General features: G+C 47.6%; 1 protein-coding gene across 7 annotated transcripts; it reads right to left on the bottom strand.

The window, feature by feature from the left end:
- Positions 1 to 22,941: 22,941 nt before the first annotated feature.
- On the bottom strand, positions 22,942 to 69,850 carry LOC141172180 (msx2-interacting protein-like). 7 transcript variants are annotated; one of them, XM_073656106.1, is made up of 16 exons: positions 69,567 to 69,850; positions 64,284 to 64,592; positions 62,786 to 63,244; positions 62,486 to 62,704; positions 60,900 to 61,127; positions 45,228 to 45,367; positions 44,938 to 45,138; positions 44,660 to 44,811; positions 44,197 to 44,322; positions 42,870 to 42,983; positions 40,337 to 40,450; positions 36,134 to 36,231; positions 35,372 to 36,042; positions 33,887 to 34,168; positions 30,923 to 31,217; positions 22,942 to 23,253 (listed from the first exon to the last, which is right to left on the bottom strand). In XM_073656106.1, the coding sequence occupies exons 1-13, from the start codon at positions 69,647 to 69,649 to the stop codon at positions 35,718 to 35,720; spliced, it is 2,568 nt and encodes an 855-aa protein (XP_073512207.1). In that variant the 5' UTR covers positions 69,650 to 69,850; the 3' UTR covers positions 22,942 to 23,253; positions 30,923 to 31,217; positions 33,887 to 34,168; positions 35,372 to 35,717. The 7 variants fall into 7 exon arrangements, with proteins under 7 accessions (XP_073512207.1, XP_073512210.1, XP_073512211.1 ...); XM_073656109.1 differs by having other exon boundaries at positions 30,923 to 31,099; XM_073656110.1 differs by having other exon boundaries at positions 35,707 to 36,042.
- Between the last annotated feature and the right edge of the window lie 2,239 nt (positions 69,851 to 72,089).

Here is a 72,089-nt window from a genome sequence, read left to right as displayed (position 1 = left end):
AATGCATTGAGTGCACGCAGCCACGCACGGATTGCCTGACGCTCCCCTGCACGGTGCGGCTGTCATTACCTCTGCTGATTCTCCTCCCCACTCCCTGGTCCTTCTCTTTGGGTTAGTCATAGCAGAGCAGAGGCCATCTATGTGCAGAGCAGCTGCACAGCATCACCGAGGGGAAGTATATGATGGATGGGGGGCTTGGATGTGTGCAGGGCTGACAGGAGGTCTCCTGTGTACAGGTCATGGACCAGTATATATAATGTGTATGTATCTGTATATGTAGAATTTTTATATCTGTATATGTACAGGTCATGGGTCTGTATAATGTGTGTATCTGTATATGTATAATGTATTGCAAAAAAAAGGAGCATGGACCGCACCTCCAAAAATCATACATTTGATCTAATGCCTCTCGGCAAAAATATATATAACTGAACATGAGGTTCTTAGTTTAAAATTCTGGTCAGACTGTATGAAGCCCACTGCCACGTCACCAGCAGGGCGGGCGGGCTGGTGCCTCACAGCACCCATGCTGCAAGACCGAGTCCCCATGACTACAGGCCACGCCGCCCCAGAAGCACAAAACCACAGCAACAATGGCCGACACACTGCACCAACCCACATGAAAGGAGCACTGTAGCTCCCCTTCCTCAAGCTCTCAAGTGAGAGCAAAAATAGGCTAGACCCTCTTTGCAGTCTCCTGCTAATTAAAATCGCCTGTGCCAAATGGGAGGAGTACTGGTCCAAGGAAGGGAAAAGAATATGCACTGCAAAAAAAAGGAGCATGGACCGCATCTCCAAAAATCATACATTTGATCTAATGCCTCTCGGCAAAAATATATATAACTGAATCTTATGAATCTATTACACTGTATGTGTGTAAATCTATAATCGGCCGTGTCCCTCTGTCTGAAGCCTCTATAGACTGCGCATGCGCGACGCGCAGTCTGGCTCCAGACAGAAGAACGCTTGGAGCCGTTACAGGTAAGAGGAGTGTATGGCGCCAGACATCGCGGTATGCGTAGACACTTACCTGACCGGGAGGAGCGTTGCCGCGGCGCCTCTCTTCTGGCCGGAGACCGGGGGGCGGAGTGAGGGCGTTGTAATCGGCGCATGCGCATAGCACTATCCAGCGCCATTTTACTGAAGACATATTTACAGGTTGTCTTCAGCAAAATGGCGCCGGACAGCGCGGTGCTCTGGCGCCGCACTCCTCCCCCGGCCTCCGGCAGAAGAGGACACAGCAGCGCTGGAGCACAGGGAAGAAAGGTGAGTATAAGTGTTTAATTTTTTTGTATGTGTGCAGAGGATACCATGCATACCAGGATTAGGGGGATGAGGGGGCCACGTATACCAGGATTGGGGGTTAAGGGGTACCATACATACCAGGATTGGGGGATGAGGGGGGCCATGCATACCAGGATTGGGGGAAGAGGGGGGCCATGCATACCAGAATTGGGGGATGAGGGGACCATGCATACCAGGATTGGTGGATGAGGGGTACCATACATACCAGGATTGGGGGATGAGGGGTACCATACATACCAGGATAGAGATGAGTGGTACCATGCATACCAAGATGAGGGATGAGGGAGCCATGCATACCAGGATGAGGGGCGCCATGCATGCCAGGATTGGGGGATGAGGGGTACCATACATACCAGGATTAGGGGGATGAGGGGGCCACGTATACCAGGATTGGGGGATGAGGGGTACCATACATACCAGGATTGGGGGATAAGGGGTACCATACATATCAGGATTGGGGGATGAGGGGGGCCATGCATACCAGGATTGGGGGATGAGGGGGGCCATGCATACCAGGATTGGGAGATGAGGGGACCATGCATAGCAGGATTGGGGATGAGGGGACCATGCATAGCAGGATTGGGGGATGAGGGGACCATGCATAGCAGGATTGGGGGATGAGGGGTACCATGCATACCAGGATTGGGGGTGAGGGGACCATGCATACCAGGATTGGGGGTGAAGGGACCATGCATACCAGGATTGGGGGATGAGGGGTACCATGCATACCCGGATTGGGGGGTGAGGGGTACCATACATACCTGGATTGGGGGTTGAGGGGGCCACACATACCAGGATTGGAGGATGAGGGGTACCATGCATACCAGGATAGGGATGAGTGGTACCATGCATACCAAGATGAGGGATGAGGGAGCCATGCATACCAGGATTGGGGATGAGGGAGCCATGCATACCAGGATAAGGGGCGCCATGCATGCCAGGATAGGGGATGAGGGGTGCCATGCATACCAGGATTGGGGGTGAGGGGGCCACGTATACCAGGATTGGGGGATGAGGGGTACCATACATACCAGGATTAGGGGGATGAGGGGGCCACGTATACCAGAATTGGGGGATGAGTGGTACCATACATACCAGGATTGGGAGATAAGGGGTACCATACATACCAGGATAGAGATGAGTGGTACCATGCATACCAAGATGAGGGATGAGGGAGCCATGCATACCAGGATTGGGGATGAGGGGTGCCATGCATACCAGGATTGGGGGTTAAGGGGTACCATACATACCAGGATTGGGGGATGAGGGGGGCCATGCATACCAGGATTGGGGGAAGAGGGGGGCCATGCATGCCAGGATTGGGGGAAGAGGGGGGCCATGCATACCAGAATTGGGGGATGAGGGGACCATGCATACCAGGATTGGTGGATGAGGGGTACCATACATACCAGGATTGGGGGATGAGGGGTACCATACATACCAGGATAGAGATGAGTGGTACCATGCATACCAAGATGAGGGATGAGGGAGCCATGCATACCAGGATGAGGGGCGCCATGCATGCCAGGATTGGGGATGAGGGGTGCCATGCATACCAGGATTTGGGGTGAGGGGGCCAAGTATACCAGGATTGGGGGATGAGGGGTACCATACATACCAGGATTAGGGGGATGAGGGGGCCACGTATACCAGGATTGGGGGATGAGGGGTACCATACATACCAGGATTGGGGGATAAGGGGTACCATACATATCAGGATTGGGGGATGAGGGGGGCCATGCATACCAGGATTGGGGGATGAGGGGGGCCATGCATACCAGGATTGGGAGATGAGGGGACCATGCATAGCAGGATTGGGGATGAGGGGACCATGCATAGCAGGATTGGGGGATGAGGGGACCATGCATAGCAGGATTGGGGGATGAGGGGTACCATGCATACCAGGATTGGGGGTGAGGGGACCATGCATACCAGGATTGGGGGTGAAGGGACCATGCATACCAGGATTGGGGGATGAGGGGTACCATGCATACCCGGATTGGGGGGTGAGGGGTACCATACATACCTGGATTGGGGGTTGAGGGGGCCACACATACCAGGATTGGGGGATGAGGGGTACCATGCATACCAGGATAGGGATGAGTGGTACCATGCATACCAAGATGAGGGATGAGGGAGCCTTGCATACCAGGATTGGGGATGAGGGAGCCATGCATACCAGGATAAGGGGCGCCATGCATGCCAGGATAGGGGATGAGGGGTGCCATGCATACCAGGATTGGGGGTGAGGGGGCCACGTATACCAGGATTGGGGGATGAGGGGTACCATACATACCAGGATTAGGGGGATGAGGGGGCCACGTATACCAGAATTGGGGGATGAGTGGTACCATACATACCAGGATTGGGAGATAAGGGGTACCATACATAACAGGATAGAGATGAGTGGTACCATGCATACCAGGATGAGGGGCGCCATGCATGCCAGGATTGGGGATGAGGGGTGCCATGCATACCAGGATTGGGGGTGAGGGGGCCACGTATACCAGGATTGGGGGATGAGGGGTACCATACATACCAGGATTAGGGGGATGAGGGGGCCACGTATACCAGGATTGGGGGATGAGGGGTACCATACATACCAGGATTGGGGGATAAGGGGTACCATACATATCAGGATTGGGGGATGAGGGGGGCCATGCATACCAGGATTGGGGGATGAGGGGGGCCATGCATACAAGGATTGGGAGATGAGGGGACCATGCATAGCAGGATTGGGGATGAGGGGACCATGCATAGCAGGATTGGGGGATGAGGGGACCATGCATAGCAGGATTGGGGGATGAGGGGTACCATGCATACCAGGATTGGGGATGAGGGGACCATGCATACCAGGATTGGGGGTGAAGGGACCATGCATATCAGGATTGGGGGATGAGGGGTACCATGCATACCCGGATTGGGGGGTGAGGGGTACCATGCATACTAGGATTGGGGGGTGAGGGGGCCACACATACCAGGATTGGGGGATGAGGGGTACCATACATACCAGGATTGGGGGATGAGGGGTACCATGCATACCAGGATAGGGATGAGTGGTACCATGCATACCAAGATGAGGGATGAGGGAGCCATGCATACCAGGATTGGGGATGAGGGAGCCATGCATACCAGGATGAGGGGCGCCATGCATGCCAGGATTGGGGATGAGGGATGCCATGCATGCCAGGATTGGGGATGAGGGGTGCCATGCATACTAGGATAGGGTTGAGGGGTGCCATGCATACCAGGATTGGGGGTGAGGGGTGCCATGCATACTAGGATAGGGATGAGGGGTGCCATGCATACCAGGATTGGGGGTGATGGGTGCCATGCGTACCAGGATTGGGGGTGATGGGTGCCATGCGTACCAGGATTGGGGGTGATGGGTGCCATGCGTACCAGGATTGGGGGTGAGGGGTGCCATGCATACCAAGAAGGGATGAGGGCAGCACATAACAGAATGGGGGAACAGGATTAGGGAGCACAAATACCAGGGTGGGAGACCATATACCAGTAAAATTGCTCGCCACCCGGGCGTTGAACGGGCTCAATAGCTAGTGTATATGTATGTATGTATATATATATATATATATATATATGTAATATATATATCTATAATATGAATAGGTAATGTGTCTGTATAATGTGAATATATATATATTGTGAAAAAAATAGTGTGGCGAAATGGCAAGTAAAAAAAAAAACAAAACCGTTCATCAATTTGTTTTTTTTGTTTTTTTTTTTATTTTCAGCGTTCATTTTGCAGTATAACTGACCTTGCAAAAGGATTCCCCTGGTCAGTACTATTTCACAGATACCAAATATGTATAGTTTTTCTTTTATTTAAGTGAAGAATGTTTCTGAGATTTTGCAAAAAATAAAATAACATTTTGCTTGTGATGCTATTTTTCAAGAGACGTAACGATTACAATTTTCGGGATATGGAGCTTTGGAAGGTTTTTTTGCACCTCAAGCCGATGTTTTCATTGACATTAGGGCAGATACGCGTTTGGATCACCTTATTAAATTTTTTTGTGCTGTTGCGGTGACCGAAAACGCAATTCTGGAGTTTTGATTTTTTTTATCTCGTTACGCTGTTTACGGATCGGATTAATTTACTTTATATTTTTATAGATCGGACTTTTACTGACGTAGCGATGCCAAATATGTGTATTAAGTTTTTTTTGTTTTTTTTTTACTTCTCAATTTGTAATGGGTGAAAAGTGGGTGACTTGAAATATATACAGTACAGACCAAAAGTTTGGACACACCTTCTCATTTAAAGATTTTTCTGTATTTTCTTGACTATGAAAATTGTACATTCACACTGAAGGCATCAAAACTATGAATTACCACATGTGGAATTATATACTTAACAAAAAAGTGTAAAACATCTGAAAATATGTCTTATATTCTAGGTTCTTCACAGTAGCCACCTTTTGCTTTGATGACGGCTTTGCACACTCTTGGCATTCTCTTGATGAGCTTCAAGAGGTAGTCACCGGAAATGATCTTCCAACAATCTTGAAGGAGTTCCCAGAGATGCTTAGCACTTGTTCGCCCTTTTGCCTTCACTCTGTGGTCCAGCTCACCCCAAACCATCTCGATTGGGTTCAGGTCTGGTGACTGTGAAGGCCAGGTCATCTGACGTAGCCCCCCATCACTCTCCTCCTTGGTCAAATAGCCCTTACACAGCCTGGAGGTGTGTTTGGGGTCATTGTCCTGTTGAAAAATAAATGATGGTCCAACTAAACGCAAACCGGATGGAATAGCATGCCGCTGCAAGATGCTGTGGTAGCCATGCTGGTTCAGTATGCCTTCAATTTTGAATAAATGCCCAACAGTGTCACCAGCAAAGCCCCCCCACACCATCACACCTCCTCCTCCATGCTTCACGGTGGGAACCAGGCATGTAGAGTCCATCCGTTCACCTTTTCTGCGTCGCACAAAGACACGGTGGATGGAACCAAAGATCTCAAATTTGGACTCATCAGACCAAAGCACAGATTTCCACTGGTCTAATGTCCATTCCTTGTGTTCTTTAGCCCAAACAAGTCTCTTCTGCTTGTTGCCGGTCCTTAGCAGTGGTTTCCTAGCAGCTATTTTACCATGAAGGCCTGCTGCACAAAGTCTCCTCTTAACAGTTGTTGTAGAGATGTGTCTGCTGCTAGAACTCTGTGTGGCATTGACCTGGTCTCTAATCTGAGCTGCTGTTAACCTGCGATTTCTGAGGCTGGTGACTCGGATAAACTTATCCTCAGAAGCAGAGGTGACTCTTGGTCTTCCTTTCCTGGGGCGGTCCTCATGTGAGCCAGTTTCTTTGTAGCGCTTGATGGTTTTTGCAACTGCACTTGGGGACACATTCAAAGTTTTCCCAATTTTTCGGACTGACTGACCTTAATTTCTTAAAGTAATGATGGCCACTCGTTTTTCTTTACTTAGCTGCCTTTTTCTTGCCATAATACAAATTCTAACAGTCTATTCAGTAGGACTATCAGCTGTGTATCCACCTGACTTCTGCACAACACAACTGATGGTCCCAACCCCATTTATAAGGCAAGAAATCCCACTTATTAAACCTGACAGGGCACACCTGTGAAGTGAAGACCATTTCCGGTGACTACCTCTTGAAGCTCATCAAGAGAATGCCAAGAGTGTGCAAAGCCGTCATCAAAGCAAAAGGTGGCTACTGTGAAGAACCTAGAATATAAGACATATTTTCAGTGGTTTCACACTTTTTTGTTAAGTATATAATTCCACATGTGGTAATTCATAGTTTTGATGCCTTCAGTGTGAATGTACAATTTTCATAGTCATGAAAATACAGAAAAATCTTTAAATGAGAAGGTGTGTCCAAACTTTTGGTCTGTACTGTATGTGTATATATATGTATATGTGTATATTGCTGGACATATTTGTCCTATTATGTTTTATTGGTGGGTCTTTGTCCTCAGGGATTTAAACCTGCACATGTAGATAATAACGTCGCTGTGCCTCTTTCTCTTCATATTCAATATTCCCCTTTCCTCCGCCCCCTTCAATATATGGATCTTTAATGATGATTATTTGGGTTAAATATCCCATATCTTATTGGGCTATATATTAGTTATCTCTGATCGTTCTTTCTTCCCCTTCCTTTTCCTCTTTTACTCATTATGCATACTTTCACATCTGTTGGTTTGCATTTAACCTTTACCATCCTGCAGGAGAATCCATGCTCGCATTGACATATGCATTCAGTGCCTTGTTCACCGACGCTCCATATTGTGTGTTGGGTGTTTTTGCCCACACTTGTTTTTCCATTGGTCTATGCAGGTGCTGACAGCGCTTTGCCTTGTGGGTAGGTGTCATGTGATACCTCTCATGTGACTTGTTCTTTCACTTACTTCCTCTCCCTGCTCCGGGGATAGTGCGCCCCTCACAGGGTAATCACATTGTGTATATATATATATATATATATATATATATATATATATGTGCATTGACCCTCAAGCATCAGGACCTGCCCTGATGAAGCCGTATTGACGGCGATACGCGTGGGCTTCGCTCACTCCTATGGTCCCATTTTCCCCGCTACATCCACATGCATTCCTATTCATCCCACCACATGGGGGTCTATATGACTTTGACAGGGTGGAGTGGCTACACTAGTCTGCATTTCAGGTTCTTTGCTCGCACACTGGATTTGTATAGTTATATATGTGTTATATCAGCCATTATATAGGTGCTATACTGAGGTTAAATATTTTCTCCAGGGACGCCTGGTTTTGAGTTCTATATCTTTATTATACTATATACCTACATGTTTCTGCCTATATGATCCTCTATACCGGCCATTTTGCTCAACCAAACTGCAGTATTTGATGTATGGTGGTTATTTGTAGCATGTTCTTATGGGAGAGTGTACCTAGCACCTGATCTATGTCATTATCTGTACCTTCAGGTTATTGATTACTTGTGGACATGGTCTTTCTGTATGGTTTCTGTTTTTAATTGGTTTTAGCATGTTTGCGTCAGTGCACATTAATACATTTTGGAATTTTTTGATTTAACACTTTTGACTCCTAGGTGTGCATTTCCATATTACATTGTCTCTTTCTTCTTTTTTTGCTTCAGATTATCTTGTCAATGTAGGTATTTTGCACTCGGTCATTTTTTGCCCTATCATTGGCACTGGTGCACTCCCATTTACATATATCTTATACTGTATGGAGGACTATGGGGAAGGCATTATACTGTATGGAGGACAATGGGGAGTGTATTATACGGGATGGAGAACTATGGGAGGTGCATTATACTGTATGGAGAACTATGGGGAGTGCATTATACTATATAGAGGACTATGGGGAGTGCATTATACTGTATGGCGGACTATGGGGAGTGCATTATACTATACAGAGGACTATGGGGAGTGCATTATACTGTATGGCGGACTATGGGTGTTAGAACCTTGTACTTAGTTTTTTTCCTTTGCTGGTCACATGACCTTGTTGGCCTATTTAATCCTGCTCCGCCCTTCTGGCTTTGCTGGACTTCATTGTATATCTACTTTCTAGCTAGCCTGTGCCCTGTATCTAACTCTGTTAGTTTGCTTGGTCTACGGACCTCTATGTTCTATATATTTTGTTTGTTCGTCTGTCTGCTACTATTTCTGTTAGGAGGTGTCCCATTTTCCTCCCAGTCCTTAGTACTTGTAGGGATTCCTTCCCCACATCTATAGGTCTCCGTACAGACTAGCTTAGGACTTTAGCAGGTCTGATCGCAGGATCAGGTCCCCTGTTACATCGTAGGGATTAAGCTGAGTTCTATCGTAGGGACAGATCTCCTCTCTTTCCTTAGCTCTGGTAGCAGAACATAACAGTAAGTCCAGCCAGCAAATGCTCTAAGGAAAGATTTTTTTTTCTGTTCCATCATGGTGTCGGTTCTGGATTTGGCTAAACACCTGCAGGGACTCTCTTTGGAGGTGACTGAGCTCCGTCAGCATGTGAGTAACTGTCCTGGAGCACATTTCTTGGAGCCTAAGGTACGTTTGCCGGATTTATTTTTTGGTGAACACCGAGAATTTTTTTCATTTAAAAATGCTTGCTTATTGTATTTTCGTTTGAGACCCAAGTCCTCTGGGGATGATTCCCAGCGCATAGGGTTTATAATGTCACTTTTGCGCAAAGAGCCTCAGGAGTGGGCCTTTTCTTTGCAACCTAGTGATACATGCTTCAGATCAGTAGATAGTTTTTTTTCTGCTTTGGGACTATTATATGATGATCCTGACCGTGTCGCATCAGCTGAGACTGAGTTAAGACGTTTGAGACAGGGATCAGGTAATGTGGAAAAATATTGTACTCATTTCCGTCGATGGTCTACTCAAACAGGGTGGAACGATTCTGCTCTGAAAAGTCTATTTCTTGCTGGGCTCAGTGAAAGGGTTAAAGACCTGCTAATTGCTTATCCTACACCTGAAGATTTGCAACAGGCTATGCAATTAGCTATACGGGTGGATAGGAGACTGCGTGCAAGGGTTAATGAGAGCAAATCCTCTGCTATGTCAGTTTCTGGTTATGAGAATGTGTGTACTAACAGTGGTGAACCGATGGAGATTGGATCGGTGGCACCTCGCTCTCAAGAAAAAGATCGCAGATTTTCTGAAGGCTTGTGTTTCTATTGCGGAAAATCTGGTCATTTGATTAAAGGCTGTGAGCTTCGTATCAAGAAAGAAAAAAAAATGGTCAGTCATGCCCGTATTGCCTGTTTAAATTCCAAGGGTGTATTTTTAGCTGCTTCCACGATTGCTCAGGAAAAATTAATGGAATTTCGGGTGTTTGTCGATTGTGGGTCTACTCTGAATGTAATTGATGGGGGATTCTTGGAAAGACTCAATTTAAAACCCGAACCTTTATCATCCCCCATTGCTGTGGTCTCTGTGGATGGTTCCCCTTTGAAGAATATTACTCTCAAGGTCTGTGAATTTCCTCTCACTATTAATGGTGTTCACCATGAGAAATTGGATTTGGTAGTGTTGAATAACTTGCCTTCTCCAGTAATATTGGGATTGCCCTGGTTAAAATTTCACAATCCTGTACTGGATTGGTCTACCAGTGAAATTAAATCCTGGAGCCATAAATGTTATGACAAGTGTTGTAACGGGCGTATTGCAGCTTTGGATAGGGGAGAATTGCCTGTACCTATTCAGGATTTTTGGAGAGTTTTTTCTGAGAAGGAATCGCAGGTTTTGCCTCCCCATAGAGACTATGATTGTTCTATTGAATTTGTCCCTGGAGCGACTCTTCCTAAAAGTCGTTTATTTAACCTTACTATTCCTGAGAGAAAGGCTTTGGAGGAATACATACAGACAAGTTTGGCCGCCGGTCACATTAGGCCTTCTAAGTCTCCAGTGGCGGTTGGATTTTTTTTTGTAAAAAAAAAGGACGGCGGTTTACGTCCTTGTCTGGATTTTCGTGAGATTAACAAAATTACTGTACGCAATCCTTACCCACTGCCATTGATTCCTGATCTGTTTAACCAGTTAATGGGGGCCAAGTGGTTCTCTAAAATTGACCTTAAGGGGGCATACAATCTGTTGCGCATGAAGGAGGGTGACGAATGGAAGACTGCTTTTAACACTCCTGTGGGTCATTTTGAGAATCTGGTTATGCCTTTTGGTCTTACTAATGCTCCTGCATTTTTTCAGAATCTTATTAATGACATCCTTTGACCTTTGATCGGCAAAAATGTGGTTGTGTATTTGGATGACATTTTGATTTATTCGCCAGATCTGGAGTCTCATTGGCGGAGCGTGCGTGAGGTATTACAGTTGTTAATGGACAATTCGCTTTTTGCTAAGCTGGAGAAATGTGAGTTCGCTGTACAGAGAATTAGTTTTTTGGGTTACATTATCTCCAGTGAAGGTTTTGAGATGGATCCGGTTAAAGTTCAAGCTGTACAGGAATGGCCTAGGCCTATTGGTTTGAAATCGATACAGAGGTTTTTGGGTTTCGCCAATTATTACAGAAAATTCATAAAAAAAATTTCTAGTATTGTCAAACCTCTGACCGATCTCACCAGGAAAGGTGCTGATGCGGTTCAGTGGTCTTCTGAGGCCATTGAAGCTTTTGTGTATCTCAAGGAGAGGTTCACCTCTGCTCCCATCCTTATGCAGCCTGATGTGACTAAGCCGTTTTTGGTTGAGGTTGATGCTTCTTCGGTGGGGGTTGGCGCAGTATTGTCTCAGGATAACGGGGATGGATTACATCCCTGTGCCTTTTTTTCAAAAAAATTTTCGGAGACTGAACTGAATTACGATATTGGTAATCGGGAATTATTGTCTATTAAACTCGCATTTGAACACTGGCGCCACTTCTTGGAAGGTGCGGAATTTCCCGTTCAGGTTCTTACGGATCATAAAAATCTGATATATCTTGATGCTGCCAAGCTCCTGAATGCCCGTCAGGCTAGGTGGGCACTGTTTTTCTCGCGGTTTAATTTCTCCGTTACTTACATCCCTGGTACTAAGAATGTTAAGGCGGATGCCTTGTCTCGCAGTTTCTCTCCCATAGTCGGTGCTGAGAAAGAGGAGAACATTTTACAAGAAGGTGTTGTGATAGCTGCTTTGGACTCCGTTTTGGAAGATGAGATTCTTAAAGCACAGGAGAATGCCCCATCTAACACTCCTCATGGGAGGTTGTTTGTGCCTGGGACCTTTAGGAGAGATTTGTTTGTTGAGTGTCACGAATCTCGGTTGGCAGGTCATCCCGGAATCTCTGAGACCAAGAGACTGGTGGGTCGCAGTTTTTGGTGGCCTGGATGGCAGAAGGAAGTCATTAAGTGGGTGCGCCAATGTACTATTTGTGCTAGATCTAAGTCCTCACATACTCCTGCTGCGGGGTTGCTTTGTCCTTTGGAGGTTCCCAGTGCTCCTTGGACACATTTGGCTATGGACTTTATAACTGACCTTCCCCCCTCTGAGGGTTTTACTGTCATCTGGGTGGTCGTGGACCGTTTTAGCAAGATGTGTCACTTGGTTCCCTTCGTCAAACTGCCCTGCGCTAAAACTCTTGCTAAGGCCTTTGTCAAGGAAATTGTCACTTCATGGCGTTCCTACTGACATTATTTCTGATAGAGGTCCTCAGTTCGTGGCTCGTTTTTGGCGTGCCTTTTGTGACAGGTTGGGAGTTCATTTGTCGTTCTCGTCCGGATATCATCCTGAATCTAATGGCCAGACAGAAAGGAAAAACCAGGATGTTGAGCAGTTCTTGCGTTGTTTTGTGGCAGACAATCAAGAGGGGTGGTCTGAGTTTCTGCCACTTGCTGAATTTGCTCTGAACAATCATACATCTTCTTCTGCTGGTTGTTCGCCTTTTTTTTGTTGTTCTGGGAGACATCCGTCGTTTGGGTCGTTCTCCAAGTTGGGATCTGCCGTGCCTGAGGAGAATTTTTCCGGTGATTTGGAGAGAGTTTGGACGGATGTGCGTGGTAATCTTCAGGAGGCCAACAGAAAATCTAAAGACTACTTTGATAGGAAACGACAGGAGGTTTTGTTCGCTGTTGGTGACATGGTTTGGTTGTCCTCTAGGAATCTGCGGTTGAGGATTCCTTCTAAGAAATTGGGTCCCAAGTTTGTAGGGCCCTTTAAGGTGCTTCAGGTTGTCAACCAATCTGCTGTTAGGTTGGAGGTTCCTACCTCCTGGAGAATTAATCCGGTATTTCATGTCTCTCTGTTGAAAAAAGCTGTTGTATCGGATTGTGACGCCTCTGCCTCTGTTCCTCCGGTGGTGGAGGACGGGGAATATGAAATTTCTCGCATCCTTAACTCTAGACAGTATAGAGGTAGTTTGCAGTATCTTGTGGCCTGGAAAGGTTTCGGACCCGAGGATAACTCTTGGGTGAGGTCGGATGATGTTTCCGCGTCCAGACTTATCAGAGCATTTCACAGGAGATTTCCTGATAAGCCTGGTCCTAGGGGATCCGGAGGATCCTCTTAGAAGGGGGGGTACTGTTAGAACCTTGTTCTTAGTTTTTTTTCCTTTGCTGGTCACATGACCTTGTTGGCCTATTTAATCCTGCTCCGCCCTTCTGGCTTTGCTGGACTTCATTGTTTAACTACTTTCTAGCTAGCCTGTGCCCTGTATCTAACTCTGTTAGTTTGCTTGGTCTACGGACCTCTATGTTCTATATATTTTGTTTGTTCGTCTGTCTGCTACTATTTCTGTTAGGAGGTGTCCCATTTTCCTCCCAGTCCTTAGTACTTGTAGGGATTCCTTCCCCACATCTATAGGTCTCCGTACAGACTAGCTTAGGACTTTAGCAGGTCTGATCGCAGGATCAGGTCCCCTGTTACATCGTAGGGATTAAGCTGAGTTCTATCGTAGGGACAGATCTCCTCTCTTTCCTTAGCTCTGGTAGCAGAACATAACAATGGGGAGTGCAGTATACTGTATGGAGGACTATGGGGAGTGCATTATACTATATGGAAGACTATGGGGAGTGCATTATACTGTATGGAGGACTATGGGGAGTGCATTATACTGTATGGAGGACTATGGGGAGTGCATTATACTGTATGGAGGACTATGGGGAGTGCATTATACTGTATGGAGGACTATGGGAAGTGCATTATACTGTATGGAGGACTATAGGGAGTGCATTATACTGTATGGAGGACTATGGGGAGTTCATTATACTATATGGAGGGCTATGGGGAGTGCATTGTACTATATGGAGGGCTATAGGGAGTGCATGGTACTATATGGAGGGCTATGAGGAGTGCATTATGCTATATGGAGGACTATGGGGAGTGCATTATACTATATGGAGGACTATGGGGAGTGCATTATACTATATGGAGGACTATGGGGAGTGCATTATACTATATGGAGGGCTATGGGGAGTGCATTGTACTATATGGAGGGCTATAGGGAGTGCATGGTACTATATGGAGGGCTATGAGGAGTGCATTATGCTATATGGAGGACTATGGGGAGTGCATTATACTATATGGAGGACTATGGGGAGTGCATTATACTATATGGAGGACTATGGGGAGTGCATTATACTATATGGAGGACTATGGGGAGTGCATTATACTATATGGAGGACTATGGGGAGTGCATTATACTATATGGAGGACTATGGGGAGTGCATTATACTATATGGAGGACTATGGGGAGTGCATTATACTATATGGAGGACTATGGGGAGTGCATTATACTATATGGAGGACTATGGGGAGTGCATTATACTATATGGAGGACTATGGGGAGTGCATTATACTATATGGAGGACTATGAGGAGTGCATTATACTATAGGAAGGACTATGTTGCAATATGTTAGCATTTAGGGCCCCACTTTACATTTTTGCCTAGGGCCCAACTTTTACTTCACACCCGCATTCTGACATTAGTTCTTATTATAGAAGTAGAACAAAATGAATGTCTAAAACTGATACCAATGGAAGTAGAAGGACCCCATTGATTATTATGGGGTGTCACTGGGTTCCGCTATATTTCCGTATTTTGAATGGAAGTAAAAGAACATCATACAGAAGCTTTATTTTCCATCCTAAAACTGAAACATAATGAAACCAAGATGAATCCCATCATAATCAATGGTCCCCCACGGTTTCCATTTGTATTAATTATGCAATAATTAATTTAAGACATTGTTTGTTCCTGAATGTACATATGCAGGTGGGAACGTGGTCCCATGACATGCTTTCCTGTGGCTGAGACACACATTTCATAAGTGTCTTCCCCCATTATGTGGAATGCGAAAGTCACCATGGTTCCCAGGATGGGAAAATTAAATACAGTGTTCGCCCTCGGTAGCTAGGAGGGTATTATGCGAGACAGGTGAAGGTACAATACCTAATCCTGATACATTCACTGAATTGTATCCAACAATTTGGAGTGAGGCTGATGTGGGACCAGGGACGTACATGGTGTTGCAGTAGCAAACCCAAGTAGATTTATTATGGCCAAGATTGTCATCATTGATCTGCGTTCTAGGCTGAATACCAGGGCCGGGTCACCACAAATAGATGATAAATAAAAGGAGGGAAATGGAGGAGGAGAGGTGGAACATAGGGAATGCAATATCATGCGTGTCACCCGCTGTGATGTCTCCCTGCGCGTCACCCGCTCTCTGTGATGTCTCCCTGCGCGTCACCCGCTCTCTGTGATGTCGCCCTGCGCGTCACCCGCTCTCTGTGATGTCGCCCTGCGCGTCACCCGATCTCTGTGATGTCGCCCTGCGCGTCACCCGCTCTCTGTGATGTCTCCTGCGCGTCACCCGCTCTCTGTGATGTCTCCCTGCGCGTCACCCGCTCTCTGTGATGTCTCCCTGCGCGTCACCCGCTCTCTGTGATGTCGCCCTGCGCGTCACCCGCTCTCTGTGATGTCGCCCTGCGCGTCACCCGCTCTCTGTGATGTCGCCCTGCGCGTCACCCGCTCTCTGTGATGTCTCCTGCGCGTCACCCGCTCTATGTGATGTCTCCCTGCGCGTCACCCGCTCTCTGTGATGTCGCCCTGCGCGTCACCCGCTCTCTGTGATGTCGCCCTGCGCGTCACCCGCTCTCTGTGATGTCGCCCTGCGCGTCACCCGCTCTCTGTGATGTCGCCCTGCGCGTCACCCGCTCTCTGTGATGTCGCCCTGCGCGTCACCCGCTCTCTGTGATGTCGCCCTGCGCGTCACCCGCTCTCTGTGATGTCGCCCTGCGCGTCACCCGCTCTCTGTGATGTCGCCCTGCGCGTCACCCGCTCTCTGTGATGTCGCCCTGCGCGTCACCCGCTCTCTGTGATGTCGCCCTGCGCGTCACCCGCTCTCTGTGATGTCGCCCTGCGCGTCACCCGCTCTCTGTGATGTCGCCCTGCGCGTCACCCGCTCTCTGTGATGTCGCCCTGCGCGTCACCCGCTCTCTGTGAGGTCTCCCTGCGCGTCACCCGCTCTCTGTGACGTCTCCCTGCGCGTCACCCGCTCTCTGTGACGTCTCCCTGCGCGTCACCCGCTCTCTGTGAGGTCTCCCTGCGCGTCACCCGCTCTCTGTGAGGTCGCCCTGCGCGTCACCCGCTCTCTGTGACGTCGCCCTGCGCGTCACCCGCTCTCTGTGACGTCGCCCTGCGCGTCACCCGCTCTGTGACGTCGCCCTGCGCGTCACCCGCTCTCTGTGACGTCGCCCTGCGCGTCACCCGCTCTGTGACGTCGCCCTGCGCGTCACCCGCTCTGTGACGTCGCCCTGCGCGTCACCCGCTCTCTGTGACGTCGCCCTGCGCGTCACCCGCTCTCTGTGACGTCGACCTGCGCGTCACCCGCTCTCTGTGACGTCGACCTGCGCGTCACCCGCTCTGTGACGTCGACCTGCGCGTCACCCGCTCTCTGTGACGTCGACCTGCGCGTCACCCGCTCTCTGTGACGTCGACCTGCGCGTCACCCGCTCTCTGTGACGTCGACCTGCGCGTCACCCGCTCTGTGACGTCTCCCTGCGCGTCACCCGCTCTCTGTGACGTCTCCCTGCGCGTCACCCGCTCTCTGTGACGTCTCCCTGCGCGTCACCCGCTCTCTGTGACGTCGCCCTGCGCGTTACCCCCGCTCTGTGACGTCGCCCTGCGCGTTACCCCCGCTCTGTGACGTCGCCCTGCGCGTTACCCCCGCTCTGTGACGTCGCCCTGCGCGTTACCCGCTCTGTGACGTCGCCCTGCGCGTTACCCGCTCTCTGTGACGTCGCCCTGCGCGTCACCCGCTCTCTGTGACGTCGCCCTGCGCGTTACCCGCTCTCTGTGACGTCGCCCTGCTCGTCACCCGCTCTCTGTGATGTCTCCCTGCGCGTCACCCGCTCTCTGTGATGTCGCCCTGCGCGTCACCCGCTCTGTGACGTCGCCCTGCGCGTCACCCGCTCTGTGACGTCGCCCTTCGCGTCATCCGCTCTCTGTGACGTCGCCCTGCGCGTCACCCGCTCTCTGTGACGTCGCCCTGCGCGTTACCCGCTCTCTGTGACGTCGGCCTGCGCGTTACCCGCTCTCTGTGACGTCGCCCTGCTCGTCACCCGCTCTCTGTGATGTCTCCCTGCGCGTCACCCGCTCTCTGTGATGTCGCCCTGCGCGTCACCCGCTCTCTGTGATGTCTCCCTGCGCGTCACCCGCTCTCTGTGATGTCGCCCTGCGCGTCACCCGCTCTCTGTGATGTCGCCCTGCGCGTCACCCGCTCTCTGTGACGTCGCCCTGCGCGTCACCCGCTCTGTGACGTCGCCCTGCACGTCACCCGCTCTCTGTGACGTCGCCCTGCGCGTTACCCGCTCTCTGTGATGTCGCCCTGCGCGTTACCCGCTCTCTGTGACGTCGTGTGATGTCGCCCTGCGCGTTACCCGCTCTGTGATGTCTCCCTGCGCGTCACCCGCTCTCTGTGATGTCTCCTGCGCGTCACCCGCTCTCTGTGATGTCTCCTGCGTGTCACCCGCTCTCTGTGATGTCTCCCTGCGCGTCACCCGCTCTCTGTGATGTCTCCCTGCGCGTCACCCGCTCTCTGTGACGTCTCCCTGCGCGTCACCCGCTCTCTGTGACGTCACCCTGCGCGTCACCCGCTCTCTGTGACGTTTCCCTGCGCGTCACCCGCTCTCTGTGACGTCGCCCTGCGCGTCACCCGCTCTCTGTGACGTCGCCCTGCGCGTCACCCGCTCTCTGTGACGTCGCCCTGCGCGTCACCCGCTCTCTGTGACGTCGCCCTGCGCGTCACCCGCTCTCTGTGACGTCGCCCTGCGCGTCACCCGCTCTCTGTGACGTCGCCCTGCGCGTCACCCGCTCTCTGTGACGTCGCCCTGCGCGTCACCCGCTCTCTGTGACGTCGCCCTGCGCGTCACCCGCTCTCTTTGACGTCGCCCTGCGCGTCACCCGCTCTCTTTGACGTCGCCCTGCGCGTCACCCGCTCTCTGTGACGTCTCCCTGCGCGTCACCCGCTCTCTGTGACGTCGCCCTGCGCGTTACCCGCTCTCTGTGACGTCGCCCTGCGCGTTACCCCCGCTCTGTGACGTCGCTCTGCGCGTTACCCCCGCTCTGTGACGTCGCCCTGCGCGTTACCCCCGCTCTGTGACGTCGCCCTGCGCGTTACCCGCGCTCTGTGACGTCGCCCTGCGCGTTACCCGCGCTGTGACGTCGCCCTGCGCGTTACCCGCTCTCTGTGACGTCTCCCTGCGCGTCACCCGCTCTCTGTGACGTCGCCCTTCGCGTCACCCGCTCTCTGTGACGTCGCCCTGCGCGTTACCCGCTCTCTGTGACGTCGCCCTGCGCGTTACCCGCTCTCTGTGACGTCGCCCTGCGCGTTACCCGCTCTCTGTGACGTCGCCCTGCGCGTTACCCGCTCTGTGACGTCGCCCTGCGCGTTACCCGCTCTGTGACGTCGCCCTGCGCGTTACCTGCTCTCTGACGTCGCCCTGCGCGTTACCCCCGCTCTGTGACGTCGCCCTGCACGTTACCCGCTCTCTGTGACGTCGCCCTGCGCGTTACCCGCTCTCTGTGACGTCTCCCTGCGCGTTACCCGCTCTCTGTGACGTCGCCCTGCGCGTTACCCGCTCTCTGTGACGTCGCCCTGCGCGTTACCCGCTCTCTGTGATGTCACCCTGCACATCACCCACTCTCTGTGATGTCACCCTGCGCGTTACCCGCTCTCTGTGATGTCACCCTGCACATCACCCGCTCTCTGATGTCTCCCTGCGCGTCACCCGCTCTCTGTGATGTCACCCTGCACATCACCCGCTCTCTGTGATGTCACCCTGCGCGTTACCCGCTCTCTGTGATGTCACCCTGCACGCTGCTGTTGATCTGTGTTGATCCTGCTCCTTATGGCTGCTCTGTGATATGACATTGAGCACTATGGCCGCACTGTGATGTGACATTGAGCACTATGGCTGCTCTGTGATGTGACATTGAGCACTATGGCCGCACTGTGATGTGACATTGAGCACTATGGCCGCTCTGTGATGTGACATTGAGCACTATGGCCGCACTGTGATGTGACATTGAGCACTATGGCCGCTCTGTGATGTGACATTGAGCACTATGGCCGCACCGTGATGTGACATTGAGCACTATGGCCGCACCGTGATGTGACATTGAGCACTATGGCCGCACCGTGATGTGACATTGAGCACTATGGCCGCACTGTGCTGTTGGGGCTATAGCTGCATGTAAAATAAACACTGAGCCAGAAATCATCCCGGGTGCCATCCTGCAGTTGGGCGTACACGTTAATCACTCGGCCATATGTAACATCAGGACAGAGGTTTCAATATCCATTAGATTCATACCGATAGTTTAGTGTCTGTGTGACGTTCTGTAGGGACACAACAGGGTGGAGCCAGGAAGCAGGGGAGATTTAGGTCCACACAGAGCGCTGACCCCCATGTTATTAATCTATCATTACATGATAGGTGTCAGTGACGTGGTGCTCGCAGGTCTCCGCGTCTATGATAAGGTGTCAGTGACGTGGTGCTCGCAGGTCTCCGTGTCTATGATGAGGTGTCAGTGACGTGGCGCTCGCAGGTCTCCGCGTCTATGATGAGGTGTCAGTGACGTGGCGCTCGCAGGTCTCCGCGTCTATGATGAGGTGTCAGTGACGTGGCGCTCGCAGGTCTCCGCGTCTATGATGAGGTGTCAGTGACGTGGCGCTCGCAGGTCTCCGCGTCTATGATGAGGTGTCAGTGACGTGGCGCTCGCAGGTCTCCGCGTCTATGATGAGGTGTCAGTGACGTGGCGCTCGCAGGTCTCCGCGTCTATGATGAGGTGTCAGTGACGTGGCGCTCGCAGGTCTCCGTGTCTATGATGAGGTGTCAGTGACGTGGCGCTCGCAGGTCTCAGTGTCTATGATGAGGTGTCAGTGACGTGGCGCTCGCAGGTCTCCGTGTCTATGATGAGGTGTCAGTGACGTGGTGCTCGCAGGTCTCCGTGTCTATGATGAGGTGTCAGTGACGTGGTGCTCGCAGGTCTCCGTGTCTATGATGAGGTGTCAGTGACGTGGTGCTCGCAGGTCTCCGTGTCTATGATGAGGTGTCAGTGACGTGGTGCTCGCAGGTCTCCGTGTCTATGATGAGGTGTCAGTGACGTGGTGCTCGCAGGTCTCCGTGTCTATGATGAGGTGTCAGTGACGTGGTGCTCGCAGGTCTCCGTGTCTATGAGGAGGTGTCAGTGACGTGGCGCTCGCAGGTCTCCGTGTCTATGATGAGGTTTCAGTGACGTGGCGCTCGCAGGTCTCCGCGTCTATGATGAGGTGTCAGTGACGTGGCGCTCGCAGGTCTCTGTGTCTATGATGAGGTTTCAGTGACGTGGTGCTCGCAGGTCTCCGTGTCTATGATGAGGTGTCAGTGACATGGCGCTCGCAGGTCTCCGTGTCTATGATGAGGTGTCAGTGACGTGGCGCTCGCAGGTCTCCGTGTCTATGATGAGGTGTCAGTGACGTGGCGCTCGCAGGTCTCCGTGTCTATGATGAGGTGTCAGTGACGTGGCGCTCGCAGGTCTCCGTGTCTATGATGAGGTGTCAGTGACGTGGCGCTCGCAGGTCTCCGTGTCTATGATGAGGTGTCAGTGAGGTGGCGCTCGCAGGTCTCCGTGTCTATGATGAGGTGTCAGTGACGTGGTGCTCGCAGGTCTCCGTGTCTATGATGAGGTGTCTGTGACGTGGTGCTCGCAGGTCTCCGTGACGTGGTGCTCGCAGGTCTCCGTGTCTATGATGAGGTGTCAGTGACGTGGCGCTCGCAGGTCTCCGCGTCTATGATGAGGTGTCAGTGACGTGGCGCTCGCAGGTCTCCGCGTCTATGATGAGGTGTCAGTGACGTGGTGCTCGCAGGTCTCCGTGTCTATGATGAGGTGTCAGTGACGTGGCGCTCGCAGGTCTCCGTGTCTATGATGAGGTGTCAGTGACGTGGCGCTCGCAGGTCTCCGTGTCTATGATGAGGTGTCAGTGACGTGGCGCTCGCAGGTCTCCGTGTCTATGATGAGGTGTCAGTGACGTGGCGCTCGCAGGTCTCCGTGTCTATGATGAGGTGTCAGTGAGGTGGCGCTCGCAGGTCTCCGTGTCTATGATGAGGTGTCAGTGACGTGGTGCTCGCAGGTCTCCGTGTCTATGATGAGGTGTCTGTGACGTGGTGCTCGCAGGTCTCCGTGACGTGGTGCTCGCAGGTCTCCGTGTCTATGATGAGGTGTCAGTGACGTGGCGCTCGCAGGTCTCCGCGTCTATGATGAGGTGTCAGTGACGTGGCGCTCGCAGGTCTCCGCGTCTATGATGAGGTGTCAGTGACGTGGTGCTCGCAGGTCTCCGTGTCTATGATGAGGTGTCAGTGACGTGGCGCTCGCAGGTCTCCGTGTCTATGATGAGGTGTCAGTGACGTGGCGCTCGCAGGTCTCCGTGTCTATGATGAGGTGTCAGTGACGTGGCGCTCGCAGGTCTCCGTGTCTATGATGAGGTGTCAGTGACGTGGCGCTCGCAGGTCTCCGTGTCTATGATGAGGTGTCAGTGAGGTGGCGCTCGCAGGTCTCCGTGTCTATGATGAGGTGTCAGTGACGTGGTGCTCGCAGGTCTCCGTGTCTATGATGAGGTGTCTGTGACGTGGTGCTCGCAGGTCTCCGTGACGTGGTGCTCGCAGGTCTCCGTGTCTATGATGAGGTGTCAGTGACGTGGCGCTCGCAGGTCTCCGCGTCTATGATGAGGTGTCAGTGACGTGGCGCTCGCAGGTCTCCGCGTCTATGATGAGGTGTCAGTGACGTGGCGCTCGCAGGTCTCCGTGTCTATGATGAGGTGTCAGTGACGTGGCGCTCGCAGGTCTCCGTGTCTATGATGAGGTGTCAGTGACGTGGCGCTCGCAGGTCTCCGTGTCTATGATGAGGTGTCAGTGACGTGGCGCTCGCAGGTCTCCGTGTCTATGATGAGGTGTCAGTGACGTGGCGCTCGCAGGTCTCCGCGTCTATGATGAGGTGTCAGTGACGTGGCGCTCGCAGGTCTCCGTGTCTATGATGAGGTGTCAGTGACGTGGCGCTCGCAGGTCTCCGTGTCTATGATGAGGTGTCAGTGACGTGGCGCTCGCAGGTCTCCGTGTCTATGATGAGGTGTCAGTGACGTGGCGCTCGCAGGTCTCCGCGTCTATGATGAGGTGTCAGTGACGTGGTGCTCGCAGGTCTCCGTGTCTATGATGAGGTGTCAGTGACGTGGCGCTCGCAGGTCTCCGTGTCTATGATGAGGTGTCAGTGACGTGGCGCTCGCAGGTCTCCGTGTCTATGATGAGGTGTCAGTGACGTGGCGCTCGCAGGTCTCCGTGTCTATGATGAGGTGTCAGTGACGTGGTGCTCGCAGGTCTCCGTGTCTATGATGAGGTCTCCGTGACGTGGTGCTCGCAGGTCTCCGTGTCTATGATGAGGTGTCAGTGACGTGGCGCTCGCAGGTCTCCGCGTCTATGATGAGGTGTCAGTGACGTGGCGCTCGCAGGTCTCCGCGTCTATGATGAGGTGTCAGTGACGTGGCGCTCGCAGGTCTCCGTGTCTATGATGAGGTGTCAGTGACGTGGTGCTCGCAGGTCTCCGTGTCTATGATGAGGTGTCAGTGATGTGGCGCTGTGGGTTGTCAGATGCTGCCCCTCCCCCATTACATAACTGCAATGTCTCGTGATGTCAGGTCATGATTGTATTGATCACTGACAAGTACAGGACGTGGGGACACGAGATACACGGATACAATCAGCACAGTCTATATTAAGGTGCAAGTGGATGGCGGCCAAATTCCAGGAAATGTTCTGGCGAGGTCTGGAAATGGGCCGGGCGCCCTCCTCCCAGGTGCTGGGGACATCACTTTGCCTGGCGTCAGCTTTTACTCCTAGTGATGATGTCCGGGTGCTGGGGACATCGGGATGTGGGGCGCTGGCCTCCCAGGGTTACGACACCTCCGCTTTCCGTCGGCTCCATTGACCGCAGAACTCCACAATTCTAGGAGAAAACTATCGATTACACAGGTCTACAAAAAGGTATATTTTGTAATCATGACAGTTGACCTTATACTTTTCTGACTCTTTTTTGTTCTGATTTCAAAAATGTATATAGTTTTTCTGTAGCAGGTATAGTGTCCACAGAGCAGCAGCATTATTATAAGGTATAGGAAATATACTGGCAACATTAATCTACTTATCGGAATAAAATGCTTGACCTTACAGAACAGTTTTTATTGAACTAAAATAATTTCACATACAAAATAGAAACCAAAATAGGAGCAAAAATTAAAGAGTGCTTGACATTATGACTGTCGTCGACACGATTTTTCGGGTTGTCCCTATAGAACATCCAACAGTAATCTGCCATCATTGAGTCATTCCACAAACCCTGGTAGCCGCGTTCCGTTACTTTAATGTCCCGGTGAAACCGCTCGCCTTGTTCATCGCTTACATCCCCAAGATTTGGAGGGAAGAAATCTAAAATGTGAATGCAAAAAAGTGCATTTTCAGAGACATGCGACATCCGAGACACCTGTGAAATGTACTGGAACCCTGGTGAATTTGTCTTTGCCGTGGCTTTCAGAAAGTTTTTAATCAATCCCAACTTTATATGTAGTGGAAGAAGAACGATTTTTGTTGGAGCAGCTAAAGGATTCTGCTGAACATTGTGTCTACCTGGAGCATAGATGTTTCTCTGTCCCCGAACACGTCGAACATAATGCTCTACTGTCCCATAAACACAAGAAGCAACAATATTTTGTGAAACTTCCTTGCATTCCCATTAGCAGACCGATCACTTACAAGTGTGTGGAGGCGATACGCCAGTCTAAAGAAATGAGTTTTTAGGGCACGCTTAAAGCTGTGAGTATTGGGAATTAATCGAACTGTCCTGGGTAGTGCATTCCAAAGAATTGGCGCAGCACGTGAGAAATCTTGGAGACGGGAGTGGGAAGTTCGGATTAAGGATTTTAGTTTGAAGTCATTAGCAGAACGGAGGGCACGTGTAGGTTGGTAGACTGAGACGAGGGAGGAGATGTAGGGGGTACTGAAGCATGGAGCGCTTTGTGGGTAAGAGTGATACGTTTATATTGAACTCTGTATTGGATGGGGAACTAATGCAATGACTGGCACAGGGAAGAGGCATCGGTGTAGCGGTTGGCGAGGAATATGATCCTGGCTGCTGCGTTAAGGACGGATTGGAGAGGGGAGAGTTTAGTAAGAGGGAGACAGATAAGTAGAGAGTTGCAGTAGTCCAGACGGGAATGAATAAGAGCTACAGTAAGAGTTTTTGCCAAGTAAAAGGTGAGAAAAGTCCTGATTCTTGAGATGTTTTTGAGGTGTAGATGACACGAGCGAGTGATCTGATGTGAGGAGTGAAGGAAAGATCTGAATCAAAAATGACCCCAAGACAGCGGGCTTGTTGCTGGGGAGTAATGGTGAGCCACAAACGGAAATGGCAATATCGGGCACAGGTAGGTTAGTGGAGGGAGGAAAGACGAGGAGTTCAGTTTTTGACAGATTCAGTTTTAGACAGAGGGAGGACATAATGTTAGACACAGCAGAAAGACAATCACTGGTCTTTTGTAGTAATGCAGGGGTGATGTCCGGAGCAGAGGTGTATAATTGGGTGTCATCAGCATAGAGATGGTACTGAAAACCGAATCTACTGATTGTTTGTCCAATTGGAGCGGTGTATAAGGAGAAAAGAAGGGGGCCTAGGACTGATCCTTGAGGGACCCCGACAGTAAGGGGAAGGAAAGAGGAAGAGGAGCCGGCAAAAGACACAGATAAGGAGCGGTCAGAGAGATAGGAGGAGAACCAGGAGAGAACAGTGTCCTTGAGGCCGAAAGAACGGAGCATAGTGAGGAGGAGCTGGTGATCCACAGTGTCGAATGCCGCAGAGAGATCCAGGAGATCAGCAGGGAGCAGTGACCATTGGATTTAGCTGTTAGTAGATCATTAGAGACTTTAGTGAGGGCAGTTTCAGTAGAATGTAAAGAGCGGAAACCAGATTGTAAAGGATCAAGAAGAGAATTGTCTGAGAGATAGCGGATTAGACGGGAGTGGACCAGGCGTTCCAGGAGTTTAGAGATAAAGGGAAGATTGGAAACAGGTCTGTAGTTGGCCGTGCAGTTCTGGTCGAGGGATGGTTTTTTAAGTAATGGATGTATTCTGACGTGTTTAAAAGAAGAGGGAAAGATACCAGATGAGAGGTTGAATATTTTAGTTAGGCGAGTGGTGACAGCTAGAGAAAGGGACTTAAGGATATGTGAGGAAATAGGGTCACTGGTGCAGGTGGTAGGGCGAGAGGAAGCAAGGAGCCTGGTCACTTCTTCCGTGACTGTTTCGAAGTGAGAAAGTGAGCAAGATGCACTGTGGGAGGGAGGTGCATGCATAACATTTGGGGATTGGGAGAAAATTTCATGCCGGATATGGTCAATTTTTTCTTTGAAATAATTGGCCAGATCGTCAGCGCTGAGGTCGGTGGTCAGGGCCTGTGCTGTTTGATTAAGGAGAGAACGAAACGTGTCGAAGAGTCGTTTAGGATTATTGGAAAGTGAGATGATGAGGTTGTTAAAGTAGGTTTGTTTGGAGAGGTGAAGCGCAGAGTTATAGGTTTTAAGCATAAATCTTTGGGTAGATTAGATTTTCTCCACAGCCTTTCAGCGCACCTAGAGCACCGCTGGAGAAGACGTGTTTGAGGCGTGTGCCAGGGTTGTCGCCGTCTTTGCAGAGTTGTTCTTTGTGTAGGAGGTGCGGCTTCATCCAGGGCACATTGCAATGTTTCATTATAAAGATTCAGTGCAGAGTCAGGACATGAGAGGGAGGAAATCGGGGCCAATGATTGCAACTTTTTCATAAATTTCTGGGTGTTAATGTTGCGTATATTTCTATAGGTGTGGAAAGTGGGGGTGTCTTGAGCAGGGAGACAGTTCTTGACAGAAAGAAAGAAGGTTGTGGCCAGAGAGGAAGAGGAGAGTTAGTAAAGTCATGTATTGAACAGAGTCGGGCAAAGATCAGGTCCAATGTGTTCCCGTCTTCATGTGTAGGAGAATTAGGAAGTTGTGAAAGGCCGAAGGAGGAGGTTAGTGATAAAAGATGAGCGGGAGATGGGATCACCAATTGGGGATGTTAAAGTCCCCCATGATTATCGTGGGGATGTCACAGGATAGAAAGTTTGGAAGCCACGTGGCAAAGTGATCCAGGAACTGACGGGAGGGACCTGGAGGGCGATAGACAACCACCACTCGCACGGAGAAGGGCCGGTAGAGTCTGACTGTGTGGGCCTCAAAAGAAGGGAAGATAAGGGAGGGTACTGGGGGGATAACCTGAAAAGTACATTTTGTTGAAAGAAGCAGACCAACACCTCCACCTGATCTGTTGTCAGGTCTCGGGAGTATGAGAGAAGTGTAGGCCACCATAGGAGAGAGCTGCAGCGGCGGTGGTGTCCGACTGCTGGATCCAGGTTTCAGTGAGAGCCAGAAGGTTGAGGGAATTAGAGAGGAAAAAGTCATGGATGTAAGAGTTTATTACAAGCTGAGCGCGCATTCCAAAGGGCACAGTTAAATGAGACAGAAGATATGCAGGGAACATTAATGAGATTAGCAGGGTTTCTGAATGTAACAGGGAAAGAGTGTTATTATTACTGGAGGGTCCTGGATTAGGAGAAATATCACCTGCGACTAAGAGAAGGAAGATACAGAGAGTGAGAAGATGGTTGAGTGATTTGTGAGAGCGTTTCCTGTGTTGTATGGTGGGAATGAATGGATCTGTGTGGTATAACATTGTGAAGAGAGCATGACAGCTGTACATAGGAGAAGAGAGGGATTAATATGGATGAAGTGAGCTGAGTATGTGGGAGAACGGTGAATGTGGATGATTGTAGCAGCCGGAATATAAATGGCACAAATACAAATGGTGAATATTGTTTGCAAAATAGATGACCTGGAAGCAAGTGTGTTTAATTGTCTTGCATGTCTTACCGGTCTCCTGCCCTGTCCAACTGCCATATCTAACTGCCGCGGCACTTTGATAAAGTATGCATAAATGCTATATGCATAACTGCCCCCGCATAAATGCTGCCGCTTGACTATGTCTCAATATATAGGGACGTATCTGCTTAGATCTACACAGATTTAACTCGTTAGCAATCAATAAACTAACTTAAGACAACAGGAGACAATAAAATTGCAGAAAAAAAAAAAAAGAGACTAGTAGATCTACATGGATCATAAAAAGTGGTCAGGTAAGTGTGATGACCTTAAAGCATCATGGCTTAAAAAATGTAGATGAATGGGAAGTATATACCAATCAGTTGCAGAGCAACACCGGCATGAAGATGCAACGCAGACTTCATAGCATCCAAAACAACGGACAGATTTTCATAACTTTCCTTTAGATGAGTGAGCAATAGGGAGCGATGGCTTCATCTTTCCATTGTGAAGCAACACAGCTTCCAAGCTTCTCTGGGATGAGTCAATAATCAATCGTCAATCTGCAACAAAATCCTCTTCATTCAGTTCTTCTAAGAGGCCATTCACATTGTTTCAGTACACCATTGGTCCATCAACTGTGAACAATTGTGTTACACTGCTATTTCTGTTTCGGTAATAACACACTTTGACATCATCATGAAGAAGATTCTTCTGTTTCAACCTGGATGCAAGAAGTTCGGCTTCATCTTTTGACAATGACAGCTCTCTGATGAGATGATTTACTCCATGTTGAGTAAAGCGTTCTGGCCGCTCGGCCGCTCCATCAGGTACATACTCCTCTGGACTGGAGGTCTCCATGCCTTCACTAGTAGCTTCAGCTCCATATTCTACTTACATTTCATCCAATCCAGACAACGGTGGTCCAGGAACTGGCAAGGTATCGTCATGTGGAACTGGCCTAATCAGATGCAAGTTCAGGGTAATTCATCTGGTACATCATTATAACCCCTTAAGGACCCTGGGATTTTCCATTTTTGTTTTTTGCTCCCCGAGCCATAGCGTTTTTATTCTTTGGTCAATATGGCCGTGTGATTTTTTGCGGGACGAGTTGTACTTTTCAACGCCATTACTAGTTTTACCATATCGTGTATGGGAAAACAGGAAAAAAATTCGAAGTGCGGTGAAATTGCAAAAAAAGTGCAATACCACAGATTTTTTTTTACCACGTGCACTGGATGCTAAAACTGAGCTGCCATTCTTATTCTCCAGGTCATTACGAGTTCGTAGACACCAAACATGTACAGATTTTTTTTAATTTAAGTGGTGAAAAAAAAAATCCAAAGTTTGCTAAAAAAAAAAAAAAAAAATGGCGCCATTTTCCAAGACCCGTAGCGTCTCTACTTTTCGGGATCTGGGGCTGGGTGAGGGCTTATGTTTTGCGCGCTGAGCTGACGTTTTTATTGATACCATGTTGGAGTAGATCCGATGTTTCGATCGCCCGTTATTGCATTTTATAGAAAATGTTGCGGCGACCAATAAAACGTAATTCTGGCGTTTAGAATTTTTTTCTCGTTACGCTGTTTACCGATCGGATTATTTTTTTATATTGATTGATTGGGCGATTCTAAACGAGGCGATACCAAGTATGTGGGTTGTTTTTTTTATTATTTTATTTTAAATGAGGTGAAAGGGGGATGATTTAAACTTTATTTTTGTTATTTTTTCAATATTTTTAAAAACATTTTTTTACACTTTTTGCATGTTTCTATCGTCTCCATAGGAAACAAGAAGCAGCAGTTGTCTTGATTGCTTCTACTGCATACAAGCGATGAGCAGATCGCCTGCATGCAGTAGAAATGCCCATGTGCTATGAGCGCCGACCACTAGGTGGCGATCATAGCAATCTTGACATGACAACCACACGGGTCTGCTGCAGATCCCGGGTTATCATGCCTACGTATCGGTGACCCGTGATCATTTGATGGGGTCACCGATGGGCGGGGCTAATGCCGCGCTTCCGGCACGGCGATATTAAATGCCGCTGTCAGAGATTGACAGCAGCATTTAACTGGTTAACAGCCGCAGGTGGATCACAATTCCACGCGTGGCTGTTGCGGGCACGTGTCAGCTGTATAAATCAGCTGACATGTACCCGGTTCAGTGCGGGCTCAGCGCCGGTGCCCTCACTGAAGTGAGGGTGATGGCCTGGGGTATACTAATACGCCCCAGACTTTAAAGGGGTTAAATCAGATCAAACAGTGAAAAAAATAAAGTGATGAGCCGGTATGTAGATATTTCCCCAGAGATGACAGAGGCGGCTTGTATATAGAGCTGATTTTACTGGAGGTAATCTGGTAGATAACTATATACAGGTGTGAGGTAAACGGGTCATAGAATCATAGAATGGTAGAGTTGGAGGGACCTCCTGGGTCCTCGTGTCCAACCCCCCGGCTCAATGCAGGGTTCACTAAATCATCCCAGACAGATGTCTGTCCAGCCTCTGTTTGAAGATGTCCATTGAAGGGGAACTCACCACCTCTTGTGGCCGCCTGTTCCACTCATTGATCTCCTCACTGTCAAAAAGTTTTTTCTAATATCTAATCTGTATCTCCTCCCATTTAGTTTCATCCCATTGCTTCTAGTCTTTCCTTGTGCAAATGAGAATAAATCTGATCCCTCCACAGTGTGACAGCCCTTCAGATATCTGTAGACGGCTATTAAGTCTCCTCTCAGTCTTCTTTTTTACAAGCTAAACATTCCCAAATCCTGCAACCGTTCCTCATAGGACATGGTTTGCAGACCAGTCACCATTCTGGTCGCTCTTCTCTGAACTTGCTCCTGTTTGTCGATGTCTTTTTTAAAATGTGGTGCCCAAAACTGTACACAGTATTCCAGATGAGGTCTGACCAAAGAGGAGTAAAGTCCGATAATGACTTCACGTGATCTAGACTGTATGCTTCTGTTAATACATCCCAGAATTGTATTTGCCTTTTTTGCTGCTGCATCACACTGTTGACTCCTGTGCAGTCTGTGATCTATTAGTATACCTAAGTCTTTTTCACATGTACTGTTGCTTAGCTCTATTCCTCCCATTCTGTATATGCTTTTTTCATATTTCTTGCCCAGATGTAGTACTTTGCATTTTTCCCTGTTAAAAACCATTCTGTTGGTTGCTGCCCACTGCTCCAGTTTATTTAGGTCTTTTTGAATCCTCTCTCTCTCTCTTCTCTAGTATTAGCTATCCCTCCTAGCTTTGTGTCATCAGCAAATTTAATCAGTTTACCCTCAATTCCTTCATCGAAATCATTGATAAAGATGTTGAACAATACAGGTCCCAGGACAGAGCCCTGTGGTACCCCACTTGAGACATTCATCCAACTGGATGTGAAGCCATTTATGACCACTCTTTGGGTCCGATCACTAAGCCAGTTATGAATCCACCTAACAGTTGTCTTGTCCATTCCATACTTGGTAATTTTTTCAATAAGGATGGTGTGAGATACTTTGTCAAATGCTATGCTGGAGTCAAGATATACTATATCTACAGCATTTCCCTGATCCACCCAGTCAGTGATTCTGTCATAGAAGGAAATTAAGTTAGTCTGACATGACTTGTTAGTTACAAACCCATGCCGACTCTGGTTAAATCACTTCATTCTTATCCATGTACTTACATACATGTTGTTTAATAATTTGTTCAAAGATCTTTCCTGGTATAGAAGTAAGACTCACCGGCCTATAGTTCCCTGGGTCCACCTTCTTCCCCTTTTTGAAGATAGGAACAACATTTGCTCTTCTCCAGTCTTCTGGGACTTCTCCTATTCTCCAAGAATTTTCAAAGATTATGGAGAGTGGTTCTAAAATTTCTTCTAATCTCCTTCAGTACTCTGGGGTGTAATTCATCTGGACCTGGAGATTTGAACTCATTTATGTTAGCTAAATATTCCCTCAGTCTGTTTACAGATAACCTGGATTCTTCTATTTCTTTAATAGGACAGTGAAGATCAGTTGATGTTACATTTTCTTTCTGAGAGAAAACAGATGCAAAATAGGAATTAAAAAGTTCGGCCTTCTCAACATCCTTTCTTACCATTTCACCATTTTCATCCTGTAAAAATCCTATAGCATCTTTGACTTTTCTTTTACTTTTGACATACCCCCAAAATCCTTTTTTATTGCTTTTGACATCTCTTGCAAGCCTTAATTCATTGTCAGCTTTAGCTAACCTGATACGTGCCCTACAGGTTCTGCAGACTGCATTAGAATCTTCTTTAGATATGCCTCCCTCTTTCCATTTGATAAACACATGCTAAAAAGTAAGAAAGAAATGTTCTGTGTTCATCCATCCTGGTTTCCTTAAATGCTTCCCATTCTTCCTACTTATCGGGATTGTTATCGATTGTGCTTGGAGAATCTCATTTTTAAAAATTTCCCATCCTTCCTGGACATTTTTGTCCTTAAGGACATCCAGCCATTGGATCCCTCCTATTTTCTTTCTGAGTCGCTTAAAATCTGCCTTTCTGAAATCTAACCTTGAAGTTTGAGTCTTCACATGTCTTCCTCCTCTAGTTATCCAAAATTCTACAATAGCATGATCGCTGCCTCCGAGGGTCCCAGCCACTTTTACCTCCTCAACCATTTCATCCCTGTTTATAAGGATTAGATCCAAAGTAGCAGATCCCCTTGTTTTCTCCCCTACCTAAGATAAAGTTGTCAGCAAGAGAGGATAAGAATTTACTTGACCTGTTAGTTTTACTTGAGAGATTCCCAACAAGTGTCTGGATAGTTGAAATCTCCCATGAACACTACGTCATATTTTTTGGAGAACTTGGTCATTTGATACATAAAGAGTTCATCCATATCTTCAGCTTGCCCAGGTGGCCTGTAGTAAATGCCTACAATGGTGTCCTTTTCGTTGTTCTCTCCTTGTATTCTTACCCAGACGGTTCCCACAGAACTCCCAGTCTCTGAAGCTTCAATCTCTGTGCAGATATTCGCTTTTCTAACATACAATGCGACACCTCCTCCTCGTTTATCAAGTCTGTTTCTTGCAGATAAGATGTATCCTTTTAGCCTTGTATTCCAATCATGTGTATCATCCCACCAAGTTTCAGTGATTCCAATGACATCATATTCCTTTTCCTGCGTTAGTAGTTCCAATTCTCCTTGTTTGTTGCCCATGCTTTGTGCATTTGTATAAAAACATTTTAGTTTGTGATTGGTTTCTCTTCCTCCCATGTTTTTATTATTTAGATTTTTTGCCTTTGTTCTTCCTTTCCACTTCCAGTAGCAGAGATCTCAATAGTATTTGTCAGCTGTATGGCTTTTTCTGGCCTTTTGCTTCCCTTCCCACATTGTTCTAGTTTAAAGCTCTCCTGATGAGTGTAGCAAGGTGACTTCCAAATACATGTTTTCCAGTCTTCGTAAGGTGCACCCCATCTCTAGCAAGTAGTCCATCGTATAGGTAATTCATTCCGTGATCCAGAAATCCAAATCCTTGTTGACGGCACCATCGACGTAGCCAGTTGTTCACCTGTAGAATCTTATTCCACCTCATTGTTCCATGGCCATCCACTGGGAGGATGGATGAGAAGACCACCTGCGCTCCCAATTCTTTCACTTTCTTGCCGAAGTCTTCAAAGTCACTGCAGATGGTTTCCAGGTCCTTTCTTGCGGTGTCATTTGTCCCCACATGTATTAGCTGGAATGAGTAGTGATCTATAGGTCTTGAGATCCTGTCAGACACATCTGTAATTTTTGCTCCTGGAAGACAGCACATTTCTCTTGAGGTTATGTCTGGTCTGCAGATAGCGGCCTCTGTTCCTCTCAGCAGGGAATCCCCCATGACCACGACTCTCCGTTCTTTCTCCATCCAGGAGGATTCTGAGGGCTTACAAGGTTCGGCCTATTCCTTACAGATGAACACTCGCAGACAGGCAGTTTCTCAGTGTGATATTGGCTGCTTTCAGGGTCTCTCTGTGGAGACCCTCCCTCAGTTACAGCTCAGTGTAAGAGGCCTGTAGAGGCCGGCCTCCTGTCACAGTCTCACATACCAGTCATGGCTGCCATCACCATCGTTTTCTGACTGACCCCAATCTTACCACCTGATAAGTTAGCTCCTCCCCATAACATGTGACTTTCCGAGAAGCAGTCATTGGCTGACTGCACTGTCAATACTCCTCCCCATAACATGTGACTTTCCAAGAAGCAGTCATTGGCTGACTGCACTGTCAATACTCCTCCCCATAACATGTGACTTTCCGAGGAGCAGTCATTGGCTGACTGCACTGTCAATACTCCTCCCCATAACATGTGACTTTCCGAGAAGCAGTCATTGGCTGACTGCACTGTCAATACTCCTCCCCATAACATGTGACTTTCCGAGAAGCAGTGATTGGCTGACTGCACTGTCAATACTCCTCCCCATAACATGTGACTTTCCGAGAAGCAGTGATTGGCTGACTGCACTGTCAATACTCCTTCCCATAAAACTCACTAAAAACTTTACCGATGTCGTCCCTGTAAGAAAATTCACAATTAAGTACGACAAGCAAAGAAATGGGAATAACCTGAAAAAACCACATACACTGAAAATGTAGAAATAACGTAATAACAAAAATGCTTCTATATCAGAAACTTTATGTGATAGAGCAGATTTTTGGAATCAGCACAAACTCCATAAAACAGACATATTACCTTTGCTGATGATTTTTTTTGTGTTGAGAGACGACCTGGAGAACTGCAGGTACCCCAACGTACGCCCGCTGCACCCTGCTGGAATCAGGAGATTTACAAGGAGACTCCAGGATGGTCACTGTGATGTAGACTATGCGCACCGGCAGCCCCGAGGACGTACGCACCGCACAGCGATAGCAGTTCTCGTGGTAGTTATGTCCCATACATTCAATCTTGTAGGAATCCTGCCCGTTCTTCGCCATTATCGGCTGCCGACATGAAGTGCAAATCGGAGCATATTTCCTGTGCGACAAACAACAATGTAAGATGAACAAAGTGGAAATCTGTAAAACATAGATGACTATTGTGTCCGGGCAAGAAGATGGACCCCGAAGGTTTTGGGCTGAGTTTGCCTAATTGAAGCCAATGGTCCTGTTTTGTCACCCGAGTCCTATGGTTCAGGGATTCAGATGATGATGGGGCCAAACTGATACAGGGCATGTCCTCCCTCCGCCTCAGCACACACTATATAGAGAAAGATGAATCCAGGTGTCTTCTCCAGTCCCCCGCCACCCCCAGTGTACCGCAGCAACTCAGACATGAAGTGGAGACCCCCTAATGTTGCAGAGTGGGGGTGGGTCGAGTGCTGAGGAGCAGAAAAGTCCCCACTGCTCTGCTGACCCAATAATTGCAGAGGCCAGACCTCCTCTGGTATCAGCACAAACACTGCGCCCCCGCCGGGAGCTTCATGGCTGAGCAGCTGCTGCAGCCGTACATCACCAAGCACAGTGCTGAGCATCAGATGGAGAGGTCTAAAGCCGCCGCCACCACTGGACTCTGGAGGAGAGGGGTTCTGTGCAGTGACAGATAGCACTTCTCTTATCTACGTCTCATGGAGGACTCGGGGTTTGAGGATTCCAGGACGTTACCCCCTGACTGCATTGTGTCGCTGTACAGATGGTGGAGGAGGATAATGCGATGGGCTTGTTATGAGGGGGCAGTCATGGACCCTCAGCAACAGTGATGGGAAATCTTCCTCTTCAGCACAAGACATTGTGGACAATTGTAGCTTCAGCTTTGTGGGAAAAGTTTAGGGAAGACCCTCATCTGTTCCCCATGAGTGTGCCCGATGCAACAGAATCCATACAGACATGGGGGGGGGGGGGATTAGCAGCCGCACAGCCCCCAGCCCCATCCAACACCGTGGAGATTGTGAGTCCGGCCTCCCCCCAACATCAGGGTCAGATCCCACAAATGCTCTTCTCGATGATGGGGCAAAACTTATCTGTTATATCTGCAGAGGGGCCAACCCCCTATTAAGGTCTATGGATGAGGACAGAGAAGCCCCCGGTGGTGGATGTGGGGGCATACACACCCATATACATTAAATATGGAGAAAAGTATGTGCCCAAGCTCCAGGGGCTTCTCTGTCCTCCATCTACATCCTTCAGTAATGGCTGATAACAGGGAGTAATAGATTGTACAAAAAGAAAATGACCAGCTCACCATTCAGTCCGTTCCATCAGTATGGAGGCAGTTTCGATGCGGTTGAGGCATGAGAAAAAAAAAAAAAAAAAGATCCAGCTTCCAATCCAAGGGCATATAAAATGTAGTTTCTTTATTTTCCAAGGTTAAAATAAACAAAAAGGCCAAAAAAACATGTACAGAAGGGGGAACATGGGGATATGATGTATATCCCTCTTTACATGTGAAGCCCCATGGAAATTGGCGCTATACTAATAAATCAAAAATAACCAGACGCGCTGCAAATGCTAAATGAGTTCTTAGACTCGCCTCCCCCCAGTAATGGCTGATAACAGGGAGTAAAAGACTGTAGTCACCTGTTATACAGTTACTTCCTCCCAGAAATGGCTGATAACAGAGAGTAATAGATTGTATTAATCTGTCCTACAGTTGCCTCCCCCAGAAATGGCTGATCACGGGGAGTAATAGATTGCAGACTCCTGACCCGTTCGGAAGGATCCCTCAAATCCGTATCTTCTCTGGACTCATTGTAGCATCGCTGTTCACAGTCGCCCTGGTAGGACTCTCCGCTCCGAGCGGGGTACTCTCTCCTCGTTTCTTCCTGGTAGGTCCCAGGAGTCCGGGCACTATCAAAATAAGTGCGCTCCGTGGTAGTAAATTCATGGAATGATCCTCTTCGGGTCTCATCACTCCTGGAAAAAAAGAAGAGACAGCATGATAGGGTCATTTACATCTGACAGTGATTGGGAAGTTAGGTCTTTTCCAAAAGCAGAGAAAACTCACCTTCTCTGCGGTATTTCATAGATGTCCCGAATCACTTGACCTGAAGACGCCATGGACCTATTAAAAGCCACCTGCATTTCTTCACTGGCAAAATCCACCTAAAAGGAAAAAAATAAATCTATCATCAATTTCACAAAAAGATGGCACTAGCAGCACAGAACCCTAATGGTTCACTCCATGTACTGCTCGTTAAAAGTTGCAGACGAAAATTAATTTATATACTGATGCATCTAAAATTCAAGAAAATTAGCTGCAAAGTAAACTTACATGTCCCAGAGGACTGGTGTAGGGGCCTCTGATGAAGCAAGGGTGAAACCTACGTCGGGGCAGGAGGGCCACACACCCTACACCAGTTTACTAGGACATGCAGGTTTACCTTGCAGCTAATTTTCTTAACCAGTTTTTTTTTTATTGATTTTTTATTAGTGATGAGCGAGTAGGTTTTGTTAACCATTTCGGCTCGGACCGAGCTCCGAGTATTTACAGCTGCTCGGTGATATGTTTGAATCGCTCCCGTGTGCATGATTTGCGACGGTTTGGCAACTTTAATACATGTGAGGAATGTCTGCTTCATAAACATTCCTCACATGTATTAAAGCTGTCAAACCGTCGCCTGTCTGGATCATCCTCCAATAAACCATGAATTAGACGTGGAGGAGAAGCTTCCACCCAATAGATTTCAGAAGCTCGTGATATTCCCAATTCCAGAGAGGCTCTTCTGGGGACTTTTTTGGGCTCTGAACAAATGTTTCAGCCACAAGTTGTCTATTATCTTCTGTACGGACTGTTTTGGGTCGAGCAGTTTTTGGAGCATTAAGGATTGAGCCAGTGGCATTCAATCTGTCACGAATGCAGTAAATGGTTTGTCTCTTTGGGGCTTGAGTACCAAATGTTTCAACCCAACTTGCTCTAACGGTTTCAGCATTTTGAGATTTCCAATACTCAATTTAAATACAGATCAAAGAAAATGGATTTTAACAATTTGCCATTATGTGTTATCTGAATTATCTGAAAAGAAAACAGATTTGGGGGGAGATCTGTGAAAAGTAGATCTGTGAAACTGGCTCAGTTGCCCTTAGCAACAAATCAGATTCCACCTTTCATTTTCCAAAGAGTCTGTGAGGAATGAAAAGTGGAATCTGATTGGTTGCTAAGGGCAACTGAGCCAGTTTCACTTTACACCATGTTTGATAAATCTCCCCCTTCATAACCTTATTACACTTTCTGTCCACCTACTTTTGGACCACCCTGTATATGGGACAGTCTATGGGATTCACTTAAAGACAGCTGTGAACTCTTTCCAGTATATCTGACCAGTGATTTTCCTCTATGGTCCCATTACACTCTCCCATTTCTCTTTTGATCGCATCGGCTGTTTGGTCAATATAATGTCTAAGAGAATGTTATAAAGTAATGAGATCAGTCCACGAGAACTGTGTAGATTAGCTATTCTCTGTATTATTGAGTTTCGGGGTACCTTCCTTCCAAAACAATGCCTTCCACCCGATATGCGTGCCTAAATTGTATTTGTAGAATTCAGAGGGAGGTCGCCCATATTCGTTTTGCAGCTGTGAGAATTCCTTAATCACATCACCTATCAGCACTTGATTAAGTCTGTTTAAACCCTTGGCGCCCCAGGAGACAAATCCCACCAGTTGGTATACATTTGGAAGCCATGGAGTGTTCCATAATTAAGTAAATTGTGAAACACCTTCTGTTCCTTGTTTTCACGGTCGCCCAAAGTTTGTGACATAAGAGCATAGTCCGTATTTTGCCTCCAAGTGTCCCAAACTTATGCGCCTCCAATACCTCATAGAGTTTATCTGATTGGAAATAATGCTGTAGTAACATACGCTGAGCTCCCCCTCCCCAGGGTCGTCCCATCCCCACATACGCCGAGCTCCCCCTCCCCAGGGTCGTCCCATCCCCACATACGCCGAGCTCCCCCTCCCCAGGGTCGTCCCATCCCCACATACGCCGAGCTCCCCCTCCCCAGGGTCGTCCCATCCCCGAATATGTTGAAGCTGAGATGCCACATAATATACCAATGGGTTAGGAACCACAAGCCCTCCCATTGTTTTGTTTCTAGTTTAATTCTCGGAGTCTCTTTGCCCCATATTAATTTTCTAAACTCCTGACTGACTTTAAAGAAAAAAACTCAGATATTGGGGGGTTGTGTAGGACATACAGCAGTTGTGGCATCCGGATCATGGTGACCAGGTTAGCTCGGCCCACCACCGACAACAGTAACTTAGACCAGACGCCTAGTTTAGCTCTAAATTTAATTAACACTGGGTCAAGATTCAGCTTCTCAATCATTTATTTTTGCCGATATATTGATGCCTAAATTCAACTCTGATACCTCCGCTGCCTCGTACCTCTACTCAGTCCAAAAGCCGGGGAGAGGTGTCCATTTACTCGTATTCTAGCCGCCGGCCTACCATACAGCAATTTAACCCAAACTAGGTCCTATACCAAACTTTTCTAACACCGCCAATAAATATTCCCACTCAACAGAATCAAACACCGTCCAGAGAACATACAGCCCTGTCCCCATCACCATCCACCGGCAATTGAAGATTAAGAAACAATCTCCGGATATTAACAGCTGTAGATCTAGCCGGCATGAAGCCTGACTGGTCGGTATGGAGAACTGTAGAAATTACTGTATTCAATCTAGACGCCAGAACCTTCGCAATAATTTTAACATCAGTTAAATATATGGGCCTGTATAGTCAGGGATTAAAGGATCTTTACCTGGCTTAGGTATGATTACTATCACCGCCTCTCACATTGAATGGGGTAGGGTCCCCCTCCCCCCCCCCTCACCGCTTCCTCGAGGGTAACCAGTAAGTGGGGAAGTAGAATATTTCCAAATTTCTTATATATTTCTTTGGGTAGCCAATTTTCTTGAATTTTAGATGCATCAGCACATGGATTTAGTTCAATTAAGGCATTTCAGACAATAGGCACTCATTGTTGTTCTTGTGGGGGTGTTTATGATTTGGGTGAGTCTAAAGTGAACGGTTTCTAGACTACTCATGCTCATTATGTTGGTAGCTACCAGGGCTGTGAAGTCCGAGTCCATTTTGGTGGAGTCTGTATAAAATGGACCGACTCCTAAAATATATAGTAAATTGGGTGCAGTAATTCAACGCAGTTTGCGGGGAATATTTTTTCATAAGAATTTGGGAAAGTTATGAAATTTCCTATAAATGTCTGTCCTATTCCTGATCTAAGGGTCTGGACTTTTAGCGGAGATGAATCTGTGCTGCAGTTTATGTACATAAGTAATGAAGCTCCTCCTCTACAGATCAGGGGGAAAAAAAAAAAAACACACAGGGTGCACTCATCTCAGAACTGCTGGAGTGAACAGGAAAGCAGGATTAAGAACAAAAAAAAAAAAAAAGAACTTGTTCTTGCTATTTTAAATGATAATGAGTCAAACAAAAGTAAAATTAAACTGATGGAATGAGAATAATGAAGGTGAACAGCAGCTAGAACATTTCACATTCGGTATGTTTTATATTCAGTAAGTTTTTTTGTTCTAAAGTTGTATTCCAATAAATATATTTTATGTTATATCTAAATAGCTTGATTATTGTATCATAATAATGATTAAAAGCCTGATGTTACCATTTTACTACAGTAAACATGAGCCACGTATGAGGGAGTCGGAGTCGTGGAGTCAGTGTCAGGGAAATTGAGGAGTCGGAGGTTTGGCTTACGGACTCCACAGCCCAGGTAGCCATTATATTCTTTTATAGCCTACAAAAATGGCAGGAGTGCTAGACGCATGATCACAGATGGAGGTCTGCAGATTGCCCGGCTGCAGGAAACTCATGCGGCAGTAAGATTAGTTCTGTGTCATGCACAATTATTAGGTTGTGTTCTGTACTATCACTACTTGTGGGCACTTCATTAGGTATTCTTCAATTAAAGTGGATGCAACAAATCTTCATAATATAAAGAAAAACTACAGCTGCATGAAAAATGCCAACAAGATGCTCAGAGACAAAAGGCCGGCGCTCCGCTACTAAATGCTTCACGTCAGCCTACAGGCTCTGGGAAAGCGGAGCTTATTCTGCAGCTTTCCAGCAATCCACTGCCATGGGGTTTAACAATATTAAAAACTTGCTAGAAAATCCTACTAATTTCAGGATTTAAAATTTTGATGCGCTTATTAAGGTGGTCTCTGCACACCTTAACGACATTCCCACCAATCTTCCTCCCCTTGGTCTCTTTTACAGCTGCTTGGGCAAATTCAATCTCATTGTAGAGAATCAGGGCCATGCCTTTAAAGCGATCATACACCACCTGTCAGGGAAAAAAAACAAAAACAAGGAAACGTAAGAGCCGCGTCCACTGGGGACTTGGTAAAAGATCAGCGTTCATCTTGTCTCGTTTCAAATGCGGATTCTGATTTAATGGCCATCTCGTATCCCAAGCAGTAAAATGGAAGCCGTTATTGACTTGATGATAAGAGGTCTAAATTTTGCTAAAGTTTTGTCTCCGGGTGTAAAGGTTGAGCCGTGGGGCTCTTTAAGATATGCAATGTATTCCATATACATCCTTCGTGGTTATTGTTACTGGTAAGACAGCTGTGGGCTGTGCGAGTTTTCCTCCATAGGCGTTCGGCACTCCTAAAGCATCGCTGGAGAAATCGGGTTTGCGGTGTGAGCCAGGGCTGTTTTACTCTGTGTTTAGAGGTTCTGAGGGTGAGGGGCGCTACTTGGTCCAGGGGGGCTTCTAAGAGTGTTATTGTACTGGTTTATAGCCAGATCAGGACAGAAAAAAGAGGAGATTGGGGACAGTGATGAGTGAAGGGAGTCTATAAGTGTATGAGGGTTAATGGCTTGTAGATTTCTGAATGTGTAATAGGTAGGAGTGTGCTGGGGCGGGCGAGGATTTGTGAGTGTGAAGGAGAGAATGTTATGATCAGAGAGGGGAAGAGGGGAGTTATTTAGGTGGGGAGTTGAACTAAGCCGGACAAAGACCAGATCAAGGGTGTTTCCATCTTTGTGTGTCTCAGAGGTTGAAAGCTGTGCGAGGCCGAGAGAAGTGGTTAAAGATAGAAGCGGGGATGCGGATGAGGAGATGGGGCTGTTTATGGGGATGTTGAAGTCTCCCAGGATAAGGGTTGGTAAATCTGAGGACATGAAGTGCGGCAGCCAGGCAGAAAAATGGTCAAGGAACTGGGTGGGTGAGCCTGGGGGACGGTATACGACCGCTACTCTGAGGGAGAGGGGATGGAAGAGCCTGATAATGTGGACCTCAAAAGAAGGGAATGAGAGTGATGGAACTGGGGGGATGACCTGGAAGGTGCAATGTGGGGACAGGAGTATGCCGACCCCACCACCAAGTCTGTTTGCAGGTCTCGGGGAATGGGAAAAATGCAAGCAGCCATGAGAAATAGCGGCAGGGGAGACCGTGTCAGAATCCTGGATCCAGGTTTCAGTGAGGGCCAGCAGATTGAGAGCGTTGGTCAGAAAGTAATTGTGCAGGAAAGGAAGCTTGTTGCATATAGCCCATGAATTCCTCAGTGCGCAATTGAAGGAGGGAGATGATGGAGTACAGCTGATGTTATTAAGGTTAGCAGGGTTTCGATGTGAGGTGGGGGAGAGGTTGAGGTTGGTGGAGGGTGGTCCGGGGTTAGGAGAGATATCCCCTGAAATGAGTAGTAGCAGTAAAAAGAGAAAGAGCAGATAGTTTTTGGATTTGTGACATGGTTTCTTGTGCAATATCTTTGGATGAGACAGAGTGAGATTTTTCAGGAACTTCAAAAGAGCATGAGAGGTGTACATGGGAGAGGGTAGGAGAGAGGGGCAGATATGGATGAGTGGTGATGGAGGGGGGATAGGGCGGTGAGTGTGGATGAAAAAAGCACACAGGAATATGGACGCAGGAATAAAGTACATAGTTAGCAGAGAGTACAAAGTGTGGGTTACCTGACTCCTGCCCTGAATGACTGCCATTGAAATGACTGTCAGACACTTTGTCGAATAGGACACTTTGCTGAAGAGGACATGTGCATGCACCCCACACTACGTGCACCCCTTACGATGCATCTAGATTTATAGGAAGGACTATAGCATCAGGTGAGAGGGATTGTGGGAGCTGCTTGTGACTAAATTGCCAGTTGCTCAGCTCACCAGGGGAGTGGAGAGATGATCAAAGACCCAGGCCTAACACTACTATGCCTGACACAGTAGAACACCTTTCAACATGAGATAAAGTCTACAATGATGGAAGGACAGACAGTGAATACTGAATACAATGCATCAAATAACAGAGCACAGATACAGCAAGCAGACACATTATACCATAGAAATGGTTTCAAGATGAGAGTTCAGCAGATGACATAGATCCAGCAAGCAGACACATTATACCATAGAAATGGTTTCAAGATGAGAGTTCAGCAGATGACATAGATCCAGCAAGCAGACACATTATACCATAGAAATGGTTTCAAGATGAGAGTTCAGCAGATGACAGATACAGCAAGCAGAGATATTATACCATAGAAATAGTTGTGGACTATTACATGACTATTACAAATACGGTCAGACCAGCACACGGAAACTCACAATTTAGTTTTTTTTTTCTCCGATTAAAAGGCCGTGATGTCTGACAATATGTGTAATTGTAATTAAAAAGGATAAAAGGACAGGAAAGAATATAAGAAGATGCAGGATTAACACAGACATCATCATCAAATGTGTGTTGGGTAACATACCTTAAGTACGGGCCCGTAGCGGCTAAAATGGCGAGTTAAATACCGCGCTGTGACACTGGAGGACAGGGCAGCTATCCATACGCATTTGGTGGGTATACTTTTCCCAAAGCCGAGCTGTGAATGAGAGATATGGAAACATTTAAGACTTACAATGAAGCGTGTAGGTAAGCAGGTGACCAGATGCAACACACAGACAGGATCAAGGCGGAAGTAACCAATGAAACTGTTTCCCTAGTGTGGCGGGAAATCACGGTAGCTGTAACAATGCAAAGCAGGGTAATCACAGATGACATACAATGAATCCTCAGATTCACCAACTATTGCAGCAGTCTCATGTTAAATATTCTAATAACTGTCTAACAGGGATTGTACTTCAGGTATCATGAGAGTCACAGTACTAATTCTTCCTCTAGCACAGGCCCTAGAAGGGGTCTCCGGTTCTTCCCGCTTATGCCACAAGTCCTCCTGACAAAGGCTAACAAGGCTTGTTGGGCCTCCTTCACTTCAACCGCCCCCAACCCTGTCTGTTGTCCTAGCCCAGGGCAATTCCTGTGCCGTACGTCTGTGCTGGAAGCAGCGGCCCGGCTCACTCGCGCTTTCTATTCTCCGTCACCCCGTCCACTCACGGGTCTTCGGTGCTTGACAGATGACAGATGTCCCTCGGATCCAGAGGTATGAGGACTGGACCTCGACTCTTGACTGGCGTAGTGTGGGTTCGAGGTCTTGATCAGCAACAGTCTAGAAGTCGGACCTTGACCGGCATAGTCAAGGTTCGGAGTCTTGCCTGTGGCGCTTGGGTCCTGCTTCCAAGTACACCACAACCCACTGACTCGCGCTTCCTGCTGCGGCCAGTCACCTTGGCCTCAGCCTCTTCTCCAGCATACGTCTAAACCACCCCTTCTGTTGGAGCCAAAGACCTCCCCGTTTTGGCGCGCTGGTTTCTTATACCGGTGAACTGCGTCATCCAGGTCACCTAACTTGGTGCTCCATCCAAACTAGTCCCTCCTCAAACACCTCCTCTTCTGGTTGGTTCCATTTGGACGGTAGATAGACTTCCTGCACCAATGACGCACAGTGCTGGGAATTTTCATGCTTAACGTCACATCCTCTACTCTTACGTTTACATATCTATATGGAGGAGCGCTGTCATCACAATGGGCCTTTTCTATTCTCTTATGCTACGATTATAGGTACTTCGATCATATACTGAACAGGAGGCGTCATCCTGACTGGTTCGTACATGGACCATATTGTGGCGCGGCCAAACTATTGGGGCTGGTTTTATTTCACTCTGGGGTGGTGCGCCAATTCACTCTAAACTGTATACCTTCAACCGGTTGTTTCCCAGATATTCTCCGTCCATCTTCTTAATGGCTTTACAGACATTTGTAATATCGCAGTACTCCAGGAAGGCATACTGAGGGACACCGTTCACCATCTTAACGTCGATATGCTAGACAGCAGAGGAGATGAATAAAAGTAAGATCAATAGGGCAGAAGTGGCGCGAAAGAACAACCTGCGATGTGTAGCACACGAGCCGGATTACTAACACAAGGGCCCACGAAGAGAAGGCTCCCAATACTAATCTGGAACGTCAGAAGCCCTCATCTACAACCGATCATGGGACTTCCTTAGATCATATGTAGTGCGGAATACAATAGGAACAAATTAAATAATCACGTAGTAATTGACGAGGCAAACCCCTTTCATCCACAACCAAAACAGCGCAATGACGCTACAAAATGTAAGAAAATTAAGGAGCTGTCAGAAGCCGCCAATGACGACCTACCACAATCTCCCCAAATCTTTTGAACTCGTCGCGCAGATCCAGGTGGGTGGTGGTTTTCTCCAAGTTAGTGATGAAGAGAGTCCTGGTGGCCTTGGGGTGAAACTCATCTATTCGCTCGTCCAGAGGCCGGAACTCATTCTCACTTTCTGTTTCTGGAGAAAACGCAGGACAGGTTTGTGATTTCTCGGTCACTGAACACAGCATATATTCCACACAGGTCTGCACCCACGTTCATTCATAGACCTGGTGAGGGGGCATTCATGGATATGATAACGTACCTGGTCCTACCCATGCGGTTACTTCTATCTGCATGCCAAAGAAGAGTTTGCCTTTCGATGCGTTAAGTGCTTTTTCCTGATCTTCCTGCTGCCTGAAAAAGACCAGACCGTATCGTTCCTCGGATACGCCGTGTATCTGCACTGAAGTGACTGTCCCATACTTCTTAAACTCGTGATAAAATCCATCTTTAAGGCTTGAATCTAGAGACAAAAGATAAATCTTCATGGAGCTTCATAACTTAGGTAAACTGTTTGAGATTTATCTGGACATAATGGACCTTTCCACATACCTGTCGAGCGCACAGGGAGATTCTCAACTTTGATCCCAAAACTTTTGCGAGGTTCATCTTTATCCATAGAAGAGATTGTCTGGGAAGGAGGCGCCGGGACGGCTGCAGACTCGCCACTGGAGGTGCTCCTAGAATCGCTGCTGAGATAAGACAACCGCTGTCAGTCCTACCGCCGGCCATCATATATACATCTACATATAAAACGTATAAAAATGCATCTTTATTAATTGATGAAAAAATAAAAAAAAAAAATTACAAAACCAATTATAAAATAGCATGACAGTATAATAGACCGGTGTCAAAATTGGCATTCTGCATAGTATTCCCCTTGAGAGAACGGTCACATACCTCGCGTCAAGGACTGCCACTACCACCAGTGTCAACTGCTACCAGCCCCCCCTTGTGGTAAGGAAGCAACCCTACTTTTCTTGCCTCCTTTGTCTTGGTCTGCTTCAATCCTATATGGTGCACTTTTACTCTGATCATAGGCATTGGTTTATTATTACCTTTGATCTGCAGGACCTTACCCATTTGCACGGCACTTTGCCCTCCTTTATATAGATGAATTTGGGGGTTGCAATATGCTAATTTTGACACCATCTATTACATTGTCATGCTATTTTATAGTTGGTTTTGTAAATTTTGTATTTTTTTCATCAGTTAATAAAAAGATGTATTTTTATACTCCCCTAACTCCATTTTCTTCTAGTTTATAAATGATTTACATGAGTTGGTGCTACTCTGATTTTCGACACCACACGGTGCCCTTCTCACCAAATCTTGAGCAGGCTATTGGCCTATTGTGTAGATAGGCTAGTCCAAAGAAATACATTTTTTAGACCACTCTTAAAACTGGAGTATTGGGAATTCATCGAATTGTCCTGGGTAGTGCATTCCAAAGACTTGGTACAGCACAAAAGAAGTCTTGGAGACGGGAATGGGAGGTCTGGATTATTGAGGATGTTAATCTTAGGTCATTAGCAGAACGGAGGGCACGGGTAGGGTGGTAGACAGACGAGGGAGGAGATGTAGGGATGTGCTGAAGCATGGAGCGCTTTGTGGGTGAGCGATGAGTTTATATTGACCTCTGTATCACATGGGTAACCAGTGCAACGACTGGCACAAGGTGGAGGCATTGGTGTAACGGCTGGAAAGGAACATGATCCCGGCAGCTGCATTCAGGATGGATTGGAGAAAGGAGAGTTTGGTAAGGGGGAGACATTACTAGAGAGTTACAATAGTCCAGACGAGAATGAATAAGAGCTACAGAAAGTTTTTGCTGAGTCAAAGGTAAGAAAAGATCAAATTCTAGAGATGTTTTTGAGATGCAGGTGACAAGAGCGAGCGATCGGATGTAGTGAGTGAAGGAAAGATATGAATTAAGTACGACACCAAGACAGCAGTATCAGTGTATCAGTGTGTGGTGGTAAATGGAGTACTGGACCTTTTAAAGCTTTTTCTCTATCATAGGTCCCAGAAAAAAACAATTGGATAACCTCTATCAAGTGTCCAGTAGGAATCATTCTTTCCACGCACCAATCTAAGTACATTTGATTTATCCATCCACTTAAAAATAGGAATTATTCCGACTGTTAATTACGTTTCCAGGAGTCCATCATGACAGCACGACAGGAGGTAGTTCCTCTGACCTTCTAGGGACAGGAAACACATGAGAGGTTAAGAGCCCTCTCCCCCACCTCACTCTGTGTTTGTACCGATCACCACACCAGGATGGATGCAACGCTATTTTATTAAATTCACCAATGTTACATTCACATTAGCATAAAGAATAGGGGAGGGAATATAACGGTGCTGTCATGATTGACTCCTGGAAACGTAATTAATGGTAGGAATAATTCCTATTTTACCAGTTCGTCCATCATGACAGCACGACAGGAGAAATACCAAATTAAACGGCTATTAGGATGAGCCTACTGCTTGCAGAACCTTACGACCATAAGCTAGCTTTTGGCTGGATACAACATCTAATTTATAGTGTTTGCTAAAGGTAGACATATTAGACCAAGTTGCTGCCTGGCAGATTTGTTCTACCGATGCTCCTGCCTTTTAGGCTGTGTGCCCAAGATCTGGACGTAGCAGTGCTTTGGACGCTGCATATTTTTGCTGTGTCCAAAACGCTGTGTTCTATTGAACACAGGAAAATCTGCATGTGTTCACTGAACCGTGCGGATTCATCTCATTTAATTCATTCTAGTGGTCAAATTTTTGTTGCGGAGACTAGCGACTCCGCAAGAGAATTTGACATGGTGATGTCCTGAAAGACGCGCCGCATGTCCGTGTCCACAGGCGATAAGCAGCCTCAGATGCATGCATAGTGGACATGGGATTTCTAGAAATCCGATCCACTATGCTGTACAACATCTGGAAGCTGCGGGCTTGACCCTGCATAAACACGTAGCTTTAAAACCCCTTTACAACCTGTGACTTATTAGTACGCACAGGTTGTAATTCCCCGGTTCAGTGAGGGCTCCGGCGGTGAGCCCGCACTGAACCGAGCACATGTCAGCTGATTATTACAGCTGACATGTGCCCGCAACAGCCGCGGGTGGAATCGCGATCCACCCGCGGCTGTTAACATGTTAAATGCCGCTGTCAATCTCTGAATCTCTCTAAAAAAACAACTGTGGTATTGCACTTTTTTTGCAATTTCACTGCACTTGGAATTTTTTCCCCGTTTTCCAGTACACGATATGGTAAAACTAGTAATGGCATTGAAAAGTAGAACTCGTCCCGCAGAAAATAAGCCCTCACACGGCCATATTGACCAAAAAATAAAAACGCTATGGCTCTGGGAACAAGGGGAGCAAAAAACGAAAAAGCAAGAAACGCAAAATCCCAGGGTTGCGAAAGGGTTAAACCTGCAGCGGCACCTGATAGTGGGAACGTATCGAAACTCACCCGCGGCATGTCAATAGCGAAGACTCTAGTCTCCGCTGCAGATTTTAACCGACTAAAATGTCATTATATGCGGTGGTTCCGCATGTACTGACAAAAAAAGTGTGGCATAAAAACACAGCGAAAATACGCAGAGTCCAAAGCGCTTCTGGTTGCTGATCGGGGGTACATAGCGGCTAACAAAACAGCTGTGAGCTGTTGTTTCCTGGCTATTAATATGTTTGCCTAATGGCATCTCACTAGCCTAAGAATAGCAGCTCTCAGCTGCCCTAGAAATGACTTGAATGGAAATGCTAATGAGCTTGGGTTTAATAATAATAATAATTTTTATTTCTATGGCACCAACATATTCCACAGCACTTTACATTTTAGAGGGGACTTGTACAAACAAAGGACATTACAAAATAGCAATAATCACATAAATCTACAGATACCAGGAGGAGAGAGGACTCTGCTCGCAAGCTTACAATATATGGGGAATATGGGAGACACAGGAAAGGTGGATGGTAACAATTGCTGTATTGTACGGTCAACCATCAATGGAATAAAAAGGGTAATCACTTAATGTTAAATGAACCAGTACAGACACAGTAGTCTACTAAGTGATGGGGTGTGAACAGAAGATACAAGGGACCTGATTTGGATGAAGTTTTGTATGGGGGGGTAGGGGGATAGTTAGATAGGTGAGGTGATAGGCCAGTCTAAAGAAATGCGTTTTTAGGGCACGCTTAAAACTGTGGGTATTGGAGATTAAATCGAAAAGTCCTGGGTAGTGCATTACAAAAAATTGGCGCAGCACGTGAGAAGTTTTGAAGACGGGAGTGGGAGGTCTGGATTATTGAGGATGTTAATCTTAGGTCATTAGCAGAACAGAGGGTACGGGTAGGGTGGTAGATTGAGACGAGAGAGGCAATGTAAAGCGGTGCTGAAGCATGGAGCGCTTTGTGGGTGAGGGTGATGAGTTTATATTGAACTCTATAGCGGATGGGTAACCAGTGCAACGACTGGCACAGGGTGGAGGTATCGGTTGGCAAGGAATATGATCCTGGCTGCTGCATTTAGGATGGATTGGAGAGGGGAAAGTTTAGTAAGAGGGCGATTAGTAGAGAGTTGCAATAGTCCAGATGAAAATGAATCAGAGCGACAGTAAGGCTCTGTGCCCACGATGCGTTTAAGCATTTCTGCAGCGGCAAAAACGCTGCAGAAACACTTAAAAAACGCATGGTAGCAGGCCTGCCATGTTACCAAATGATAATCCGCATGTGCTGTTCACATGCTGCGGAAATTTCCGCTGCGGGTTATCATTGTGGAAAAAACGCAGCACTACCAATTATTTTGCAGAAGCGCTGCGTTTTTGCCGCCATTGACTTTCATTGGACCGCATGGAATCCGCATCACTGGATCTGTACATGCAGAATCCATGCGTTCCAATGTGCGGATGGTACCACGGTGTGGAGGACAGGAGACTCTCCTCCGGACCCGGGTACCTTAGAACCTGTGAAAAAAAGAATAAAATAAATGTTATATTTACCTTCTGACGGCCCCCAGTCTCCTTGTCTTCACTTGCCGGCAACTCGCGGTGGACTGAAGGACCTGCGCTGACGTCAGGTCCTTCAGTGCACCGCGAGCTGCCGGCAGCCAGGACGGAGCGAAGCAAGACTCCGGGGGCCATCAGAAGGCAAGTATAGATTTTTTTTTTTATTTTTTACCATTCTTTAAAGGTCACAGTATAAAAATCCTGAGCATTTCTGCATTGTGGGCACATAGCCTAACAGTTTTTGTAGAGTCAAAAGGCAAGAAAAGGTCTAATTCTAGAAATCTTTTTGAGGTGTAGATGACATGACTGGGCGAGTGGCTGGATCTGGGGAGAGAAGGAAAGATCTGAATCAAGTATGACCCCAAGGCAGCGGGCTTGTTGCTGGGGAGTAATGGTGGAGCCACAAACGGAGATGGCAGTATTGGGCATAGGTTGATTAGTGGAGGGAGGAAATACAAGAAGTTCAGTTTTTGACGGGTTCAGTTTCAGATAGAGGGAGGACATGATGTTAGAGACGGCGGAAAGATAATCACTGGTGTTTTGTAATCGTCTAACGTCACCCCTGAATTATGTATATAATTGGGTGTCATCAGCATAGAGATGGTACTGAAAACCGAATCTGCTAATTGTCCAGTAGGGATGGGGTATAAGGAGAAGAGGAGGGGGCCTAGGGCCGATCCTTGAGGTTTATTGGATTAGCTGACACCTAGCCCTTTAATTAGTGACGACAAGGTGTCAGACTCTTTCATTACTTTACTTTGGTTTAGTAAAGAGTTAAACACATACACAGTAAACACTTTACAACAGACATTCTTTAATCATTTAAATTAACCAATATACTCATCAACTGGTTGCAGCACGAGAGAAGTCTTGGAGACGGAGGTGCGAAGTTCGGATTATGGAGGATGTTAGTCTTAGGTCATTTGTAGAACGGAGGGCACGTGTAGGGCGATAGACAGATGAGAGAGGAGATCTAAGGCGGTACAGAACTGTGGAGAGCTTTGTGGGTGAGAGCGATGAGTTTATATTGGACCCTGTAGCGAATGGGTAACCAGTGTAATGACTGGCACAAGTTGGAGGCATCGGTGAAGCGGCTGGACAGAAATATGACCCTGGCTGCCGCATTCAGGACGGATTGGAGAGGAGAAATTTTGGTAAGAGGGAGACCAATCAGAAGAGCGTTGCAGTAGTCTAGACGAGAGTGAATAAGAGCAACAGTAAGAGTTTTAGCAGTTTCAAAGGTGAGAAAACATCGGATTCTGGAGATGTTTTTAACCCATTATCTACGAATGTCCTTTTTTTGGGACGCCTAATTTTTTTGCTTCTAGCAACTAAGCTTTTCTAATTAGGTCCAAAAAATGAAAATTGCTAATTTGGCAAGTAATGGGTTAAGATGCAGGTGACAAGAGCGGGTGAGTGATCGGATGTAGGGAGTAAAGGAAAGTTTAGTATCGAATATGACCCCAAGGCAGCGGGCGTGCTGCTGGGAGTTATGGTTGAACCCTCCAAGGTAATTTCGATGTTAGGTAGAGTTGGATTAGTAGAGGGGGAAAACACAAGAAGTTCAGTTTTAGAGAGGTTCAGTTTAAGAGAGGGAGGACATGGTGCTAGAGACAACGGACAGACAATCCTTGGTATTTTGTAGTAATGCAGGGGTGATGTCAGGGGAAGAGGTGTATAATTGGGTGTCGTCAGCATAGAGATGATACTGGAACCCAAATCTGCTGATTACACTGCCCCTATTGGACAAACATAGAGAGAAGAGGAGGGGGCCTAGGACTGAGCCCTGCGGGACCCCGATAGTAAGGGGATGAGGAGAGGAAGAGGAGCCGGCAAAAGATACAGTGAAGGAGCGGTCAGAGAGGTAGGAGGAGAACCAGGAAAGAACAGTGTCCTTGAGGCCGATAGTGCGGAGCATAGTGAGGAGGAGCTGGTGATCCACAGTGTCGAATGCTGCAGAGAGATCCAGGAGATCAGCAGAGAGATCCAGGAGATCAGCAGGGAGCAGCGACCATTAGATTTAGCTGTTAGTAGACTTTAGTAAGGCTGTGTGCCCACAATGCGTTTAAGCGTTTCCGCAGCGGCAATTCAGCTGCAGAAACGCTTAAAAAACGCTTGGTAGAAGGTCTGCCATGTTCCCCAATGATAATACACATGTGCTGTGTGCATGCTGCGGAAATTTCCGCTGCGGATTATCATTGCAGAAAAATACGCAGCACTACCAATTATTTTGCGGAAGCGCGGCGTTTTCGCTACCATTGACTTGCAGTGGAACGCATGTAATCCGCATCACTGGATCTGTACATGTGAATTCCATGCGTTTTAATGTGAGGATGGTACCCGGGTTTGGCGAAGAGGAAACTCTCCTCCAGACCCAGGTACCATAGTACCTGTAAAAAAAAAAAAAAAAAAAAAGAATAAAAATAAAATATATACTTACCTTCTGATGGCCCCCGGAGTCCTTGCCCCTGCTTGCCAGCAGATTAAAGGACCTGCGCTGACGTCATTTAGTGACGGGTCACGTGACCGCTGATGTTGGCAGGTCCTTAAATCTACCGCGAGCTGCCGGCAAGCAGAGGTAAGGACTCCAGGGTCCATCAGAAAGTAAATATATATTTATTTTTTTTATTTTTTACCATTCTTTTGGTCACACTATATAAATCCATGCAGTTTGCATGGATTTATATAGTGTGACCAAGTTGTCAAGCACTTTCCAAGGGATGCTAAAATCGCTTGTCAACCCTCATGCAGAAATGCATGTGAAGAACGCTTCCCTTCCGCTTGTCCCTGGCAGGAAAACGCATGTACAATCCGCATACATTTTTTCTGCCAGGGAGATGCAGAAACGCTCAAGAAAAATCCGGAGCATTTCTGCATCGTGGGCACATAGCCTAAGGGCAGTTTCAGTGGAGTGCAAGGAGCAGAAACCAGATTGTAGAGGGTGGAGGAGAGAGTTATCTGAGAGATAGCGGATTAGACGGGAGTGGACCAGGCGTTCCAGGAGTTTAGAGATGAAGGGAAGATTAGAGACCGGTCTGTAGTTAGCAGTGCAGTTCTGGTCCATGGATGGCTTTTTCAGTAAAGGGTTTATAATGGCATGTTTAAATGAGGAGGGAAAGATACCTGAAGAAAGAGAGAGGTTAAATATTTTAGTCAGGTGAGTGGTGACCACCGGTGAGAGAGACTGCAGGAGATGTGAGGGAATGGGGTCACTGTTGCAGGTTGTAGGTCGAGAAGAAGCGAGGAGCTGGGTAATTTCTTCTGTAACCGGCTCAAAGATGGCAAGTGAGCTTGAAGTGAGGCAGAGACAGGGATCCAGGCACTGAGGAGATTGGGCTTTGATGTCCTGATGGACATGGTTAATTTTTTTTTTTAGGAAATAAGTGGCCAGATCCTCCCCGCTGAGGTTGGTGGTGGTGGTGGTCTGTGCTTTAGGTTTCAGGAGGGAGTTTAAGGGTTCAAAAAGTCGTTTTGGATTGTTGGACATTGAAGTGATGAGGTTGGTGAAGTAGGATTGTTTGGCCAGATGAAGGGCAGAGTTATAGGTTTTGAGCATGAATTTATAGTGGATGAAGTCTTCTGCTAAAAGAGATTTTCTCCACTGACGCTCAGCACACCTTGAGCAGCGCTGAAGATAGCGTGTTTGCATCGTGTGCCAGGGCTGCCATTGTCTGTCGTGTCTTTCTGCGTGTAGAAGGAGCCGCTTCATCTAGGGCACTCTGCAGTGTATTATTATAGTGTGACAATGCTAAGTCTGGACAGGAGAAGGAGGAGATGGGAGCTAAAGATGTGTGGAGATTGTCCATAAGCTGCTGGGTATTAATGGTATGTGTATTCCTATAAGTGTGGTAAGTGGGGGTGTCCCGGGCGAGGAGACAGTTTTTGACAGAGAAGGAAAGAAAGTTGTGGTCCGAGAGCAGGAGAGGGGAGTTGGTAAAATCATGCAGCGAGCAGACATGGGAGAAAACCAGGTCCAGAGTATTCCCGTCTTCATGCGTAGAATTAGTAAACTGTGAGAGACTGAATGAGGAGGTTAGAGAAAGTAGATGAGAGGCAGATTGGGAGAGGGGATCATCGATGGGGATGTTAAAGTCTCCCATGATGAGGGTGGGGATGTCACAGGATAGAAAGTGAGGAAGCCAGGGGGCAAAGTGATCCAGGAACTGGTGAGAGGAGCCTGGAGGGCGATACACAACCGCCACTAGCAGGGAAAAGGGTTTGAAGAGTCTGACAGTGTGGACTTCAAGGAAGGAAACATAAGTGAGGGAACTGGGGGGGGGGGTGTGACCTCGAAAGCACATTGTGGTGAAAGGAGCAAACCAACACCTCCACCCCCTCTGTTTTCAGGTCTGGCGGTATGTGAAAATTTCAGCCCACCAAATGAGAAAGCAGCAGCTGCGGTGGCGTCTGAATGCTGGATCCAGGTTTCTGTAATAGCCATAAGGTTAAGGGAATTAGAGAGGAAAAAAATTGTGAATGTAAGTTAGTTTGTTACACAGACCGTGCGTTCCAGAGAACACAGTGGAAAGCAATAGGAGAGGGCATGCACTGAATGTTAATAAGATTAGCAGGGTTTCTATATGCAGCTGGAGGACAGTAGTGTATGCTAGTGGAGGGAAGCCCAGGGTTGGGGGAAATGTCACCAGTGACTAGGAGAAGGAGAAAAAAAGAACGAGCAGGTGGTGCAATGATTTGTATGAATGTTTTGAGTGCTGTATGGAGGTAGTGGATGGTTTGAAGTGGGTGAGAAATGTCAGTAGAGCCTCAGAGTTATACATGGGAGAGGGGAGAGAGGAGGGGTGGATATGGAGAGAGTGCACAGAATGTGTTAAAGGGCGGGCGAGATGTGAGAAAGCAGAAGTTAAAACAAGTAAGAAGCAGAATGCTATGCATAATGCAATACAACTGACCAAGAAGCAGCATGTTTGTATGAATATCTTATGCACCTTACCTGTCTCCTGCCCTGTCCAACTATCATTGTATAACTGCTTATTAAAAGCACTTTAAAGCTATTGCACAAGTGACCCAGCACGCGTGCTATCCTTAGCCAGAGCTGAACATATATGAATTGAAATGTCTGCTAACATGCAGCACCAGTTGGCCAAACTGAGTAATTAGCCAATTAGCACAAGGCCAGAGCAGGCAATGCTATGCAGGATAAACAAACCAATATATAACAGAAGGCCATAAAACAGTGAAATAGATAGCTTTGAACACTTTAAAACAGAACCAAAGAAAAAAACAAACAAACAAAAAAAAAAACAGCAGCAATGGATTAAATACCATGTAGAAATCTTGCTAGAATAGGACTTTGTTCACTTCCAGACAGCACACAAACCATGAAATCTTACGGAGGAATTGCTCTATTAGCAAGTGCTAAATGCTCCTCAGGTAAAATCTACAGAGGACAAAAGTTCAGGCAGTCACAGACATCACCCACATTCACTCTCATATACGAAAAAACAAAAGACTAAACGAGGATGACAATTATGGACAGAACTATAACCCATGACCTTTGATGATAAAGCTCTAGAATTATAAATCCGTCCATTAACACACACACACACACACACACACTGTCCACCATTAACCAGATGGAGATACGAGTGTCCCTTTACTCTCTGAAGAGGATATACAGTTTTATTTTTTTATTAATATAAGGAGGTGCAGCAAAAGCCCCAACAAAAAAGTATACAATGTGGTGGAAGTTTACAGTAGGAGTCTACACATGCAGCTGTAAAGCCTGTACAGGAGCCGTCTAACAGAGGTCGGTGTCATTACCATATATCTACATACACAGACAAGCCTCGAATGCAGAGTATATGAGGGCTCAGACACGGCCATATAATGAGTTATAGACAATTACTGATCGGGAATAACTCACATATTTGCCTATGAGGTTGGGAAATAAGCCCATAACCAGCAGCTGCGCCTCAGAAATGTCAGCTTCTGCATTCACCTCGGCTGATCTATTCCTGAAGATAACACCATTGTGTCCTCCACAACCTCAGAAAACACATGGGAGCAGGTTCAGCCTGGGATACATCTGGTGGCTGGTTCTCAGCGTCACACTGCATCTAGTTGGATCACACTCGGCACACATTTCTACATTTTATAAGGCTGGGTCTCATCAGCCATAGACAGACATCACATCTAGTCTGCAGCCTAGTACTGGCAGCGTGATCAGGAGGAGGCCGAGCATCGGTAGATAGCAGTCTGAGGACGGGTCACATCTACTCTGCAGCCTAGTACTGGCAGCGTGATCAGGAGGAGGCCGAGCATCGGTAGATCGCAGTCTGAGGACGGGCCGTGAGGCTGCTCATACATTAGGCTGTAGAGCTCGGGTCAGCAGACTCACGCTCAGTCCTATAGTCCAGGGCTGTGGAGTCTGGAAGCGAAACCTCCGACTCCTCAATTTCCCTCACTTCCGACTCCACAGCCCCGGTCACTACTGAGCGTGTACATAAAGTGCAGCACAGATGCATCTCAACTCTTAGATCAGGAAAAGAACAGACATTTATAGGACATTTCATAACTTTCTCAAACTCTTATGAAAAAATTTACAGCACTGAACTACTGTAGCAATTTATTATATATTTTAGGAGCCGGAGTCTGTCCATCCTGTACCGACTCCACCTGAACGGACTCAGACTCCATGACCCCCGACTCCACAGCCCTGCTGAAGTCACAGTCCGTACTAGGACCACGGTATACAGACATCTGCATTAGGCCTTAATTTGCAAACTAAAAGGTGGGCTGAAATAAAAATGTCTTGTAGATGTGATACAGCAAAGCTCCAAACCCCCTTGTACAAGTTGAGGACATAGAGCTGAACCAAAGTCCATCAGGTTTCCTGATGACAGATGGGGGAGGAGAAGGCTCAAACACTGTGGACTAACATGCCAAATCCTGCCATAGAAAGATCCCTATGGGAGGGGTCTTATTCCCATCAATGGAGAGGTGGATCGCAAACCGCTAAATCACATACAATAGCAATAATTCACCAAATGAAAACAGACGGCAAGAAAAAAACAGAATATCCACAGAATTCTTGTCATAAAACATTCTTCTAGGTTGCAAAGAAAACCAAATGTATCACAAGATGTTAAAAATATAAAACTTGGCTTCTCACAATCAATGGGTCTACAAGATGAACTCACAGCAAAATCTATGAATGGTACAAAGTGACCAACGACATCCAACCAAGGACGTCACAGAATGACTGCCGAAATCAAGCCCGGGCGCCTCATGGCTAAACACAGCACCCCCCACCTGCTTGTTTTCCATCCATCTCTCCCCTCCTCTTCGTTTCAACTTTATGTTTTTTGAACAATTTTCATAACAAGAATGACATTGTCGTTCAGTTTGCATACAGATGAAGTACAGAGTCAAGGTGGAGAGACAATGACATGGAAAATAAACATTAGTAAAGGAAGTAAATATATAACTCTAGAGTTCTCTCTTTGGTTCTGGAGTGAAATGTAAGATATAAATAAAGTTTCATATGACATGGTGAGCATTCCTCACAAGTATACAATATCTATCATTGTTACAAGTTAGTGAGAGTCATAGCAATGAACTTCTAAGCTTGAGAAGGTTATAAACGGAAGCGCTCTCTAAACAGGTCCCATAGTCCCAAATTTTTTCGAAACAGTCTCTAGTGTTGTGTAGGTTTGCAGTAATTTTTTCCATAATGTGGATGTCGCTTATTCTAGTGTAAAGATCAGATATCGTGGGGGTAGTGGGTTTCTGCCAGAATAACGGGATCAAACACTTAGCAGCTGTCAGCAAATGTAAAAGTAGATTACTTTTTTTTTTTTTTTCCTAGTCCTCTAGGGGAGAGGTTCAGCATGTATATATGTGGGTCTAGGGGAACAAAAACCCCAAGTACGTCACTTAGCAACTGCTCCACTTCTTCCCAATAGCCCAATATCTCGGGACATGACCACAATATGTGGAAAAGGGATGCCCCATTGGCACCACATCTCCAGCAATTATCTGGGATGGTATGATTCATTTTATGAAGTAGTTCTGGGGTATGGTACCAACATCAGGATCTTTATCTGGTTTTCTTTATAAAGGGTGTTAGAGGATTTGTAGGCCCGAGACCAAATCATCTGCCATTGTTGGGTAGTTAGCGTATGGCCTAGCCAGCTTTCCCATCTGGACATGTAGGAGTGTTGCACATTAAGCAATGGGGTCGGGGTTTGCAAGATACTGACCTGCGATAGAGGCTTACATTTCAATTGGGGAGTTTCTTGAATTTTTACTAATGTATTTAGAGGAACTCTTAATACAAAAATATAGTAGACGCAGTTAAGACCTAAAGATAAAATAACATGCATAAAGATAACCAAATGTAGAAACATTGCAAATATAATTATTAACCAGGTCCAAACAACTTTGGACCGAGTACGAGAGCAGGACTGTTGAATAGGAGAATCTTAACAGACAGATAACAAATAGTCTGCCATCCCCTTTAAGGGGGTGTGAATAATTAGGGTCCGTACTCTTGTCGGAGGGTTGACAAGTCGCCACAGGGAGTGACAAGGTGGGGGGCGGGGAGTATGTTCTAATAAATTCTACCACCCCAGGAATGTTAACAAATGTGTGTCCATCAGTATGGGGAGGTAAGGTGTAGCTCAGTAATGGAGACCCTTCCAAAAAGGAGGGGAGGGACGGTGGGGGGGAATAAGGTGAGGAAGGGGAAGGGAGGGGAAAAGGAAGGGGGGGGGGGGGGGAGAGAAAGGGAGAAAGGAAATAAAAGAGGGAGGGGTTATATAGGGGAAATCTATGCAGCAGAGGTGACACCCTGAAAGACAAGGAATTAGATGAGTAAGACCATTACTAAAGTTCCAGTCTTCAGGCGTTTCTGTTCATGTTTCCCGCTCGTCTTTTCCTCGAGGAGACTGACTGCCAGGTCGGTTGGAGGGGTGCGAAGATCGCTGGTGTGAACCAATCCGGTAGATCCGGTGGGTCAAGATTGAAGGTTTTACAGAAAGCAGGCAGATCTTCCGGATGTCTTAATATCGCACCCGTGGTGCCTTGTCGTGCCCATAAGCTAAATGGGAAGCCCCATTTATAAGGTATGTCTTTGTCCTGTAATAGATTAAGGAGGGGTTTCAATGCACGGGGACGTTGAAGCGTGATCCAAGACAAATCCTGAAAGAGATCAACCCTGGTCTCCTTGAAGGTAGGCTGTTTGGAGGCATATGCTTTGGCCATTATTTCCTCTTTCAGGCGAAAATCAGTAATATGACAAATAACGTCTCTCGGGGGTCCTCTGAGATTTTTCGTTTTCAGTGCTCTATGGGCTCTGTCCATAGGTATAGGCTGATCCGGAGGGCGGCAGAGAATGGAGTTGAAGATTGTTTGGAGGGTACCCACTACATCCTCTTTTACACGGACTTCAGGAATCCCTCTAAGCCTGATGTTATGTCTCCGGCCTCTATTATCGAGGTCTTCGACATGTCGCTGTAAGTCCCCAATGACTTTTGCCTGTGAAGTCAGTATAGATTGCAATTGGCCAATGACCTGTCTTGCAGCGGTATGATCTTCTTCTAATTTATGAAATAGGTGCAACAGTTCAGCTACCTCTTTGCGTACTGCTGCGACTTCAGTGCGACAGGCGACTTACTTCTTGAACAAGATTTTGAAAGTCCTGTTTTGTGGGGAGATGTTGAACGAATGCCCACCAGTCCCGAGGAGGTCCCATTGGGGTGGAGGAATTAGTGGCTTGAAGAGGGGGTGTAAAATCACAGATATGGATAGTGTCTAAGAGAGACTCATGTTGCGGAGTAATAGCCTCTGTGCCAATCTCTCCGTCCCCGGAAGCATGCCAGCGTTGAGGAGTCAGTTTAGGGGCTTTAGGTCCTCTCTGTGGCCTGGGGGAATCTAGGAAAGCCTTCTCCCGCTGATGCAAAGGATGGGCTTCCCCCGACAGACTGGAAACAGGAGAGGAGAGCAATGGCGGTCTGAGCTCAGATGGTGAGGGACGGATCACAGCCGTAACATGGCCAGGGGGAAAGGGCACTTCTATCCTGGGGCTACTATTTGAAGTGTCTGATCTATAGACCCAGCAGGAGTCTCCCTCAGAGCCCTTGTCAGCTTCCCCATTAGATTCTGTTTCTGGGTGGAGATCAATTAGGTAGCGAGGGGGAGAAGGGGGTGGGGGGGGTCCTCTGTCACCTCCGACGTCTCCATCCAGTCGGTATGTAAGGAAGCAGTAGCCGGATCAAGTCCTCCGGAGCGCTGCGGCGGGCTCCGTGTTCGCCTGTCTCTCTGCTCCTCCCCCACCAGCTCAGTGCCACAGGCGGGAAATCCAAGGAAGAAGGAGGGCAGAGCTATGGCGTCTCGCGCCATCTTGGTGGACGAGCGCGACGGGGATTTACCCTGTTGTCTCTCAGACTCCGGATGACGGGTTTCCTCCGGGCTGATCCGCGGGGCGCTCCGCTGGCTGCAATGAGGCTCACCGATCTCCTGGTAACAGGTAGGTTATACTCAGGAACCGAGTGGTCCGGCGGCATGCCAGCGCTGCCGTGAAGTGGGGGCGACGGAGAGGTGTCCCGGGCCCCTTGTTTAAAGAAGCTGTCCAAGGTCAACGGTCCCGGTGCCTCTGGGCCTTTGGGGGGGGGTCTTGGGCTGTCGTTTTTTCCCCATGATGGGTGAAATGCTAATGGTAAAGGTGTGATTTTAAGTCCTGGGGTAGAGAGCTCTCCTCACCCACGTCCTCTTATGTGGACTTCCGGTCAAGCCCCTCCCCTCCTCTTCTTTGATTGACAGCTCTGGCTTTATAGGGCAAAGAAAAAAGGAGGTAGATGGAAAACAAGAAGGTAGGAAGGTGCATGTAAATGTCTGGCAGCCATAATGCCCCAAGCGCCTGTGCTTGGTTTGAACAGTCATTCTGTGCGGACAGAAATGCCAACATAGAAGTTGATCAGCAGTCATGAATAGCCAGCTAAGGCAGATGAACTACACTTCCACAGAACGACTGTGAAATGGCCGAGAATATCACCCTCAGCGGCACATTCCCTGTAAGCAGCACATGCTGAAAACCAAAACTCTTACAGATACAGCGGACGATCAGCAGAGAAAGAAAAATAATTAAAAGGACATTTACTAACTTTGCATGGAAGTCGTCTTCAAAGCTTCACCCATGCAAATAAAGTGACAAGATGAAAGCCCTGGATATATCCAAGCACAGCTGTGGCGACACCTACCTGTCACTACTGGTACTACTGCTGCGAGAATCACTACTAGAGGATCTACTCCGCGAGCCGCTGCCGCTGGGGGATCTTGCGGGCCTAGAAGCTTGGCTGGCCAGCCGCTGGGGGGACTGATTCCTTGACTGGGAGGAATGAGGCGAGCGGCTCCGGCTGTGCTGGTAGGTCCGTTCAGGCCGCCTGCCTCGTACCTCCTGTGAAGCGTCATCAAAGTCGTCTTCAAAGCTTCACCAATGCAAAAAAAAAAAAAAAATTACAGTAAAGTGATATTATTGTAGTACACACTGTTTGACAAATCACCGCATTTGCTATATTTCTAGCCAATAATAAAATACAACTTTTAATAATTTAAAATACATACAAAAGACAAAACACCCCAGTGATAAAGAACAATTATCGAACCTCAGTAATGTACCTATTAAAAATCTACCTCTCACTCCTGTCCGTCTGTGGAGGTTGGCACACTAATCCTGCGCAAGTGGCGCCTCCATTCGTCAACGGCTGTCCCTTCTGAACCTGCCAGGTCTCATCAGGAGAGGGAACCAAATGCGGGTACCAGTATTAGAACCGCACTATCTATCTATATAAATAGAAATGTAAGGATATCAGATGGGGCAATGCTGGCGCTGTTGATAGTTGGGCCCAACAGGCAGGCATGGTGGCAGCCTGTACCCTGTGACCCCTGCAGGCCTGTACTCTGCAAGAGGTCGGTACTTGCTGTCAGGGGTCACAATGGAGCCGGTCAGGTTAGGGATGGCTAGTTATGCAATTCCCTAGTACAGAGGGAATGTGACAGGAGGGGGTGCAGAGATGAAGGCAGGTGGTGGCAGAGGAGGGGGTGATCAGCTTGGGCCAGATCACAGCGCTGTTTCCGCCGGTGGCGCAGTGGGATTTGCACTCGCTCGCTACCCACCCACTGCTGCGAGGCTCGGGCCCAGCTCAGCGCCCAGAGCGGAGGCTGCGGCCTGCACCTCTCCTTCCCCCACTTGTTGTTGCGCAGTCGGAAATAAGACTCATGTGCCGGGAGTTGAAGAAGCCGCAGCGGTGCCGGAGAGCAGAGGCAGCCGTCTACCAGGCGGTGGTGGTGATGAGCAGCAGCGTCTTTCGGCCTCTAACAGACTGTCTCATCATTCCCCTTCCTCCCAACCCCCACGGGGGACACGAAATTAGCAGAGCACAGGCAGCGGCTGGGGGGAATGAAGGATAGGGAGAAGGGTTTAAGATTGAGATGTCACTAAGGTGGTTGGGGGGAAAGAATGCCGGGCAGCCGGGGAGAGTCGGCCTGGCACTGAGCTCGTAACACCCCCCTCCTGCTGTTGCTTTTACGTCCAACAGCTGGTACATAAAAACATAGGTCTATAAAAACATGCGTGTATTCGAATGCAACGTTGTGTCAAAATTTCAAAGCAATCGGTAAAGAACTTTCGGAGATTTAAGATTTTGAACAAACGAACGTTTACATTTTTATTTACATAGATTGCCTAGAAGTAGAGCAAATACGGTGATTTCACCAATGCAAATGACAGTGACCAGATGAAAGCCCGTGATATAACCTATCCAAGCAGAACTGAGGCGAGACCTACCTGACAGTACTGCTGCTGAGAGAAGCACTACTAGAGGATCTACTCCACGAGCCGCTGCCGCTGGGGGATCTTGAGGGCCTAGAAGCTTGGCTGGCCAGCCGCTGGGGGGACTGGGTCCTTGACTGGGATGAATGAGGCGAGCGGCTCCGGCTGTGCTGGTAGATCCGTTCAGGCTGCCTGCCTCGTACCTCCCGTGAAACGTCAAAGTCATCTTCAAAGCTTTACCAATGTAAATGACAAAGTGACAAGATGAAAGCCCATGATATAAACCTATCCAAGCACAACTGTGACGAAACCTACCTGACAGTACTGCTGCTGAGAGAAGCACTACTAGAGGATCTACTCCGCGAGCCGCTGCGGGATCTTGCGGGCCTAGAAGCTTGGCTGGCCAGCCGCTGGGGGGACTGGTTACTTGACTGGGATGAATGAGGCGAGCGGCTCCGGCTGTGCTGGTACTTTCGCTCTCGCCGCCTGCCTCGTACCTCCCGTGAAGTGTCAGTCCGGTAAATATCCCTGTGTGCTACACTGGGCAATGTTAACGGCTTTTGGATCCTAGCTTCAATATGTGGATGACTGGCATCAAAAGGGCTTGGACTTCGCTGAGAATTATTATATATTCCATGTTGTAAGGTCCGGTCACGTGCGTCTCGATAGTAATCCTGGTCATAGTGTCGTGTCCGTTCAAACCCTCCAGCAGTCCCACGTTCATGGTGTCCATAGGCACTATGTTCATAAGAACGCTCCCGTGTATCAGAAGCCCTGTGATTAAAAGAAAAAAAAAAAAAAATGAAATAAAAAGGGAGGAAAGATCAGTCTCCCATTACAAAGAAAGAATGTGGGAATACAATGAATCATTTCATGCATTCAAATATAAAATGCCATCTACTACTAATAAACTAATACACACTAGTTCACATGTGAATAGGACCAATTACCAACTTATGGGACTTATGAGGACTTTGGGTTAGGAAAGGGGCGGAATATATACAGGGCAGAACATACCAACCTTTTCTGAGTGAGGAAACACGACCTACAATCCCAATTAAATCTAGGGGGTGATTTCAGCACATAACTTCCCCAATTTGCTCCCTTTTTAGGGTAAATCCACCTTCTTAATGAGGCAAAAGGGCAAGGGTTGCAAATGGATGAACCAAGAAAAAAAAAAAAAACACAAACCAATCGCCTGACTTGGATCAAAGTTATCCGCTGTGAGCTTCGCAAAAAAAAAAAAAAAAAAGCTATATATAATTTTTTGGAAATATCAGGATGTCCCATGGCAGCTGCCGTATTCAGGGAAACCATATCCGTTAGGGTCCGAGTATCCTGTAAGTCACGGGGGTACGGTATAGACATCCATACTTGGTACATCCTCAGGCGACAAATTTATTTTGTTTCTTGATTTTTCTTCTTTTCGTACATTATAGTGACACCATCCACACTTCCACCAGGCCTTTAATGTCCAACGTTCAGGAAGAATTTCATATTCCACGTAATATAGATTTATATCGCCACGTAATCGAAGAATTCCCGGCTTTGTCTGTGTAAATCCCATGTGTATAGTCTTCACTCCTCTTAGACTATTCCCATTGAAATGAGTACAATCCAGAGCGGTCAGAAGATACGTGCCAGCGAATACCACCAATCCATGACCCAAGGGCAACTCCACCACCAGCTGAACGACCAGGCCCCAACGATACATCCACCTGGACAGCAGCATGTTCCCGCAAGGAGGGTAATCCATGGGAATAAACAAATAATAAATACAAAATACCTGCCTAGCGAAAACCTTACAACTTACCCATCAAGAGTCCGTTCATAACGTCCTTCCCATGCATGAAGTGATTGTGGGGGTCCATAAGTGGTCCTTCCACCACCTGCTCTGAAACCAGAAACCTCTCTACTAGGAGATGTTATGGAAACGGTCTCATCCAAAACACGGGCAACTCCCGGCTTGTTATAATCCGTCCGTAGTTCTCGGTCTCCCATTTTGTTGACGGCATTGTGCGCCTTCTGTGCGCTTTCAATAGTCGCAAAATCCACAAACGCTGCCACTCCACCATCGGATCCACGTTTAGGTAAAATTCTGACATTTTCGACGTGTCCGTATCTAAAAATAAAAAAAAAAAAATTGAGAAAACACTGGACCAAGACTATAGATAGCTTCAAATGACAGGATTACTTCATGCAAAAGCTGACGTTAAAAAACGCATTGCATACGGATGCTACGTGACGAAAAAAAAAAACATGACACTCGCCTCACGAGCTCCAACTTTTCTGGCCGAGAATCACAGCAACTTATATACGCAGATGTGAGCGTACCCTAATTGGGAACATGCCACAACCCCACTATTAGTATTCGGTCAGTACTTTTTCTCAGGAGTGGGAGACAAAACCAGGTGAGGAACAATCAGAGAAAAGGTCTAATAGAAACAAGTCACCAATTCTGCATCTATCACCCACTGCTGAGAAAAAAATACTGATAGTGGGGCCGTGGCCTAAATCCCTCCCTTGCTGCACCTCTTAGCAACATCTCCATGGTAACTGAAGGGAGGAATATGGCGGAGTGGAGGGAAGGCTCTGTGTACACAACTTGTGCCCAGATTGCAGACGCTGGGGGCTTTGCTACTTTCAGTAAACCAGGCCGCCATTTTACGGAGATCCTCCGCTCTGTGGATCTGGATGATATGGGTGGGAGCGGGGAGGTCACGGCTGGGAATTATCCATACAAGGATGAAGCCACAATAAACGACATCACGCTTTCCACTGTACCGGAAGTCCGCTGCCTCAAAGTAACCCTCGACTCGGCTCTGTCCTTCAAACCCCACATCCAAGCTCTCGCCACCTCCTGCTCAAAAATATTTCCAGAATCAGTCCTTTCCTCGACCCTCAAGCTACTAAAATGCTTGTGCATGCCCTCATCATCTTCCTCTGTGGCCTACCTGCTAACACACTCGTACCCCTCCAGTCCATTCTTAATTCTGCTGCGTGACTACTTCATCTCTCTCCTCGCTACTCCCCTCCGCAATGCTCTTCACTGGCTTCCAATTCCGCGGCGTATCCAGTTATAAGGGCCTACAAAGCCGTCCATAACCTCTCTCCTCCGTACATCTCTGAACTATTCTCCCAATATATTCCCTCACAATCTCCGGTCCTCCCAAGACCTCATTTTATTTATCAAATGAGTTGCGAAATGATTAGAAAATATCGTCCAGACATTGAGAAGGTTAGAAATAATGATTTTTATTTGAAAGAATAATTTTCTCCTTCACACTTTGCTCCTTTGCAGCAATTCCAGCATTGCAGACCTTTGGCTTCTAGCTGTTAATTAGCTGAGGTCATCTTGAGACATTTCCCCCCATGCTTCCTGAAGCCCCTCTACAAGTTGGATTGGCTTGATGGGCACTTTTTGCGTTGCACCATACAGTCAAGCTGCTCCCACAACATCTCAATGGGGTTGAGATCTGGTGACTGCTCTGGCCACTCCATTACAGATAGAATACCAGCCGCCTGCTTCTTCCCTAAATAGTTCATGCAGAATTTGGAGGTGTGCTTTGGGTCATTGTCCTGTTGTAGGATGAAATTGGCTCCAATCAAGCGCTGTCCACAGGGTATGGCATGGCGTTGCAAAATGGAGTGATAGCCTTCCTTATTCAAAATCCCATTAACCTTCTACAAATCTCCCAGTTTACCAGAACCAAAGCAACACCAGACCATCACATTACCTCCACCATGCTTGACAGATGGTGTCAGGCACTCTTCCAGCATCTTTTCAGTTGTTCTGCGTCTCACAAATGTTCTTGTGTGTGATCCAAACACCTCAAACTTTGATTTTTCTGTCCATAAAACTTTTTTCCAATCTTCCTCTGTCCAATGTCTGTGTTCTTTTGCCCATATTAATCTTTTCCTTTTATTAGCCAGTCTCAGATATGGCTCTCTCTTTGCCACTTTGCCCTGAAGGCCAGCATCCCGGAGTCGGCTCTTCGCTGTAGACGTTGACACTGGCGTTTTTCGTGTACTATTTAATGAGGAGCTGTGAGGCATTGATTTCTCACACTAGAGACTCTAATGTCCTTGTCTTGTTGCTCAGTTGTGCAGACCGACTCCCACTTCTCTTTCTACTCTGGTTAGAGCCTGTTTGTTCTCTCCTCTGAAGGGAGTAGTACACACCTTTGTAGGAAATCTTCAGTTTCTTGGCAACTTCTCGCATGGAATAGCCTTCATTTCTAAGAACAAGAATAGACTGTCGAGTTTCACATGAAAGTTCTCTTTTTCTGGCCATTTTGAGTTTCATAGAACAAACAAATGTAATGCTCCAGATTCTCAACTAGCTCAAAGCAAGGTCAATGTTATAGCTTCTCAAATCAGCAAAACCTTTTTCAGCTGGGCTAACATACTTGTGGAAGGGTTTTCTAAACATCCATTAGCTTCTTACACAGTTAGCAAACACAATGTACCATTAAAACACGGGAGTGGTGGTTGTTGGAAATGGGCCTCTATACACCTATGTAGATATTGTAATAAAAACAAGACGTTTGCAGCTAGAATAGTCATTTACCACATTAACAATGTATAGAGTGGATTTCTGATTCATTTAATGTCAGCTTCATTGAAAAAAAAAAAAAGTGCTTTTCTTTAACCCCTTTACCCCCGAGGGTGGTTTGCACGTTAATGACCAGGCCAATTTTTACAATTCTGACCACTGTCACTTTAGGAAGTAATTACTCTGGAACGCTTCAACGGATCCCCGATTCTGAGACTGTTTTTTCGTGACATATTGTACTTCATGATAGTGGTGAAATTTCTTCGATATCACTTGCGTTTGTGAAAAAAAAAAGAAAATTTTGAAAATTTTGCAATTTTCAAAATTTGAATTTTTATGCCCTTAAATCAGAGAGATATGTCACACAAAACAGTTAATAAATAACATTTCCCACATGTCTACTTTACATCAGCACAATTTTGGAATTTTTTTTTTTGTTATGGAGCTATAAGGGTTCAAAGTTGACCAGCGATTTCTCATTTTTCCAACAAAATTTACAAAACCATTTTTTAGGGACCACATCACATTTGAAGTCACTTTGAGGGGTCTAGATGACAGAAAATACCCAAAAGTGACACCATTCTAAAAACTGCACCCCTCAAGGTGCTCAAAACTACATCAAAGAAGTTTATTAACCCTTCAGGTGCTTCACAGTAATTTTTGGAATGTGGAAGCTGACACCCGGCGACGATCGCCCCGCACGTGTGCGGGCGTGATCGCCATATGACCTAATAGTACGTCATTGGTCCAATCGGCCCAGGTCACCAAGACGTACTATTACGTCATACGTCAGAAAGGGGTTAGAAAATAGATACATTTTTAAATGACCCCAAACTTTTGAACGGTAGTGTATATTCGGGGTACACTATGATATTGGGGACTGGCCAGTATCTGAGGTAAATCCTGTCAGGTATATTCGGGGTACACGATGATATTGGGGCACAGCCGGTATCTGAGGTAAATCCTGTCAGGAATATTCAGGGCACACGCTGATATTGGGGCGCAGCCGGTATCTGAGGTAAATCCTGTCAGGAATATTCAGGGTACACGCTGATATTGGGGCACAGCCTGTATCTGAGGTAAATCCTGTCAGGTATATTCAGGGTACACGATGATATTGGGGCCCGGCCGGTATCTGAGGTAAATCCTGTCAGGAATATTCGGGGTACATGCTGATATTGGGGCACAGCCTGTATCTGAGGTAAATCCTGTCAGGTATATTCGGGGTACACGCTGATATTGGGGCCCGGCCGGTATCTGAGGTAAATCCTGTCAGGTATATTCGGGGTACACGCTGATATTGGGGCACAGCTGGTATCTGAGGTAAATCCTGTCAGGAATATTCAGGGCACACGCTGATATTGGGGTGCAGCCGGTATCTGAGGTAAATCCTGTCAGGAATATTCGGGGTACACGCTGATATTGGGGCACAGCTGGTATCTGAGGTAAATCCTGTCAGGTATATTCGGGGTACACGCTGGTATAGTGAGGGCCCGGCCGGTATCTGAGGTAAATCCTGTCAGGAATATTCGGGGTACACGCTGATATTGGGGCACAGCTGGTATCTGAGGTAAATCCTGTCAGGAATATTCAGGGCACACGCTGATATTGGGGTGCAGCCGGTATCTGAGGTAAATCCTGTCAGGAATATTCGGGGTACACGCTGATATTGGGGCACAGCTGGTATCTGAGGTAAATCCTGTCAGGTATATTCGGGGTACACGCTGGTACAGTGAGGGAACGGCCGGTATCTGAGGTAAATCCTGTCAGGAATATTCGGGGTACACGATGATATTGGGGTGCAAGACATATTTGCAGTAAATGCTGTCAGGAATTGCCGGTATATTGAAGGTACTGCCGGTATCTGAGGTAAATCCTCTCAGATACGCTCGGTATATTCGGGGTACACACTGATATTGGGGTGCAGGACAAATATCTGCGGTAAATCCTGTCAGGAATATTCGGGGTACACGCTGGTATTGGGGCACAGCCGGTATCTGAGGTAAATCCTGTCAGATACACTCAGTATATTCGGGGTACACGCTGATATTGGGGCACAGCCGGTATCTGAGGTAAATCCTGTCAGGAATATTCGGGGTACACGCTGATATTGGGGCGCAGCCGGTATCTGAGGTAAATCCTGTCAGGAATATTCGGGGTACACGATGATATTGGGGTGCAAGACAAATATCTGGGGTAAATCCTGTCAGATACGCTCAGTATATTCGGGGTACACGCTGATATTGGGGTGCAGGAAAAATATCTGCGGTAAATGCTGTCAGGAATTGCCGGTATATTGAAGGTACTGCCGGTATCTGAGGTAAATCCTGTCAGATACGCTCGGTATATTCGGGGTACACGCTGATATTGGGGTGCAGGACAAATATCTGCGGTAAATCCTGTCTGGTACGCCCGGTGTACTCGTGCTGCAGCCGGATAAATCCTGTCAGGAGATGTCGGTAGTCGGTTACAGCCGGCAGAGTCCGTCTCCAGCCCCGGTTGTGCTCTCGGAGGATCTTCCGCCACGTCGCGGCCACTCACCGTTTGAAATGCTCGATAATCTTGTCATCCCGCACGTTCTCGGGTAAGTTCCCCACCCACAGGTGCCTGGTTTCCCGGACCATGCTGGCTCGGTGTTCCGGCTCATGCAGACGGAGGTGAGGGCAGGTGGGCCGTGGAGCCCAGCATTGGCGGGCAGGGTGCTGGGGGATCTTCGGATTTACTCGGTTCTCTCCGACGTGTCCCGACTCCCGCTGGTGCAGCGTCTAGAATGGAGTGGCTCCTGTGAGATGTTGTCACCGGATGGGGCGGGGCCTCCTCTTCCGGTGCAGACCGGATACCGGGAGGCCACGTCCTGCAGCTGCGCAGAGATGACACGGAGGCCGGAGAAGCAGACAAGTGATGCCCCTGCATGTTGGGGTGTTCCGGGGGGGTGCTCAGGGTAGTGTTACCGGGTAGGTCTGCTGTGAGGGGGGATCTGACCCCCTGTAGTGGCCGCACAGTGAGGACTGAGGCCTGTTTTGCACATAACTCTTTTTCTCAGTGATAGCACAGGACTGCAGTTTTCCGCCCGGCCAGCAGGAGGCGCCATCCTGTTGCCCCCACACAATGGGCCGTTTCATCTCCCCGGACCCTGTGCTGCTCGGTTTCAGCCTGCTGGGCCCAGGGGTCAGGCATCGTGTATGGCCTCTCTGCTGGAACCAATGCTGAAGTTGCTTTCTTATTCGGCGTTTTCTTTATTTTTTTCTGTTTTTTTACAGGTTTAATTACAAAAAATAAAAAAACTACAATAATAAAATACAATGCGAGGAGGTGCACTGACGTGAATACACTTAAAAGCGGCTAAAAGAGTCAGAAAACTGGCACAAAAATGGGCATCAAAGTGGGCACTGAAGGGGGCTATTAAAAGGGTTCAATGACTCTGGGCCACTGAAGACGCACAGATCAGGGGCCCACATCTAACGAAAGTCACTCCAGCTTGGCCCAAACGGGTTATGGGCATCGCACCGGGCAAATAGACACTTCACAGATTGGAATAAGTAACTGGTGCCCGCACAATCCGTGTGAGATCTCTGAAGGGCGACGCTGCCTGCGTCTGGTGAGTATAATTCCTCCAAAAATCCCCTTGCTGCCTCTCTACCCCTGGGCTCCAGCCGGTGTTTGCACTGCTGCCGGCCCTCTTGCTGCCTCTCTACCCCTGGGCTCCAGCCGGTGTTTGCACTGCTGCTGACCCCCTTGCTGCCTCTCTACCCCTGGGCTCCAGCCGGTGTTTGCACTGCTGCCGACCCCCTTGCTGCCTCTCTACCCCTGGGCTCCAGCCGGTGTTTGCACTGCTGCCGACCCCCTTACTGCCTCTCTACCCCTGGGCTCCAGTCGGTGTTTGAACTGCTGCGGACTCCCTTTCTGCCTCTCTACCCCTGGGCTCCAGCCGGTGTTTGCACTGCTGCTGGCCCCCTTGCTGCCTCTCTTCTCCAGGGCTCCAGCCGGTGTTTGCACTGCTGCCGACCCCCTTGCTGCCTCTCTACCCCTGGGCTCCAGCCGGTGTTTGCTCTGCTGCCGGACCCCTTGCTGCCTCTCTTCTCCTGGGCTCCAGCCGGTGTTTGCACTGCTGCCGACCCCCTTGCTGCCTCTCTACCCCTGGGCTCCAGTCGGTGTTTGAACTGCTGCGGACTCCCTTGCTGCCTCTTTTCTCCTGGGCTCCAGCCGGTGTTTGCACTGCTGCCGACCCCCTTGCTGCCTCTCTACCCCTGGGCTCCAGCCGGTGTTTGTACTGCTGCTGGCTCCCATGCGGCCTCTCTTCTCCTGGGCTCCAGCCGGTGTTTGCACTGCTGCCTACTCCCTTGCTGCTTCTTTTCTCCTGGGCTCCAGCCGGTGTTTTCACTGCTGCTGGTTCTTTTGTTACCTGTCGTCTCCTGGGCTATCAAGTATGAGTAGAGAGAACTTGTTTTTGTTGGACAACCCCTTTAACGCCTACACTATCTGGCAGAATGTGGCACTGTTACACTGTTAATCTTTTGAAGGATTGAGGGTTAGGGTTAGTGCACATGCTCAGTCTGACCTCTATTCTTTGAGCAGCAGTGCACATGCTCAGTCTGACCTCCATTCTTTGAGCAACAGTGCACATGCTCAGTCTGACCTTCATTCTTTGAACAGCAGTGCACATGCTCAGTCTGACCTCTATTGTTGCCCTATAGGGCTCTCAAGCGTTGCTCTCTGTTTTTTTCCGGCAGCAACATAGATTGCATGGATGATGGAGCAATGGTCAGACATCCAACCTGATGCTCCATTCTGTAACAGGGATAAAAATCCCCCATTTTGCCGATCAATGGGGGTCGGACACTTGCAGATCTCATGGATCAATGATCACTTGTTTTCACTAACAAATCCTTTAAGACCCATAAATCCCCCCAATCCTAAAATTGTTTGGTTGACGGCTCTCTCCTGACTTTCACATACATGAGTGCTTATCCAAACGTTCTTGTGCTGTCTATTAGAGAGCAGATGTCAGACTTCTCTGGTGGCGGCTTATCTTCAGAGAGAAGAGGATCAACTACTGGAATTCCA

The sequence above is a fragment of the Phyllobates terribilis genome, unplaced genomic scaffold (assembly GCF_046119375.1).
Source record: "Phyllobates terribilis strain yellow unplaced genomic scaffold, ASM4611937v1 Scaffold_12__6_contigs__length_324123572, whole genome shotgun sequence".
NCBI classification, from domain to species: Eukaryota; Metazoa; Chordata; class Amphibia; order Anura; family Dendrobatidae; genus Phyllobates; species Phyllobates terribilis.
This window is presented reverse-complemented; position numbering and strand designations above follow the sequence as displayed.

Coding starts and splice junctions, on each gene's coding strand:
- LOC141172180 (XM_073656106.1), bottom strand. CDS start 69,649: ATGGTCCGGGAAACCAGGCACCTGTGGGTGGGGAACTTACCCGAGAAC. Junction 64,593..69,566: donor ATTATCGAGCATTTCAAACG/GTGAGTGGCCGC, acceptor TTTTATTTTTAG/ATACGGACACGTCGAAAATG. Junction 42,984..44,196: donor TGGGAAACAACCGGTTGAAG/GTATACAGTTTA, acceptor TCTCATTCACAG/CTCGGCTTTGGGAAAAGTAT.